The following is a 71,633-nucleotide window of genomic DNA, read 5'->3' as shown; positions in this document are numbered from 1 at the left end:
TCCCTACCCTTTGTCACAAATAACTTCTGCATTCTTTCGTACGTGATGTGCATAATGGATGAAATCAGCAAGTATCATATCCCTTTAAAAACTACATTGATGCACTCTGACGGATCTGTGGTCATGTGTCCAAACCGCCGCCCATTGTCTCAATGTTGTAGCCAAATCTCCTTGTTGAAATGACCCGCCCAATCTGCCATTACCGGGGAGACTCCTCTCAAGGAGTCCATGTACCACTCATACCCAACCTTGCTTAGACTGTAAGCAATGTTTATGAGGTATCTCTTGCGCTAGGCAGACTAGAACCAAGTCATGAAATTCGTAGCCATGTATCTGATACAGTAAGCATGGAATGCTCTTGGTGGATGCCAACCACTATTAGCGGAGCTTAGCACGGCCTTGATAGCCTGAGATCTGTTGGAGATAACCAGTAGGCCGTCTTGTGGGGTGACATGGCGCCTCAGATTAGTAAGAAAGAACGACCATGACTCAGTGGTCTCAGACTCCACAATGGCAAAAGTAATCGGCCGGATGTTACTGTTGCTGTCTTGCGCCACCGCAATAAGTAACACTCCACCGTACCTGCCATACAGATGTGTACCGTTGACAGTTGCAAATGGCTTGCAATGCTTGAATGCCTCAATACATGAAGGGAAAGCCCAAAATACTTTGTCAAACATGCTGCAGTCGCATACCAGGAGGTGTCCATCGTAGAACGGTTTGACACGTAGGTTATAAATGGTTCTAGGAAAACAGTTCTGTAGTGCCTAAAGCAGCTTCGACACCTTGTTGTACGAATCTTCCCAGTCCCTGTAGATCTGTGCAATTGCCTTCTGCTTTGCCATCCACACCTTTTTGTAGGAGGGTTTGAAGTGATAGCTCGCCTGGACTGCACCTTGCAAAACTGGAATGGCCACCGATGGAATGTATCAATGGCAATATGACCCTACAGATAAGACGGCTGTCTAATTGACGATGGTCTTGAGACATAGTGGGTGCTAGACAACTGTGCGCTCTACCAACCCTCCGAACCTCCCTGAACACAACAAAATAGTATTGCTTGAGCCATATCTCAAAGCCACTTAATACATCATACAGAAGTACTCAGAAGCGCAATTAAAGTCGAACTTACCCGTATCCGAGGTTCTGGCAAAGGGCCACACGAAGGCTCTACTGACACCCATTGTCAGCTTGACGGAACTGCACATGGTACTTTAACCGGTCTTATTCGATAACTCGGTACTTAGCACTCCTACGAATAGTGTAGTTCTTCACACACTGAAGTACTGTCTCTCGATTTTTGAACCTGTGGCCGACCCGAAAGTCTACCCTGCCGTCTAGGTTGTAATCCTTCTCACCCGTGTCAGAAAACGGAGTCCTTTCATGCATGGCGTCCAGATCCAGACTATGATAGTGACTTGGCACCACCGATAGCGTCAAAATTGGGTGAGGTGGAGGCAGCACATGGCGCGCCATAGTCTGGGCAGGCGTCTCCGGCACAATCTCATCCTCATCGCCACCATCAGAAGAATCACTGTCCGCACTATCTGTCACGTAATCTTCGTCTGACTCCTCCTCGCCCTCCCGCCTCATTCACTGGAATGGCGACATGAATGGGAAGTGGTGGAGAGGTCAGTCGTTTTGTACATAGGTCGAGTGTACAGAACCACCACGACTACTATCTCCTACCTCGACGAAAAGCTCCATTACGTGTTCCTCCATGATCCTCCTATGGATTTCGAACACCAGTCGTACATGATTTTCCCCTTGAAGTCTGAATAGTCAAAACTGGAAGACTCCGTTACCCATGGGTGCCAGTAATCTGTACCCCACCCTTCCTATCTCCCTCACTTCTGTACCACCGAACTTGCTCATTATCAAACTCTTCAAATCCGACAATGTATTCATATGCTGAGTTCAAAACAATATCGGATCTTCACACTCAAATGTCACCCCATTATCGCTATTTCTCATACTACAATTGGGATAAACAAGCACAACTATGTATACACTGTTACTGGTCATTGTACACTTGTTTTCGTCAGAAAAATGAGATAGAAAAAAGGATAGGGAATGTTTATAGAGAATGCCAAGGATTACACATCTTTTTATAGCCACAACGAATTTGTCTTCTTCTATCTTGTTTACACTGTAAACGAGATATACACGTATCATGTTGACATCTAAGACAGGATAATTTAAATCGGTAAATAATTTTAAAATTATTTATTTTAGTAATTATTATAATTATTTTATTTATTAAAATAAAAAATCCTTATCTTTTTTATCTAATTTAAAAGAATTAAACGGTAGATAATAAAAAGTGTTAATGATCGCTTTTGGGTTAAATCCAAATCCTTACCCATAAATATTAAATTTCAAAAATATTATATCCATGATAAAAAAAATATATTTTATATTTTAATATGTATTTTATAAAATAATTAATTTAATAACTAAATTTTAATATACATATAATATTTTTATATTAGTTTATCTCTCGTCATCGATTTTACAATAAAAATTAAAATGGTACAAAATAAATTAAACTAATTAGATCTAACATTAAGAATAAATCATACAAATAAAATAATTTCAGTTTAAAATCATACAGATGTTCTAAATTAGAATTGATTACACGCCATATCTTTAGTAATTTTATATAAATTGAATCATGTATGTGCTGCACTAGTAGTAAATTAAATCTTACGAATTCGATTTACTATTAATACAACACATATATGGTAAATCGAATCAACTTAATTCGATTTATATATAAGTAGTATAAATCGAATCAATTTAATTCGATTTATATATACAAAGGTATTTAAGACATAGTATGTTATCACTTCTAATTTAAAACATATGTATAATTTTAGGGGGATTCTATGGTGCTAGTGCTGGTTGTAAGCATGACATGCTTATATGTGGTGTCATGATAAGATGGAGACGCGTGGAGCTGAAGACAGATTTGAGTACGAAATTTGTGAAGTGACTCCATTGCTTTTATTTTGTTACTTTGCGGAGATTAAATAATTAGGAGGTAATCAGTAAATTAGATGTAAACTCCGCTAAAATCGGTAAATATTAGTTAATAAATTGAATTTTTATTAGGAAAGCTAAAAATAAAAAATTAATATCAAAATAGGGTAGAGCTCGTCAAAACGAGAATTTTTATACCAATTTTAAAAATTTGGCCCAAAATCATACTGGAAGGGCCGAACCGGTTGAACCGGGGTCTAAATCGGGCCCGTGGGTCCAACTGGATCCAAACATTTAAACAAAACAGTAGCTCCTTCTTCCCCATTACATGCAACGATACAAACAGATTGGGAGAAAGGAGGAGGAGCTCTCAAACCCTCACCACCTTTGATCTACCATAACTCCTTCGATCGCCGCACCATTCGCGGCCACGCGCTTAGCACGGCGAGTTCTACCTTTCTATCGGATCAATTTCACTGGTAAGCCTAATGTTTGATTTAGAATCTCTATTCCCTTTTCTTTGGTGAAATTGAAATCCTATAGTAAAATCTTGTTCAATTTTGTGTTTTAGGCTCAAGTTAGCTTTCAGGACTTAATGGGCTCGAGCTATTGAGCATATGGGTACGGTAAGAACACCCTTACCCTAGCTCAATCTTGCATTTATAGAGAGAAAACTGAATTTGGAACATGTATATGAATTAGGTGTATATTAAGTGGGTATATATGCATTAAAATTGAATTGGGAGTACTTGGAGGCTTATTGGTGAATAAGACTTAGGTTGTGGCTCTTTTATTTGAGCTTGGAGGGGCTGTGTTTTGCTTTATGAGGCTGCCTTGGGTGAAAAAAAGTCATCGGACAAGGTATGGTTTAAGTTTCGCACGTTTAATATTTATGGTGTTGTGAAAACTTAGGTTAGAGGAACTATAGGATAAGTTAAATTGGTTATTGCATTTAATGATTAGTCTTGTAATATTGTTGGAATGAATTGTTGATGAATATGTATTGGAATTATGAGGGGTTGAAGTTATTAATTGAATGCTCTTGGATTTATTTATGATGGGTTGTGTTGATGTTGGTATATATTGATGGATTATGGTTGGTGTTTGTTAATAAAGAGTTGTTATATGAGTTAATGGATTAATGTATGAAGGGTTGATAAATGTGTTAATGAAATAATGTGTGTGAAGAGTTGATAATTGCATTAATGGAATGGTATATGTGAAGAGTTGCTCATATATGTATATATGATATATGCTAATGCAAAGTTGTGGTTATGGCTCATTGGATCGGTTAAAGGTAGCTTGAAGTGGTTGTTGATGAGTTGGGATTGGATATGTTAGCAATATGCAGCTTTTAGAGGCAAGGATTTATGAATGTGGTGAAAATGAGGTTTGGAAGTGTTTTGGTAAAAAGTGATTTTGATAAACTTTGGACATCCATAATTTACTCCACAAATTGCGGATTGAGTTGTGATTTGTTGTAAATGAAAAATGGTTGTTTGAGCTTTTGATTGATATCAATTTTGTGAAAAACGAAATTTTGTAGAGAAAGTTATGGACGTTGAAAGTTTGGTGTATAAATCTGTGTTACAGGATGGCAAAAACTGGTTGCAGCAAGCTTTCTGGGCATTCTGCCCATTTTTTTGAAAAGACGCCCATCCACGCGTACGTGTGGCTTACGTGTACATGTGGCATGGAATTTTGGCGATGCATGCGCGAGAAGCATGTGTATGCGTAACTTGCTGTACACTCCACGCGTGCGCGTGGCCTACGCGTACGCGTGGCTGCTGCCTGTTGCTAAAATCAGTTTTGACTGTTTTAAACCAATTTTTCACTTTTAAACCTCCATTTTCTTCCCTTTAAGGCTTAAAGTATGGTTCTAGATCCAGTGGATAAAAGAAGGTAGGAAAACAAGATATCTTGAGGGTGAAGAAAGTTGTAAATGGTGGTTTTTATGAAGAAAATAAGAATGTTTACGAAGTTTAACGCTAAGGCTTGATAATTGATGATGTATTGATAATGAATTTGAAATGGCTTATGAACAATGATATCTTAGATACAAGTTTTCTTGGGTAAAAATCGTGGCTCGCCACCACGTGTTCTAGGTTGAACCTCGACACTCTGTTGACCCTACGTCGTAAGGGTGACCGGGCACGTATAAATTTCTGAGTATGAATAGTCCCCATTGAGCGATTACTTGATGTTAAATGTGAAATCTATGCATAGGCTCTTGGGGATGCGTGACGGAGGACAGTCTAAGGTTTTCGAACTTGGTGGGTTGGCTGGGTAACCGACAGATGAGCCTTATCAGCTATAGGACAGGCATGCATCATATGCATTTGTTTGTTTTGATTGCTATGCATTTCTTGGGTTTGCCTAATTGATATATACCACCTGCTACCTGTTATACTTGCTACTTGCATTATCTGCTCATTACTTGTGCGTGAACTTGTTTGGTTGCTTGTTTCTGTTGCATTATGGATAATGGAGGGATGGAAGAAAATGTGAAATGATTTGGTGATAGGTTAGGTTTGAAATTGAGTAAGTTAGACAGAATTAGAATACCTACCCCTGTTTATGGCTTCTATTTAGTAATTGAGTTGGATAACTGAATAACAGAGTTCTAGGATTGCCAAAGGCATTCTCAGGACCTTATTTATTATACGCGTGGCACTTTACCATGCTGAGAATCTTTGGTTCTCATTCCATACTGTGTTGCTATTTTTCAGATGCAGGTAGAGAGGCTCCTTGCTAGGCGTCTGGATCCTTGAAGCGAAGTACTTCTTGGGTGTATTTTAGATTTTTGTTTGTATATATGTATATATATAATTAGCTTACTCTCCAAGTAACTTGTGTATGCTGCTCCTACTAGAGGTTGAGGGAGAAATAGGAGTTTATTTTGGTATTTTGGTGTATTTTGAGGATTCTTATGTGTGTGTGTGTGTATATATATATATATATACTCCGGCCAGCCTTAGCTTCGCAGGTTGAGTCAGGGGCTAGTTATGCTGTTTTCCTTGGCTTTCCTATACTCTCTGGTTTACCTTTATCATTTCCTGTTAGATTTCTTAGCACGCAAGTAATCCTTTCTTTTGAGCATTGCGTTTTTCGTTTTGCGAGTTTTGTTTATTCGTTTTTTTTCAAGGCTCCTAGTATATTATCTTATTCTCTATTATGTAATTATTTTGCTGTTTAGAAGTCCGTAACACCACATTACCTCTATTCTACGACTTAAGCGTAAAATTCTGTGTAGTAGGGTGTTACATTAAAGATGGTTAAGTAATGGGCCAATTAATGGGTTGAGGTGTGTGATGTTGATCCAACATAAATGAAAAATAAGGAGGGTCCCAAAAAATATAAAGAAGGTTCCAAAAAATTTCAAGTGGCTATATGAGGGACATGAACTTAAATTCCAATATCAAAATAAAACAATTGCTAACATTAAATTACTTCTCTTAAAAAAGAAAGGTAGATTTTTTGTTTCTTTTAAATAATGTAAATTTAACAACAAAAAGAGTACTTTTTTCAAAAAAAAAAAAACAAATTTGTTCAATTAGTTAAAATGATATGTATCTAACTAATTATATTTAGTTTTTCATATATTTTTATATATTATTTTATTTTTGAAATAATAAAAATTATAGTATATCTAGTAGTAATTTCAATCATTAAAAAAAAATTAACATTTTATTTCAAATCAACATTACAAATTAAATATTTTTGTAGTACCAATATTATTTACATTAATAAATTTTGATATTTTTATTTTATTAGAGATTTAAGATTTTATTTTGTTGTATTATATTATTGGATTGTAATAAAAATAATACCAAAGATAATTAATTTTGAGATTTTTAAAAGATAAATTTTATCAAAAATAACATTAATCTTTTAAAATGTTACAAAATAATTTATAAGTCGTAATCATTTTTGTATAATTTAAATAAAAAAATCAGTTTTTTTGAAAAGCAAAATCAGTTTTTAGATTAAAAAATGACTTTTTAAATAAAAATAAGTTTTTATGGGAAAAAATTATTTTCTTTCACGTAAAAGCTAATTATTTTTTTAATACTTGCTTTTTATTTAAAATCAAATTGTTTATTAATCTAAACAATTTTTTTAACGACAATCGTATTTACTTTTTTAGTTAACCTTAATAATATGTAATCCTGCCTTTTAATTAATAGCTTTATTAAAATAATAGTTTTTACTCCCTCATAATTTTCATCAATTTTTTTACGAATTTCTATAATTTTATCTTTTTATTTTTTTGGTCTAGTATAACTCCATCTTAATCAAGGGTCACTACAACACCAATGATTCCCTTCATACAACATTCATTATTGAAAATCTAATGTTCAGTAAAAAAAATTCCAATGAATTCTATTTTTGGACAAATTTTGAATTTTAAAAAGAGTTTCTACCAACCTACAATTTAAGGCTGATTTTTTATATGATTTATTGGTGTGAGTTATGCTGGATTATGATTATTAGGGGTGAATTACACTGTTGTGATGGCGTTGCTTTTAGAATTCTGAAGGAGAAGAAATTGGACCCACCGATTTCAAGCAGATAGAGGAAGGAACACAAATCGAACCCACCGATTTGTGTGAAGAAGAAATGGAGTTTGCATGAAATCGGACTCACCGATTTCTGGTTGTCCAATTTTCTAAAACGAAGAGTGTAGTAATCGGACCCACCGATTTCTGGTGGCCAAAAATTTTTTTTAATCCGGAGTGCACCCATCATACCCAGCGATTTGTGATGCGCACAAAATTCAAAATGATAGCACGCAGTCGGTCCGTCCGATTTGCCTTTAAGTGTATACATAAAATGGAAAAAAATCACAGAAGCCCCATTTCTTCATCGCCGGTCTCAACTGTTCTTCCTCTTCTCTCATTCTTCTCCTTCATTCTTGTAGAATAAATTTCAGTGAGATTAAGAATAGTCAAGTACGTATACTGTTATGGATGATAGAGTTGTGATGAAGATTTATTATTACGGACAGATTTTATTGCAAACATATGAGGGAGTTCAATTTGTGTGTGAAAATCCATTAGATGTTGTTATTCCATTCACATTGTCATTTGAGGAATTGAAAGGTGGTTTGTGAGAAGATAGATTCTCGAAGATCTAGGAGAGTATCGTGTATTTTGTACAGGTATCCTTTATTTGTGTTTGGTGGGTTCGTTCAATTTCAGACCAAGTACGTGACGGATGAAGCGAGTATGCATGAAATGTTTTCAATGTATATGGAAAATCGCCACCGAATGTCGTGCATCGACTTGTATATTAAGTTTGAGCAATTTGAAGCAGACCATAACATTGAATTGGAAGATTATAATAGTGAAAGCGAGGATGAATTTGAAAGTAACTATGAGATCGTTGGTCCAGGTGAAGACGAAGATGAAGCTGGCGGCGCCATGAACGCAGATGTGGCGGAAGTTGCAAATGCACTAGCAAACCCGCATCCGTTTCAGGAGCCTTCTTTCATGCGGTCGTTGGATTTGGAGGCTATGCACGCACCGAAATTTTCGCAATATATGAATGCAGGTGCGTAAAGCTAGATAGCTATGTGAAACTCTGAAGTAGCAGATCAATAAATCAGATGAGTAATATATGTGATATGTGGATAGTCATTTGTGACCATAGCATTTGATTTTTTTATTAATTAATAGTTCTTTGTTATGAATTATATTTAGTTGTTCTTTACGTAGATAGAATAGCGAAAAAAAGGCTATTATGATCTTACATGGTAAAGTGTGTTTATTAATTGAGTTGTAATAAATGATTTATTACTGAGTACGTAATAAAGGATTTATTACTTTGGATGTATGCATCGCTTCCTGTTGTGGCGGATGGTGAGTTCACAGTGGGGATGGAATTCAATTCAAGAGAGACAGTAATCAAGGCAATAAAAGATTATACCATCCGGAGAGGTGTAGACTATCAGGTATATGAGTTGGAACCGACGACATTCTATGCCAAGTGTACAAAATATGGCAATGGTTGTGACTGGTTGATCAGGGTTACCAAAATGCAGAAGAAGTACTCCTGGGAGATAAGGAGGTACAATGGAAGTCACACTTGTACCAGGTCTACTATTTCTCAAGACCATTCGAAGCTGGATTCCAAGACAGTTGCAGAAGCAATTAAGCCGTTGGTAGAGGTTGACGCATCTATAAAGGTGAAATCAGTCATTGCTGAAGTCCAGTCAAAGTTTAACTACACCATCAGTTATCGCAAGGCTTGGTTAGCAAAGCAGCAGGCGATGGAATCAATTTTCGGAGGTTGGGAAGCATCATATGAAGCTTTGCCCATATGGTTTGAGGCCATGTGTCACAAGGAGCCATCAGCAGTGGTTCACTTTGAAATAATGCCTGCTTACCAGGGGGATGATTTGGTTCCTGATATATGTGTAATGCATAGAATCTTCTGGAGTTATTACCCTTGTATAAGGGCCTTTAGACACTGCAAGCCAGTGGTGCAGGTGGACGGGACTCATTTGTATGGAAAATACAAGGGTTTTTTATTGGTTGCAGTCTCACAAGATGGTAATAACAACATCGTGCCTATTGCATTTGCCATAGTGGAGGGAGAGACTTCTGATGCATGGTACTTTTTCTTGAGTAACTTGCGTCAACATGTGGTGACACGTGATGGTGTGGGGCTTATCTCTGATTGACACGATTCTATTAGGTCAGCTATTGATCGAAGTAATGGGGCTTGGTCTCCTCCTAGAGCGTTCCATATGTTTTGTATCCAGCATATTGAGTCTAACTTCTTGAGGAAGTTCAAGGCACCTTACTTGCAGAAGCTTATCATCAACATTGGTAAGTTTGAATACAATGAACTTTGAATTTATTGTAAGTACGATCAAATAGAATGGTGTTCATTGTTGACTGAATGTTTTTCATAGGATACTCGAGGACGATTAGGGAGTACCGGATGCGCTATGAACGATTAAAAGAACAGGGTGAGGCTTATACCAACTGGCTTGATCGGATCCCACGTGAGCAGTATGCTTTGGCATTTGATGGTGGATACCGATGGGGTCATATGACCACCAATCTTGTGAAGTGCATCAACTCCGTCTTAAAGGGTGCAAGCAATCTCCCGGTCACTGCGCTTGTTAAGGCTACATTTTACAGACTAAATGAGTTGTTCACTAGGAAAAGAGCCGAGGCTGAAACCCGAATTAATGTTGGACTTGTGTTCTCTGAGATGGTGACCTCCAAGCTGCATACAAATCAACGAGCATCGGGTAACATACAGGTTAGCTGTTTTGATAGAGAAAATGAAATCTTTGAGGTACGCGAGATGCCGAGTGGGGTTGAGTATGCAGTTGGCATACGCCACCATCGTTGCGATTGTGGTGAATTCCAGGTTGATCGAATTCCGTGTCGACATGTGTTTGCTTGTTCTGCAAATCAGCGGTTGGATTGGCAAGTGTACGTTCATGATTTATACAAGATGGACCAAGTTCGAAAAACATACAGGACTAGGTTTAGACCAATGAAAAATCCTACAAGGTGGCCTGCTTATCATGGACCTCGATTCGTTGAAAACCCGTTCCTCAGACGTGTAGCCAAATGTCGTCCGAAGATGACCCGCTTCTTGAATGAGATGGACACTCGTATGTTGTGTCGCCCTAGGCGATGCAAGCAATGCAGTGCCGAAGGCCATAGTCATAGTAGATGTCGTCAAAGGGGTGGACCAAGTGCAGGTCCAGCCGAAGAGTAGTAGTTACTTTTGTTACATTTCATTTGAATTTACATTTATGTACAACATTGACATTTGAATTTACCTTTTCGTACTTGTATTCATTTCAAACCTGATTAACATAGTTGATAGAAAAATAGTAATAACAACGTAATTAACATACTCGATAATTAAATAGTAATAACAACCTAGTTAACATACTCACTAATTAAATAGTAATAACAACCTAGTAGTAACATACTCAATAATTAAATAGTTACAACTTAATTTTTAAATAGTAGTAACAACCTAATTAACATACTTAATTATTAAATAGTGATAACTACCTAATTAACAACTTAGTTAATCCATACAACTTTATTTTCTCGGTGCCCACTTCATATGTTTGTATAACTTTCTACACTTCTTGGCAATCTTATTAAAAGCGGATGGTGTATACCGATTCACACTCCGACGTGGAAGATCAGCTCTAAGGTTGTAACATTTACCTTTTTCACTTGTGGCCATACCTATCAAAACACAACAAATGTTGGATGCTATTAATCAAATGGCACTTCAATATGTAATACAAATAGAAGTTCATCATGAAGCTACTAATATAAATTCATAATCAAACCCTAAATCATTACCAACAGTTTATTTTACCTGCACTGGGTGCTGGATCCTCATCAACAGCATCGTCATCATTCTCATCCTCATCCTCACCCTCACCCTCATCCGCAACCTCTGGATGGTCTACTAGGTAGTCATCAGTCTCATCATCAACTGCCCTATTACTCTCATGAATCAGACTCATCGAAATATGTCTAGGATTTTCACTCTGTATAATTTCCCCCGCCCCTTCAGCACTTCTGCTCGAGTCCAATGACCTCATAACTGGAGTAATACCACACGGATGTGTTTGATGGTCGGTGGGAATGTCAACATAATTACCTGAATGTGAGTGGTGCGGCCCTGGTGCCATGAAACCAAGCAGTTGACTGAATGAAGTTTGCTCTCCTAGATCAAACTGTGGACCACCCCAATACTGTTGATGTATCGGGACTGACACTGAAAATAATCAGACGGATGCGTGTCAGGAACATATGGTGTAAAATACTCAACCCCCTATTGTGGCGGTTCCGGTGGCAGTGGTGGTGGAGGTGCCGGTGCCGGTTCCGGTCCCGGTGCCGGTGGTGGTGGAGGACTTTCTGGATTCTCTTGGAATACAAGGTTCGACAATTGCAAGTGGTCACCAAATGCTTTTCGGTACCAATGCATGTAAATTTTCAATGGATAATGTAAAGGCACCAAGTCATCAGAGAGAATGTGACTATACCGATTGGTCCACTGCATCACCCAAAAAGAGTGGGTATTCGCCCAATCTTGATTCTTAGGCCCAGCTAGAACTTCGCCGTGTGATGTACCTAGATCCCGCTCCTGATTAGGAACACCCTGTCTCAATCCAAATTGCCTCCTGACTCTATTAGATGCATGCCACTCAATGCATTCAAAAGATATAAGTGGCACTGTGGCACTTCAGATAACCGAATTATGACGGATGTCTAAAGGAATTGTATTTTACAACATTCCTGTCCTTCTTGTAGATCATGCAACAACCTCCTATAGTGCGCAAGCGAATTGTATCGGTAGGCATAGCTTTCACGGTCCCAGTTATGCCACCTACCGTCGAACAATCCATTAGTTAACTTATCTTGTGGAAAACAAAATATAATTTCTAAAATTTCTTTCAATTCATACTTTAATCAAAATTACCTGTTTGCAATTGGAAACACTTGAGGATTGCTGGGAATCGGCGCTAGAAATGGTAGCTGGATCCAAGCCCAAGTAAGCAACAGTATCAGTGGACCGTCCATCTCCTTGCAATCGACACGAGTTTCCCTACACAATGATCTATACAAGTGTCCCAGGCATGCCGAACCCCAACTAAAATGTATGATCCCACCGAAGTTACAGAGCAAAGGTAAAAATTTCTAATGCACCGCTGCACCCGACTTATCTCCAAAGAGAATTGTCCCAAATAACAACATTATGTGACACTTTACATACATTTGAATGTGAACATCATCATTCAACACTATACGATCTTTCAAACCCCTAAACCACGTTAATTTTATAAAGCTCCCTCTACAGCCCGTCTTCCTCGGTGCAACTCCAAATTGGTGCAAGCACTTGGCTTCCAATGCCTCAAAACTACTCATGGTCGGTCCTGTAACCGGAAGACCATTTGTCGGCAGATTGAGAATTATCGCCACATCCTCCAAGGTCACGGCACACTCACCAACCGGAAAATAAAATGTGTGAGTCTCAAGCCGCCATCTCTCAATCAGAGCATTAACCATTGCTGACTGACGTTGAATAACTCCAATCTGGGAAACATAATAAAATGCAGTCTCGCGTAAGTGTGACTCAACAATTTCATTGTATGGATCCGGCGGCTTTAAATGATCACACATCAACATCCGTGAACCCTACAATATCACATTTCCGTTATAAGTATCAGTATAATATAACTATATTATCAAAAACACAATTATCCTTATCCTTACATGTCCATTATAACTAATTTCCAGCATAATTGCATTTTAAACATACGCAGTAAATCTGTTATACAAAAATCCTTCAATCATATTCATTACCTTATAACAAAAATTAATTAACCTTAACTAACTAATCAGAATAATTTCACGGCTGATAAATTATTTATTCGTAGAACAAATATTTTTTTCTTTCAACCTCTAATAATAATAATAATAATAATAATAATAATAATATTACTAATTATTATTATTATTATTATTATTATTATTATTATTATTATTATTATTATTATTATTATTATTATTATTCATAACACAGGATACTAATTTTCTAATCTAAGTTTAGTTATTATTAATTTATTGTCTACATTTTACTGAATTAAAATTTAATTATTAATCATCATAAATAAAATAATTTATTAAATTTTTATTATTAATCATATTAATTTATTAAACTCAATTACTAATACTAATAATAACAACAACAATATATCAATATCTACTCTAATCTAATATGTAGAGATCTCATTCTCTTTCTTCTTTCATTCATTCATTCTTTACATTCAACACATTCATTCATTCTTTCATTTTATTTTAACCAATAATCATAAAAAAATCCAATTCAACGGTAGAACTTACCATATCATACATACATACATGATTAATTCCTATTTTAATTTCTATTTCTAACCACCTAACCATAAAATCATATACATATACATGATTAATCTCTACTTAGTGCCATTATAATATATATTACTAATAAAATCTAATATTATCACTATTATTATTATTAAATCAGATTATTAAAAAATAAAAACTTACATAATTTGGATGCCCAAGATAATTAATAATATGAAGCTATGGTTGATTTATTTCTTTAATTTTTTATCTTCTTGGTATTTTCTTTAAATTTTTTGGAAGTTTGTTGTGGTCCAACAATGGTGAAGAATGAGAAAAGTGGTGGGGTTGGGAGCATGAAGAGAGGAATACGAGAATGAAAGAGATACTGTTGGGAGGGGAGAAACAATCGTTGCTTTTGGAGATAGAGTCACGAGCCAACCAAGGAAGCCAGGTGCATGCGTAACGCGAGGATAGGGTACTCAAATTGGACCCACCGATTTGTGCATCTTCCGCGTCCTGAAATCGGTCCGTCCGATTTTCGTCCTCCTAATCAATTCGTCCAATTTCTTCTACACAGCCGTCACATCTCGTTGAAACACCCTAAACTCCCTATCACTGCTATACTCCATCAACCCCTCCATATCAAAATTAAAAATCTCATAATTCAATGGCCCATTAAATCCAACACCTAATTACACAATTAATTACCACATAATAAATTAATAATTTTCACATGCGAAAAGGAACTCTTTTCCTGCTCCGTTTTAATGCCACAATTATACTCACTTATAATTCTTTCCTATTGACACCAAAAATCAGCATAATATGCTAAAAAGGTGAATTAGCACATAGAATTTTCCATAATTTTAAACTGAAATTATTTTATTTGTGTGATTTAACCCACCTTAACTTAATAGTTAAAAAGGTGAATCAACTTGGTGTACAGAAGCATGTAAGAATCTTTGCTTAAGTTTTGTTTTGAAAAGAAAACTGAAAAAGAGAAGCAATGAAGTATGGTGTTACCTTCCCCAAGTTCCCACAGACCCACCCCACACCCCTATATATATGTATGGTGTCTCTCAATTGTGTTCTCACCCTCACTTCATTTGTCGGCCACAACACTATTATTATTTACTGTTAGGAAAAAAGTTTAGAATCATTTTCTTTTTCCTTTTAATGATTAGTTAATATTTTTTATTTTTTTTATCTATCTTAGATTTGCTAATTTACCATTTTGTTGATTGATTTTAGTTCTTAAAAAATTAATTTCCCAGAATTATTATTATTATTATTATTATTATTATTATTATTATTATTATTATTAGAGTTTAACTAAAGTATATGTTAAGATTACTATTAATATTTTTTTTATTTTTTTTGACTTTAACAAATACATAATAAATATATTAAAAACCAAAATTTTATTACAGTTTTTATAAAAAGAAATTTATAATTTTAATGTGAGTCTTAAAATATATATTAACTAAACCTTTATTATTATTATTATTATTATTATTATTATTATTATTATTATTATTATTGATGATGATGATATTTTATACAACATAATAAATAAGGAAAATTATAGCTTAATAATTAAATAATGTAAATCCAAAATATGATTAAAAAAATTTAAATAAATTTGTAGTCTTTATAAAACATGTGTCTTTTATCACATTTTATCACATCTTGTTATATCAACATTTCAACTTTATTATAACAATAATTGATGAAAACAACTAATAGTATAAATTAAAATAGATAAATTTTCATAAACTTTAATATAAAAAACTTTACACAAATAACTAATTTTATATTGTCATCTCACTAAAAATAATAAATTTTTAAATATACTAAATATATAATCTTATGATCTAAAACATTTTACATTGTCAATTATCAAAACTAAACCCAAAACTAAGATAAATTTTAAATTTTACAATATCAAAATAAAAAATAAATATAAAATCCTAAATAAAAAATAGATATTTTATAGAAAAAACTTAAAAACATCTTTTTTTTTTCTTATTTTTTTTAAAATGGATTCCGCAATAAGTATTGTCCAAATTTTGACGCTGACTGAAAAACACACACATGAATGTTGTTGTTGCTGCTGTTTCTCATTCATCCAACTAAACTTGCGTTTTCCATTTGCATGAATTAAAAACCCACAAACCTTTTCAGAGAAATAACGACTCCTTTCATTTTGATCCAATCGGGGGAAATGCTTCTCTCTTCTTCTTGATTTCGTGCTGACTGCTGAGCTTTCGGCGGCGGAGGAATATGCGCCGCCGAGCTGCCGCCGAGTTCCGGCGCCGTGTTCGGCGGAGGTTTTCTTATTGGATTTGGTTTCTCTTCGCCGCCTTCTCTCTTGCGGCTTTGCTTTTGTTCGTAGTGCAGCACAATCATCGCCAAGATCAGTTTCAGCTTCCGCTAACGGTAGCAACTAACTAACTAACTCACTCACTCTAGTTTTTAACTGTTATTATTGTTATTTTTCTTATTGGATTTGTTGTTTGATCGGTGGAAGTTCATTATTTTGTTTTTTTGGGATACCTAATTGTTTTGGAATTTGTTTCATTGTCAATTTTTCTTAATCCTAATCGTTTATTCTTGTTGTTTTATTATTATTATTATTAACTGTGTCAAATTATGAATAGTAGTTCATCTTTGACTTTATACTTTCATTTGATAAATTGATGCAAGAGGAATGTATGTTTCTGTAGGTAGATGCGAATCAAAAGATAAATCTTTTAAAACAGTTTAATTTGGCAGTTTATCTGTGACTATTTGACTAAGTTCTTTCTGTGTTTTTTATTTAGAAGATGTAGTAGCTCTTCTTAGAAAGTTGTTCAATGTGGATCTTAAGTGTAATATTGAACGATGAATCTCTTGCTCCTTGTTTAGGGTAGCATTGCTAGAGATCATAGTTTTTTTTTTTAGTGGTTTACTTTTTCTTTTTCGATCTTTTGGGCAATACAAGAATTATATTCCGTAGTTTTTTAACTTTCTGTGAGCTGTAATTCAGCATTAACTGAATCTGGAGAATCATGTGCTAGTTATGATCCACTACTAGTGTTTCCCCCCTCCGTTAAATAACTAGTTAATTTTTAATTTTTACCACGCCAACAAATTTTCATTTCCTCCTATAGAAATAGGGGTGTGTAGTTATATTAAGTTGGTTTCATGCTAGAAATCATTCAATGATTTATTGCTGTCTGTTCATTGTTTTCTTGCACACTGCCATTCTGCAAAAAAACTGTTATAGGAACTGCCAATCTCATACAATTTAACCATAATTTTGAGTATCAATCTATCACATATTTGGTTATTTCACCAGTTTCTTCCTTGTTGCCACCAAAAAATTAAAACATGGAAGCTGATTTGACTCGTTTCTAGACATATAGTTATGTTGCTTAGAAATTTGCCTGAACATTGTGTTTGAAGTATTTGGTTATTACATCAGTGTCAGGGCTGTTCTGTGGCTCATTTCTTTTCAGTCATCCAGAATTGAAGAAATCATAGTAGTCAATCCCAGATCACGTCGCATCCCTGACGTCCCCAAAACTGGAATTGTGGGATCCCGACATGGGATGGCTGGGATTTCAGCAAAGATAGAGGGAAATTCTCTGATACAACATGCATATTGTATTTTAAAAATTAAAAAAGAACAGGAAATCAAAATAAACCATGTATTAAGCATCATCACTCATAATCCAAAGTCTTAAGTTTATATTTCATAATAGTTCAAAAATCCATACTATATAAACTCAAAAGTCATAAGCCTTAATTTAAGTTGTCACTAATCAATCACCTGCATAGAAGGGCAGTGAAATTATCTCTATACCCCCTTTGAAACCATCACAGAAGTTACTTTTAAGTGAGCAAAATCAGGTTTCAGCACCCGCATAAGATCCCAGTGGGATTTGCGAATAAAGGCTGGTCGCCGGAATCCTGGCTGGGACAGTTGGGGATGAAAGAACCGAGATCTCATCTGGTCTCCTCTCAAATGCATGCTGGGATGGGATGGGATGGGATGCCAAGATCCCACGAGATTGACTAGTATGGAAGAAATTATAGAAACCATGACATAATTTGAGAAAGTTTATTCACAAACATGAAATTATACAAATATGCTTCTATACATATAAATCGCCCAAAAAATGAGGTGCACACTCAAGTTTTTGTGTGATATAAAAAGAGAAGTATAGTAAGTGGTCATTTGAGGCATAAAAATGAGGTATTAAATATATTCATTTGTGTAAGGCAACCAGAGCAATTAATATCAACTGCTATTGCTACACTAATTTTGCATTGCTGTGAAACTCTTACAGTAGTAAGTGACTAATCATTGCAGGAGAAGAATGCCAGAGGTGAACTTGCAAAAGAGAGTATGAATTTTTCCAATGAAATTTTAAGTGCAACATCCTTTTCACGACAGTTAGCAGAGCAAATGGTTCTGGCCAAGGCATATGTGGTCATTGCCAAAGCACACAATAATCATCATTTTGCCTGGCAGCTTAGTTCAAAGATTAGAATTTGCCAGCTTTTGCTTTCAAAAGCTGCCATGACTGGGGAGCCCATTACCTTGGACGAAGCTGAGCCAATTATTAAAAGCCTCTCTTCCCTGATTTTCAAGGCACAAGATGTCCATTATGACATTGCTACCACTATAGTAACAATGAAGTCGCACATTCAAGCTCTCGAAGAACGTGCCAATGCTGTAACAGTTCAAAGCACAGTGTTTGCTCAAATGTCAGCCGAAGCACTGCCAAAGAGTCTTCATTGCCTAAATGTGAAACTTATGACTGATTGGCTAAGGACATTGTCCCTGCAAAAACACTCAAACGAGTGGAAAACTTCTCGTCTCAAGGACAACAGTTTATATCATTTCTGCATTTTTTCAGATAATGTGCTCGCAACATCAGTTGTTGTTAACTCTACAGTTGTCAATGCAGACCACCCAAAACAATTGATCTTTCACATTGTCACCAATGGTGTCAATTATGGAGCAATGCAAGCATGGTTCCTTAGTAATGACTTTAAAGGGGCCATCATAGAGGTGCAGAATTTTGAGGACTTTCATTGGTTGAATGAAAATTATTCTCCAATTATCAAACAGCTACACAATCCAGAATCTCAAGCCTTCTATTTTGGAGCTTATCAAGATGTGAATGTCGAATCAAAAGTTCGGAACCCCAAGTATTTGTCTGTACTTAATCATCTTCGGTTTTACATCCCTGAGATTTATCCACAACTTGAGAAGGTTGTTTTCCTTGACGATGATGTCGTCGTCCAGAAGGACCTCACCATACTTTTCTCACTGGATTTGCATGGAAATGTGAATGGTGCAGTTGAAACTTGTCTTGAAGCTTTTCATCGGTACTACAAGTATCTAAACTTCTCAAATTCAATTATAAGCTCAAAGTTCGATCCACAGGCATGTGGATGGGCATTTGGCATGAACATTTTTGACTTGGTTGCATGGAGGAAAGCAGATGTGACAGCAAGATATCACTATTGGCTGGAGCAAAATGCCAATGGCACACTCTGGAAGCTTGGCACGCTTCCTCCAGCTCTTCTAAGTTTCTATGGTTTGACAGAACCACTTGATAGAAGATGGCATGTTTTAGGATTGGGTTATGACTTAAATATTGACAACCGTCTAATTGAAAGCGCGGCAGTTATCCACTTCAATGGGAACATGAAGCCATGGCTGAAGCTAGCTATAGGCAGGTATAAGCCACTGTGGCACAGGTACATAAATCAAAGTCACCCTCACCTTCTAGATTGTGCCGGTAGTTAAATTGCACTACATCTATTGACAAAAAAAAAAAAAAAAAATTGCACTGCTTCTTGATTGCTTATGGCTTATGCAACCTCAGATTACTGTTGAACTATTTATTGATCTTTGATTGTGTTAGCCATAACTGTAGAGTCAGAAGTAGAAAGTTTTTGACTTTTCTAGGAATATATATTTTTTTCGTTTGTCTTTTATCTATTGTTCACAGCTTATTAAATAGAAACGAATGATTTCTTATACACTAAAAGTTTAAAGGTTTAGGTGGAGAGATGTGGGGGAATCCAATTTTGGCTAGGTGAGGCTATATTTTCCCCTTTTGATTTGTTATGTAGTGATTATTGTGATAATTTATAAGCTTTCAAATAGTGATGTAACTGTGGAAACAATTGTTTCCCTTTCTTCTTTGTGATGTCTTCTTTTTCTTACACAATCATTTGTTTTATGCCTTATATCAAGCCAATTGATGATTGTTAAGTGATTATTGTAACAATCAATTGTATTATGTCCTTTTTTTTAATATATAAAATCATTTGTATTATGTTTGTCTTCATATCAAGCCAATTGATGTCTTATTTGTGATTATTGTAAATAGTTAGAACTTAGAAGCCAGTCTTCTTTCTATTTAGGCCACTTTTGTTTTTGTAAAAGTTTTGCGGACGAGGTGAATTCACTCAATTACCCTTGCATTTACTAAGCAACCCTTTATCCCTCAACGTATATTATGTTGAACTTGAACATACTTTTTCACCTTACTAGTTTGAATGATAAACGAATACTGTTTCTGCATAAACGGGCACGCTTTCTATCTGACTTAATGGCCTTGTACTTTATTTTTTTATATGTATATTTGTTTCTAAGTAATTTACCAGTGATGTATACATCAACGTTCAACACCATAAAGTTTCTACATGACAGCACTGAAATGTAAGAGCTTGTTTGCGAGTTAGAAGGGAGAGAAGAGAATGGCTCCTCATGGCTCAAGTCCTTTTCTTCTTTTAGCCTAACTCATAAACACCTTAAGGTAATTGATAGAGTAAATATTCAAATTGGTTTTCAACTCATTTTTATTACTCTAATATCCCCAAGAACTATTTCTGTTAGACAAATTAATTTTTCTGTTGCTTTTAATGAAAATTTTAATATGTATACTAGATAAATAAGTTTTTAATAAATTTTATTATAAAATAATTAGATATTCAAAAAAATTATGATAAGACAATTTAGTTTCCTTCAGAGACCAATTCGGTTGATAGATAATTTTCAGAAACTTCTAAAGCAATACAAATTTATTGGGAATCAAGGTGTTTGATTTGAAATTTCTTAACTGTCAATTTAGATGTTTACTCAATTAATATTTATTGCTCTATAAGTCTTTTGACTGAATACAGTCATCGAAGAAAGCTGGATAATATGGCAATCGCATTCAAATTGCATTATTTTTCTAAATGAACATCTTAATCCGAAATTATGCGAGGAAGAAATACACTGAAATCTCATACTTAGGTTGCCAAAATTTGGAGCATAATAATTATATCATAAAATTACTGTGTTCCTTACTCGCACCACTTAGGAAGCAGACCAAATTGCAACCTCTGAATAACCATCTTCTGTAGCGCATGCCCGAAACATGCCCGTCGTGTTATAAGGCATTGCAACTTCTCCGGCAGCGGACACAGCAACCAAACCGGCGGTGCCTTTTGGCATGCATTCATGGATAACATAGCTAGCAGCCTCCTCAAGAGAAACACCTTTGAACTCCATCATGGCTGCAACATCTCTTGCAACCGTGGCACGCAGTATTGCTTCGCCTTCGCCAGTAACTGAAACGGCACAGAGCTCATTGGCGTATGTGCCGGCACCAATGATGGGCGAGTCACCAACTCTACCAACCCTTTTGTTTACTAGTCCTCCGGTGGATGTTGCCGAAGCTAGATTACCATAACTATCAACAGCCACACAACCAACAGTTCCAAGTTGAACTTCTCCGTTACTATTTGATGTTTCCTCTTTGGTACCATTTTGGAGGGGTTGGGTATAATCAATCTAAATATTGTGAATCACAAAACATAGAGATATGTAAACATACAAATTTTTTAAGAATAAACAATCTTTCTTGTTAACTACTGAGTTTAATTTTAATATACCGACACTATAAAATATTTTACACAATTGTTCAATCTTATTCGTTTTTTTATGCCAGTCACACGGTCAACGTGAAAGATAGTTATTTTGTCTGACGTAGCGTTACATCAAAATTAACTTCTATATTTACCTGAACCCTGTGCGCTTCTTTTGCCTGCTTTAGTCTTTCTACATTTTCTGCAGTAATAAAATGGCTTGAGTCTGCAGTTTCAACGCCCTGATAAATAAAATAAGGATGCCATGGACATTAGTAAAAGATGAGACACAAGCTATAACTATTCAAATAAGGAATGAGATTTTAGATTCTAAAAATATGTAAAAGATTCCACTAAAACTCACTTGTTCTTTTGCAAATTCCTCAGCTCCATGAAATGCTAGATATACATGAGGAGTCTTCTCCATAACCAATCTAGCTAAAGAAACAGCATTGACAACTGTTTTGAGCCCAGAAACTGCTCCACAATTCTTTGTCCTTCCATCCATGATTGAAGCTTCCATTTCAACAGTGCCTTTGTTTGTCAAGACAGATCCCTTTCCAGCATTGAACTGTGGAATATTCTCCAATTCACGAACCTAAAATACACAAATTTCATTGCACTAAGCATCTTAAAAGGTCTATGATTTTAGCATTGGCACTATTAGAAATTTTTACTTAAAGGGTAAGTGGTTTGAATCTTACCACAAGCTCCACAACATCCAAGGGAGGCTTCTTGGCTTTAAGGGCCTCCATCCCAATTTGTAAGCAGTGGTGGAGGGCCTCCTCTCGAGGCCGGCGGCTCCCCAGCGTTAATGAGAGTGGGAAGTCGCCGGCTCCGCCATGTAGAGCAATAGCCCAACCCATCTGCCCTCTAAGTTTCACTCACCCAGATACTCACTAATTCTCACTCTCTTGGATTGTTTATATAGTAATTTGAGGGTGTAATTATTCTGGTAGGTCTTTATAGTTTTATTAAATTTTTAATTAAATTTTTATATTTTTTAAATTGAATCTCTACATTGTTTTTAATTTTGTAATTAGGTCATTTTTATATAAAAAATATTAAAATTAACAGAATATATCTAATTAGATTTTTAATTACGAATATTTTTAATTTGCAAAAAAATATTCAATTAACTGTAGTATTTTTTACACTATAAATGACCTAATTATAAAATTAAAAGTAACGTAAGAATTCAATAAAAAAAATAGAGACTTAATTACAAATTTAATAAAATTATAAGAACCAACATAATAATTAAACCTATTTTGAGACTCCAATGTGAGATTACTTGCATGATACGCGAAGGACCCATCGTTATTTTCACCAGCACGGTGCCTGTTAAGCCACATTTTTATTTAATTAATAACAGAAACACTTTTTCTGCAAAAATAGTAGCAACAATATATATAAAACTGCTCATGGTGGTTAATTGTAGTTGTTCAGCAATATGGAAGGAAAGTTACCTCACTTTTCATTTCTAACTTCTAAAGAAGTTGTTAAGTTATTTATCTTAAATTAAGATGGTAGAAAAATTTATGTGTTGCCATACTAATAAGAATATTTAATTTTGATGAACTACTACGATCAAAATCTTGTATATTTTTTTCATTTTTTTTTGTCGACATCGTAGATACGCTCTTAGGAGAAATAATTCTATTCTGTTTGAGTTGAGTAAAACTATTTATAGGTAAAAATGTGGTGGCAAAAATTATAGCCACATGGGATGCAATGGCAACTTGAGTATAATATTCATACAATTTTGTAATTTTCGAGATTTAAGATATTGTAAAATAATACTGGTATATATATCTATATTCGTAGACTGATAGACATTAGTATTTTATTCTTTTGAAATTAAAAATACTGGTGCAGTGCAAGTGCAGCTAATTAAACACGAGACCCACCAACCCACTAATAAAACACACTCGTTTTTTAAAGCACGTCATGTAAGATCCACCGAAGTTATGAGGAAACTTTCCGCAGTTAGATTTGTAAAATGTAACCGAATTCTATAAATTGTTTTCGGGAAAGAGAAGAGAAGCGAAAAAAGTGTAAATAGAGAATAATAGATAATTTTAGGATTAAGTACGATTTTAGTCTTTAAAGTATATGTCGAAAAAAATTTTTGTCTTTAATTTTTTTTATACAAAATTATTTCTAAGGTATAACTTGATTTTAAAATTATATTTTTTATTTAAATTTTAAATTTTATTACTAAATTATTCCTAATTAAAAAAAATTATAAAATAATAAAAAAAGATATCAGATAAGAGGGAGAAGAGAATCACACAAAGGAAAAAAGAAGAAGAAAGGAAAAGAGAAGGTAGGGAGAAGAGAATCATTTGAGCGGGGTGAGGGAGGAGAAAATGTTAAAGTGGAATTTATCTCTTGTTGTGCTTTTGACCTATGTGTGTCATAGAGAAGAGGGATATGAATATTTTTTTATGGATACCTGTTTGTTTGTGGAGTTGGGAATTAAATTTTCTTTTACCACTTTTGAATGTGGTGTATTGCACCCTAATTCCTGAACATTTTTTAAGGCGTTTGAAATTTTGATAAGTTATCTAGAAGAGGAATCATCATTAGAAGTGTTCTTTGCTCTATTTCAATCAAAGAGAGTAAAAAGGAGTGTGTGGGTAATTCTAAGCCGTGCTCTGAATCGTATTGTGTTTAGTTTATATAAGTCATCTTTTAAAGGTTTTAAAAGGATGTTTGTAAAGGTGAGGTTTGCGGAGGCTAAGTATCTCCTTTATTTGGATGAGTATTTGGTGGAGAAATTTTCTTTATTTTAGTGTTCTCGGCCGTGGCAAATATTAGGTATGAATTAGATGGTATCTAAAAATAAGATGATAGTTGAGTTTTTAGTAAATAATATCTCATCATCGAAGTTGCTTGCTATCTCCGAGTTGCTTAAGTGTGAGTTTGATAAAGATGTTGTTGCCGAGTATATAGGTAAAGTGTGTGAGTGTGTGATTGGATTTTTGGCATGGTATAAGTGTTTTTTAATTTTGTGTTCTTGTTTTGTGCAGGGGAGAGAGCTCTAAGGGTGTCGACCACGAGTTTACGTGCATTTTTTAGAGCGAGGAATATGGAGAAGGAAGAGTTTACTACTATTGTGAAGTCTAAAAGTGGGGCTGATGTTGATTAGCTACAGAGAAAAAAATTGAGTGCGAAAAAAAGAAAGCTTAAGACTGCGGCTATGAAAGATCAAGTGATAGATTTGATTGATAAGAAACATGAATTGAAGGAGTTGAGTTTAGGGGATGTGGAAGCTTTTACCCTGAATAAAAAAGATTTGCACGGCTTTGATGAAGTGGAGGATGCAACGTCTGTATGGAGTGATCGTTATCCCTTTGCTCAATTATCTGATAATTCTGTGCACTCTGCAGCTGATGTAAAGCATGTGAATGATGCTGGTGACGTTGTGTTGGATCAATATCTCTAGGTATACTAAGTAAAAGTATTATATTAGATGTTTGGAAAATGTGTGTTTAAATTTGGTGTTTTTGATATGCAGGTTATAGGTGCTCAGTTGATGTGCATAAGTTATAGTTGTGAGCTAAAACATAAAAGTATTTTGGTGGATGAGAATGAACTGAATAGGATTGTGAAAGAGAAATCTATTAAGAAAAAAGAGTTGCAAAGTTCTTTGGAAAAACTTGATTTGAAAAAGAAGGAGTTGAAGAGAATGAGGGAGAAGGTGCTGTTGCTTGAAGAGAAAGAGAAGAATTTTGATAAATAGAAGATTGAGTTGGAGGCTAGAGTTGTGGAACTTATTGTTGAGAGAAAGAGTGCTGAAGAGAGTAAACGGAGTCAAAGGTAAAAGATGTTTGCTCCTGGATTCGCTAGGGCAGTGGAGCAAATCTAGTTTATTGTACTAGAGACTGATATATCTGCGATGGATCCCTGCAAAATGGTTGTGAATGGGGATCTTATTGATGATGACCAAGAGGGTGATGATGAGAATATAGATGCATCATGATGACTTGATGAGTGCTGTATTTAATTAGCTTTGTTTATTTTGTTTTTTGAAAAGTTGTTTGAACAATGTTTGTCTTCAGGGCCATAATATGATTCAGCCCAGTACTATACGGTTGTTATTTTAAAAACAATGTTAGTATTTTGAAATATTTTGAACAAGCATGTTTGTGTTAACTGTTTTGTGAATTGGATTGCGTGGCATTGTGTGGTTAGTTTTGAAGTATATTGCTCGTAAGAGAAACTGGTTTGTTTGATTGTGGTTTGAGATAGAATTTGTTTAATCTCAAAAATTGTAATTATTCGTATAAATTTTTGTGGGAGTACTTTTGAATTATTGTAAAAGTGATTGAAACAATGGTTTGTTAGAGTAGTATGAAAGAGGAGATAATAATTTAATTGTAGCCAATACATTTGGTGAAGTGTATATATTAGATGAGTTATAGATTGGTTTGTAGGTAAAGAATAGAAAATATGAGTAATAAGTTAGAAAATAATGCTTTTATTGATAAAGAACCTGCGTAGGTAGAAGGTGCAGGGGTGTGCCTCGTTAAAATTTCTCCTAGCAAAACTCAACTTATGGATAAAATTTGGGTAATAAGAAAAAGAATACATCACCTTGTCTTGACTAACTGTAATAAATCTTTAAAGAATAAATGCTCCATATATTTGGCAAGTCATTGCCTTCTAATGTTTGTAATTTGTAAGCAATTCGTCCGCTAACATTTGATATTCGGAATAGACTGTCCCAGTTTGCAGCAAGCTTGCCATGGCTATGCGGTTTCTGTGCTTCTTCTATTTTTTGAAGGATGAGGTCTCCTTTATGAAATGTTTTCGACTTGATCTTTTTGTTGTATTTCCAAGTTATAGCAAGTTAGGTTGCACGTTGTTGAATTAGTATGTGGTCTCAAATTTCTTCGATTGAGTCTAGCTCAGTAGCTCTGAGTCTGGCATTTACTTTGTCATTGAGGATGTTTGTTTGGCTAGATTGATATGAGACTTCAACTGGTATAATGGCATCACAACTATATACTAGTCTAAAGGGGTCTCCTTTGTTGATGAGTGTTCTATTGTGTTATAACCCCATAAGATTTTTGAAATGAACTTGGCCCATTGTCCGTTGGAGTCATCTAATTTTTTTCATAGTGCCTGTAATATAATCTTATTGGCGGCTTCAACTAACTCATTAGTTTGAGGGTGTTCTACATATGAAAATTGATGTTTGATTTTAAAATTTTGCTTATCAATGAATTGTCTACCATTGTTAGTGATAATGGAGTGAGGTATACCGAATATGCATATTATATTTTTCCAAACAAAAGAGATAATTTTTATGGAATTTATTTTTGTCAAGGGTATAACATCTATCCATTTTGTAAAGTAATCTATATTAACAATTAAGAACTTAACTTGACCTGGTGCTTGTGGAAAAGGACCAAGAATATCTATCCTTCACTTACTAAAGGGCCAACTTACTTCCGATTTGTGTAGTTGCTCGGCCGAATTGTGGATAATGGTGGCATGGCGTTGTTAGTGGTAACAACTTTTGACCTTGTTCATGCAATCCCTTTGTATTGTAGGCCAGTAGTATCCTGCTCTAAGGATTTTGGATACTAGACTTCGTCCTCCTATATGTATACCACATACTCCCTCATGGACTTCATCCATAGCGAGTTTAGCGTCGACTTGGCTTAAACATTTTAACAAGGGTCTTGAAAAACTTCGTTTGTATAGTTCGCCTTAAATCATGGTGAATAAATTAACTTGTCTTTTGAATTTTCATTTGTCCTTTATATCCTCTGGTATTGTTTTAGTTTGTAGATATTTGATGAATATATCTCGCCAATCTACTTCCTGTGCAATACTTAAAATAACTGTTAGTCTAATACTGGGCTCATTCAGTATTAGCTGCGATAGGATCGGTAGATGAGTTTGACTTCTAGTAGTTGCTAGTTTTGAGAGAATATCAGCTCAGCAGTTTTGCTCCCAAAATATGTGGAAGATTTTAAAGTTCAAAAAGCAAGAGATGAGGTTATTAACATTAGATAAATATTTTTTAACAATGTATCTCTTACTTGGAATTACCTGTTACCTGTTGTACTACTAATAATGAGTCGCGTTTGACATTCAAGTATGTTATTCTAAGTGTTTGAGCTAATCCAAGACCTGCTATAAGTGCTTCATACTCTACTTGGTTATTGCTGGCTTGGAAAGTAAATTTTAGGGATTGTTCTATAATTGTTCATTGGCTATCGTCGAGCAATATATTGGCCCCAGAACTTTGCATGTTTAAAGCTCCGTCAATGTATAGTGTCCATGTCTCGCTACTGGGTGTTGAGTTATTAAGAGTAAGTTTTGCAATTAAGTCGGTTAAAGCTTAGGACTTGATGGCTCCCCGTGTTTGATGTTGGATATCATATTCTGAGATCTCTATAGACCATCTGATTAACCTTCCAGCTAGTTCAGGTTTTGTGAGGATTTGTCTTAGGGGATGTTCTGTCCGTATTATTATAGTGTGATTGGAAATAATGTCTTAGTCACCTTGCTGTTATCACAAGAGCTAAAGCTAGCTTTTCTACTTTTGGGTATCGAAGCTCGGCATTCTAGAGTGACTTACTTATAAAGTAAACTGGCTGTTGTACTTTATCTATCTCTCTGATCAAAATAGAGCTCACAGTATGGTTTGTTACAGATAAGTAAAGATACCATGATTTACTTTTTTTGGTTTTTGAAGTATTAGAGGTGAGGACAGTATGGCTTTAAGCTCGATAAAGCTTTCTCACAAACTTCTATCCATGTAAATTCTTTTTGTTTTTGTAATATTTTAAAAAAGTGATGTGATCGGTGAGCTATCCGAGGTAAGAATCGTGACAGTGCTGCTAGCCGACCAGTGAGTTGTTGTACTTCTTTAATAGTTCGAGGACTTCTCATTCCTAGAATCACTGGGCACTTCTCCGGATTTGCCTTTATACCTCGCCAAGTTAACATGAATTCGAAGAATTTTTCCCATGCACTTCAAAGACACACTTCTCTGGATTTAGCTTCATGTTGTATAGCTAGAGCTGTTGAAAAATTTCTTTTAGATCATTGGTTTGATTGCTGCCGAACTTTGTCTTTGCTACTATATTGTCTATATATACCTCTATGTTTCGTCCGATTTAGTTGGCAAATATTTTATCCACTAGCCTTTGATATGTAGCACCTGTATTTTTTAGCCCAAAGGGCATAACCTTGTAATATAAATTACCATAGTCAGTAATAAAAAAAAGTCTTATCCTAATCTATCGAATACATAAGTATTTGGTTATAGTTAGAATAAGCATCCATAAAACTTGAACATTGAAAACCAGATGAGCTATCAACTAATTTATCAATACAGGGTAAAGGATATGCGTTCTTTGGACATACTTTGTTGAGGTCGGTGAAGTCCATACACATCCTCCACTTGCCATTGTATTTTTTAACCATGACTACATTTGCTAACCAGCTTGTGAATTTGACTTCTTTTATGAATCTAGTGTCCAATAGTTTTTGAGTTTTCTCTAGGGATGCCTTCTTTTTGTCTGTGTCAAGGTGTCATTTCTTCTTAACTATAGGGTGGCTTGAGGGATTAACTGCTAGTTTGTGACAAATGACGTTCGGATCAATACCCGTCATGTCTGCTGGGTCTAGGAAAATAGTTCAACATTTTGCTGTAGTAGTGTGACAAGTTATTCTTTCTTCGGCCCTTGTAATGCATCTCCTATGTAAGTATACTTGCTTTTATCTTCTGTCAGCATCACCTTGGTTAAATTGTCTATTGGTATAGGTCGGTCTTGTATGTCTGTCCTCATATCAACCTCCGCTAAGAGGGATAAACTCTCCAAGTTATAGACTGCATGAACGTGTTGTTGCTTAGATTGCTTGGAAAGGTTTGTTTTGAGACTTGCATTATAACTTGCATGGCTTCTTTCTTATCAGTGTGGATTGTGACGCCTTTGTTATCCTATATACAAAACTTAACACACAGGTGTACAGTAAAAATAATAGCACCAAATGTATTTAAAGAAGATCTCCCTAAGATGATGTTGTATGGGCTTTGATATTCTACAAATAGGTATTAGATATCTAAGGTTTTACAATTAGGATATTGACCTAGGGTTGTTTGTAACCATATATAGTCTCGTATCAAAATACGCTCATCTGAGAAACCTACCAATTCTCCTGTTGATGGTTGTAGGGCTTTGTCAATTAGTTTCACGTTTTGATATGTAGAATAGAATAACACGTTTGCACTACTGCCCAGTTTTAAAAGGACTTTTTTCACCAATAGCTCACCAACCTGAAGTGATGGATTGTCCAAATTTTTTTCCACTACTTTGAAGTTTAAGAGTTTGAATGTGATCTCTGGGATATTCACGTTGGTGGTTAAGATCAGTTCAGACTCAATTACTAACATTATGGCCCTATACGACCTCTTTCTGGCATACTTACTGTATCTTCCTCATGCGAAACCACTAGAAATACAATTAATAATGCCACGAGGTTGATTAGGGTTTTCGTTTGCCTTTTTTCCTTTGTCTCTATAATTGTCATTTGACTTTGAATGTTGCCCATGGTCTGTTGTGTTTCGCCTCTATCCTTGATTATCTATGTATTTGTCTAACAAGCCCGGGTGGGCTAGTTTCTCGAGGAGGTTCTTTGCTATAACACAATCATCCGTGATATGGCCATACTTCTGGTGAAAAGTACAATACTTAGATTTGTCCATATATCATTGGTCTTGATAAGTTCTCGCTTTGTTTGGTGGTTTGATCAATTTAGAGTGCAAGATATCTTTGATGTCTTCCCTTTTGGTGTTGAATAGAGTATATATGTCAAACTTCGGTGTTAGTTTGAATGGCTTTTGGTCCGCCTTATTGTTCAGATGTTTGTTCCATTTGTCCTTCTCTTTGCTAGGATTAGGTCTTTTTTACTCTCCAAATTTGCCAGAGTTTCTTTATTTCAATTTGGCTTGTTGCTCTTTCTCTAAACTCGGTCAACGTCTTTGGTTTCATCACTGCTATAATTTCTTAAAAATTTTCAAGTCAAAGCCCACTCTTTATTGTATTCAAGTGGACTTCCGAATTCAAGTTAGGTATCTCCATGGCTGCTTCAGCGAACCTTGTCATGTAGTCTTTGAGGCTCTCGTGTTGTCCTTGTCTTATGGTACTGAGATAGTCCGTGTTTTGCACATAGATCTTGGAAGCTGAAGAGGTAGGCCAATTCATTGAAGCTCGATATAGAACATGCAGGTAAACTACAAAACCATATCAAGGCAGCACCATCTAAGAAGGAAGAAAATGCACAACAAAATCTTGGGTAAGATGCATCGTTCATGAACATCATTGAGTATAATTTAGTAACATGGATGTTAGGGTCGCCAATCCCCTTATAGGACATCATCGGCAGAGTGAAGTTCTTTGGCATTTGAAAGTTCATAACTTCATTTGAAAAGAGATTGGTTTTTTTTATTAATGGCTTTGGGGTGGCTATCACCGTGCTTTGATTTCTGCAGTAGGTCATCATCGTCATCATTGGCTGTTTTGCTTTTGGTTTATTAGCTCGGTCAAGTGTTAGACTTCTACCTACAACGACTCATTGATAGCCAGAAGCTTAGCTTGAGTTGGAAGAGAAGGAGGGTTGCTTCTTCCATAAGTTGTGACCTGCAAAAAAGAAGTGAAAAAAGAGCAGAAAAGATGATGGTAGTGTGAATTTAAAATTTTGGCTCCATGGTGGGAGCCAAATGTTCCTTCCCAGTAAGTCTTGGGAGAGGTATAGCTCGTCCGATCCTAGGTTAAATTTACTTCCGCCTGAGCTGGAGTAGGTATACGTCAGATTTTCAAGAACGGAGTTAGTGGGTACTTGAAAAGGCACTCCAATACTCAAGTCAGAAAGAGAGTGAGATGAGTATATTACAATTTAGAGTGAATGGCCTACCTCTTTTTCATCGTATCCCCTTCTTATAGGGTGAATTTAGTTTGTTATTCATGGTCCTATTTGTATGACCTAATTATCTTCAAACTAGGCGTATAGTCTGCAACAACCGTTTGACTTAAAGATCATGATCTTGTTGGTTATTTGTCATGTTGCTGTCTTATAGGGTAGATAAGTATGAAGTATAACGGATGCTGGATCAACAATTATTAATAGAGTCACCTATTATTCTCCTTATTCATTTTCCTCTTTCCTCTTCTTTCGAACCCTAATCCTTATTTCCATAACACGTTATTAGCACGAGTCTTAACAATCTAACGCTTCGCTCAAATTTAGCAATAAAAAAATATGTCTCACAGTGCTTCAACACATATAATACTTAGAGACAAATGATATTTTGTCTCACTTTTTACAGAAGAAATAAACGTAAGTACAATTGTTGGTAGTGCAAAAATAATTGAAAGCTCTGGAAGAGCTACGATAGTATTACCTAAAGGAACTAAGTATTCTTCCTAAATAAGAATAAATTACCATATGTACCCATGAAAGATATAAACACTAACAAATGTACCCATCAAATAAGAAAACGACCATTATATCCATAAAAAATTGGTTCTATATGATAGAAATATCCAAATCCTAAAAAAATATTCAAAAATCCCAATTTGCTCTTCTCTCTACTGCTACCATTATTCTCACTCACTCACTCACTCTCTCTCTCTCTCTCTCTCTCTCTCTCTCTCTCTCTCTCTAAATCTTCTTCCAACTCTCCGGTAAGTGTCCTGCCGACAATTCCCTCCCTTTCTCCTTCCTTCTTTTCTCCTACTCTTTCATTTGGTTCCTTCTTCCTTTAGATCTTGTCAAGCTTTTTACCACCCACTTAATCACCATGTACGCCGCGCATACGGCTCACCCTCTGAATCACGTTTAGTGTTCCACAATTTTCTCAATAAGAAGAACATATTCCTCTAAACCACGCTTTTCAGCAGCTACATACTCTACCGCAATGCCATTTTGCTCTTTGTTGAATTGGTCTCTATGGCAGGACTTTTACCGGACAATTTCACGCTGCCATGTGCTGTCAAGGCCTGCGCTGAGCTCATGAAGGTGGAGTTCAGGGAAGCGCTTCACGCGCTTGCTTTGAAGCTAAGATTGTGCTCTGATTCTTTGGTGGAAAATGCACTTATTGCTATGTATAGTAAGTGTGAATTTGTGGAGAGTGCGTTCAAGGTGTTTAAGAAAATGCCTCGAAGAAACTTGATTTTGTGGAACTCGATTATGCTTGTGTACTCGGAGAATGAAAATTTTTTGTGAGATTTGTGGTCTGTTTAAGGGGCTTTTGTTGAATGGTAGCGGTGATGAAGGTTCGGGTCCTGATGTTGCTACTATGGTGACAATGGTTCCTGTGGTGGCTACAATGGGTGAAGTGAATTTGGGGATGCTGCTTCATAATTTTCTCGAGTTATTTTTTTTTTAAAAGATCTTATGAAAAAGTAAAAGTAATTTTATATTTGGATATCTCATGTAAAAAGATATTTTTATCTATAAATTATGTTTGGGTAAAATAAGATAAAAGTACTTTTTTGTTCATTTATTATGTGAAAAAACATATTTTTTTAAAGAAAAAAGATCTTTTAAGAAAAGATGTAAATTGTAGCTTCTCAAAAAAAGATTTTTTTAAATTTTCTAGTGCTTTTACTTTTACTATTAGAAATTTGCCAAACACACTAAAAAATAAAAAAAAATCTTTTTTTTATCGATTTAGTACTTATTTGGGTGTCATTTTCTTGATAACAAAATAACTTTTCAATGAAAAAAGATATTTTTTATTTTAGCGTATTTAGCAAATTTCTAATAGTAAAAGTAAAAACACTAGAAAAATTAAAAAAACATTATTTTTTGAGAAGCTGCAATTTACATCTTTTTTAAAAGATCTTTTTTATAAAAAAAAGATATTTTTCATGTAATAAATAAACAAAAAAGTACTTTTATATTGTTATACCTAAACATAATTGATAGATAAAAAGATCTTTTTGCAAGAGATATCCAAACATAAAATTACTTTTACTTTTTCATAAGATCTTTTAAAAAAATAACTCGAGAAAAGATATTTTCTTAGAAACTCACCCAAATAAGCCCTTAAGAGCGCCCAAACAAGTACTAAGTCTCATAGAAACTTGCTATGTTGTAAAGATATTTGCCAAAATAGATACCATGTAGAAACTGTAAGAGAATAAAATAATGAATATCTCTATAATTATGATATCAGGTGAAAAATATATGTTAGAAAAACTATCCGTTCTTTCTTCTGGTTTGTACTATACCACTATTAACAATGTAGAATCACATGTCATAGTAAATCAAAAGTTTATAAATACAAATATATTTACAATTTTTCATGACTGATTAGGACATTCGAGTTCTATCATGATGAGAAGAATCATCGAAAATTTATTTGGTCATCTTCTAAAAGAACGTAAAATTCTTTAATTTAATTAATTCTTATGTGTTGCTTGTTCTCAAGAAAAATTAATTATAGGACTATTACAAGAAAAAATTGGGATCGAATTATCATCTTTTCTAAAACGTATTCAGGGTGATATATGTGGACCCATTTACCCACCATGTAGACCGTTTAAACATTTCATAATTTTAATAGATATATTTTCACGATGGTTCTATGTTTGTTTACAATCAACTCACAACATGGTATTTAACAGATTGCTAACTCAAATAATTAAATTAAAAATTCATTTTACTCATTTTTAAATTATGTTATAAAGATAATATATCTTAATAATACCGGTGAATTTAAGTCCCAAGCATTTAATTATTATTAGGTATCAACTAAAATTACGATAGAAGAACCTATTGTTCATGTACACACTCAAAATAATATAATAGAATCATTGATTAAACGCTTTCAATTAATAACTAGACCATTACTTATGAGAACTAAACTACCTATTTTAACATGTAGCATGCTATTTTGTTTTTTATTTTTATTTTTTAAAAATGATTTTTATTTTCAACTTTTTACATTTTAAAAAATGCGATTAGTTTATAAGAATAGAATTCATTTCTAAACATTGAAAATAATAAAAATATGTTTGGTTGATCTATTTTAATTTTTATTTATTGATACTTTATTAATTGATTGTTGATTAAATAAATTATTTTTATAACAAATTATTTTTTATTTTGTTAAAGAAGATATGGTTATCGTATTTGAAAAAAAATAATGTGAAAATGATATTTTAAAATAAAAAATTTAAAATTAATATATTTAAATATAAAAATAAATTATATTAATATTAAAAGATAAATATGAGGTATAAATACAAAACAAATAAAACATACAAAATAGAAATAATATGGTTAAAAATGACTTTAAAAATAAAATTACGGTTGAAAAAAAGGGATCATATTAAATAAGAATACACATGAGTCATCATATTGATATAAATATAAATAAATTTTTATACCTCTTATCAATTATTGTCGAATTCACTCTTTTTTTAGATATTCTTTTATTTTATCAGGATTTTGAATTAAAAAGGAAACACCAAAAAATGTATCAATAGAAAAAAATAGTTAAAAGATAAAAATGATCATATTTTTATCGAATTGAAAAATACATCTTCACAAAAATTTTAAAAAAAAAACTTGAAGGACATTGAAGATGGGAAGATAAAAATGAAAAAAAACATTGAAATTAAAAAAAAGTTGAATATTATAAAAGATTAAAGCTCAAATTTTACATTATTTAATATTTAAATCTAATTTATAAAAATAAAATAATAAGAATTTTCAAGTACATAAAAATAAAATTTTAAAGAACTCTTTTACGTACCTTTGAATAGAAAGAAGAGAATAAAAAAAATTGAAGAGAACTAGCGGCAAGTAAACAATTAGTAAAGGACGAATTGTTAATATGAGTTTTAGAAAGAGAGGTAAGCACTAGTTTTAGAACTCAAATTTGACACCATCAAATCCAATTAAAAAAATATAACTAGAAATGTTCAACCAAACACAAAAGAAAGCTTAAAAGAGATGTCTTATCATTGAATGAAAGGGAGAAAATAAAAAAGTCGATGAAAGGGGATGGAAAAAAGCTATCAAAAGTAGAAGAACCACCGAAAAAAACCAGCGAAAGAGAATGGAAAAAGAATTGGAGGGGCTTGCTTGCCTTTGTATTTTTCACAATACATGAGTAAGAATTTAGTTCTAGTGCATGAAATATAAAAGGAAAAGTGAATGATCGAACTCGATAAATCACGAAATCCTCAACTAAAAACACATATTTTGGATTGAAAATATTTTCATCATTTCTCACTAAAAAAGCTAAAAATGAAAAAAATATCATTTTCAAAATTTCAAAGATGCCAAACAACTGCATTAAAAAAATGGAGAATAAGACTAATAAGTGAGAACAAGAACTTCCCTTTCTTACTCGGGTAAGTCAAAATTAATAGGTTTAATTATGAAGCAACATAAAATAAATTAAATTTAATACTCGAATATCTATTTAATATACTAAAATTGGGTTTCTCCCAATTAATGAAGGTGAGGTGTCGATCCCTTGTGATTCCGTTTTCCCTCCAAAATAACTTTTCTATTCTCTATTCTAAATTATTTTATAAAAAAATATCTTTATTATAATTATATTATAATTAATACAAGTGTAATTACCCGTGCCATGCACGTGATAAGATTGAAATTATAATTTTAAATTATTTTTTAAAATTAATTTAAATTATAATAATTTGATTAATAAAAAATTAATATGTTATGCATTGTTTGTTTTTTTTTTAAATTTGGTATTAATTGTATTAACTCTAAAATAGTTATTAATCGATTTTAATAATTTACTTTCTTCAATAAATTAGACACATATATATATATATATACTGAATGTGATCATAAATAATATAGTAATAGTTAAATCAACCAACAAACATATTGGCTATTATCACACTCTAAAACAAATTAAATATAAAGGCTATTAGCACGCACTTATAAATCTATAAAATCGCACTGTCTTTAACTCGTGCAAGGGTTTATTTATCAAATAAACTTAAAATATAAACAAAAAATATTTATAAAATGGATCTAGCATCACTTGAAAGAATCATGGAAAATAATTAATTTACCTTATCATCCATAAGAACCATTTATATGTAAGTCGTGTTGTTCTTGTCAAATTTGGATGAGACTTTTCATAACCTTATAATTCTTGCCTTTATTTTTCAAACTTTTTCATTACATAATCTATCATAGGTAATACTGTTGATAGAATCGTAATTAGTATCCTTTAGGTATGAAAAATAATAAATAGAAGAAGTTCTATGTCTAAGGTATGGATTTTCTAGATGATAAATAATTGTAACAATTTACTATTCATCCTTATATATATACATACTAATTATACACGGTAATAGTTAACAAATATTTTCAATGGAGATACTTACTTAATATATATGTTATCGACATTAATTATATGCCAATATTTTAGGAAAGAGCTAAAAGAGGAGATATATAAATATATATAATATTATTGCTATATAGGAAGCATACATAAATTGCTACATTTTTTTATTATGTTATACAACTTAAAATTATACTATCATGTTATTATTAATCCTAGATACTTGCTATAATTATATCAAATTTAATTATGAATCTAAATAAATAAAATAGATAATATTTAATAATTTTAAATTATAAAATATTTAAAATATTTTTTATTTTAACAAATAATAATATATATTATTTCTATATTCATTTCACAAATACATATTAAGAATAATAAAGTTAGATATACTAATACATAATAATATTTATGTGTGTTTATTGTTTAAAGTTTATTCAGAAAATAATTTTTTGTTTTTTATTAAGATATAATTTGACACAAAAAACACACATATAGAACGAGTGTTATATCAGAAATGTGTGTCACACATGGAATATTAATTAGATAGTAAAAAAAACGGAAAGAAGAAATAAGGAATATTAATTAAAATGTGTTTAACGCTTTCATTAAGTTGTGTGTTTCTTGTTGACCGAAATTAATTGTTATTTTGATAATAATTTAAGATCATTGAATTCAGAAAGAAAGTTTCATAGTATTTTTTTTTATATAAGAACTTCTCTTGAAATGTGATATCACCATTGAAAGCTGGAAGCTATTTCTCAAGATGAAAATCTCCTTCTATATTTCCTTCCTTTTACTTGCTATTTCCATTGGTTTTGGTATGCACCACATCCAAAAACAATTATATTCAACACAATTTTATTTTTATTTTTATTTTTTGTGCAATATTTTATTTTTGTGATTTTATTAATATCTTGTTTAATGGAATATTTTGTAGGAAGCCGAATTATAACAGAGGCAAGAGATTGTCTAATTCCACAATTTGCAACTAGCTGTGCAAATAATGGGATGCAATGTGAGGCAGAATGCAAGAGCCTTTATGGAACCCTTGCAAGAGCATATTGTGAAACACAAAAATGCTATTGTCGTATAAAATGTTAGTAATAATATGTAACAGCTACATTGTTCACCTTTTGAATTGGTAAAAATAATGGTGAGTTATATAGCGGTATCCGTGATCAATTATATTATGTTTCTATCGTCTCTTCCTTTTTTTTTAATTTTAAAGTTTAGATTAATTTTCCTTTAATTTTTTTTTTTGGACGGACAAAGAGAGTGAAAGACCAGAAAAAAAATAAGAACGCAAAAAAAGCAAAACAGAGACTAACTACTAACTAGTACCCCTTATTCTTAAAAAAAAAACCAAAACTATCAAAAGACATAGCAAGGGAAATATCAGGAGGGGAGAGAAAAAATGTGCAACGCAAGAAGAAGGTTTTAAGTTCTAGGAATGTATAGATATCTATAAATTTAGAGTATATTTTCGTATCTAATTCATAATTTGCAAATATGATCCGATTCACAAGATAATTGGATCAGCCTGGATTCAATCTATATTATAATCAGATCGGATTGCAGATATCACAAATATGTATCTGCGATCGCACCAAATAATAAATAAATAAATAATTTATATTTTATATTTTATTTTAATTAATAATTATTATTCATATATATCATATTATTTTATTTTTATTATTTAGTAAAAATAAGTTTAATAATATTTTAGAAGTAAATATGTTTAAAAGAGTAAAACAGAGTTTTATTAGAGTAAAAAAAGATTTTATTGAAATTTTTTATAGAAATAAACTTTTCTAATATATTTTATATTAAATAATTATCCAAATCAGTCCACAAAAGTTTTACTCTGGCAGATAAATCAGTCCCCAGTTATTTTTTGACCGAATAATATTCCAAATTAGTCTCCAAAAATTTTTAAAACGAACATTTTAGTTTCAAAAAAAAAAATTAATAATTCAACATTTTTTCTATCAGACATAACAATCTTCCGTCCATTTTTCAGCATGACTCACTAAATTCTTCAAATATTTATTAGAAAAAGAATATTAGTAGATATTATAATCAAATTAACTTTTAAGATTAAGTTAAACCTATTTGATTTCTAATATGGTATTTATTATGATATTTAGTAGTTAAACCTATTTGATTTTTAATATGGTATTTATTATGGTATTTAGTAGTTAATTTGATTATAATATCTTCTAATATTCTTTTTCTAATAAATACTTGAAGAATTTAGTGAATCATGTCAGAAAATAGACTGAAAACTGTTATGTCTGACGAAGAAAAACGTTAGGAATTAATTTGCGTATTATTTCTTTTTTGGGACTAAAATGTTCACTTTTAAAATTCTTGATAACTGATTTGGATAATTACTCGGTTAGAAAATAAATTGGGAATTGATTTGTCTGCGGGAATAAAATCTTGAAGATGTTTTTGTTTATTAATTTTTCTTAGAGACTAAAATATCCACTTTTAAAATTCTTAAAAATTAAGTTGGATAATTACTCTAAAATTTAAACATATGAACAACAAATCAAAACTAAATTAAACTACAATTTTAAAAACAATATTTTTTAAGAAAAAAGGAAAGAAAAGAAAGGACAAAGGTATGGTGAAAATAAAAATTATACATTTATTTTATAAAAGGTTAATTACCAAAGCATACAGTAAGTGTTTTTTTCGCACGAAAACATTATTTAAAGGGTGAAAGTACTAAATTGGTTCTCTATATTTAGGCGTAATTTTGTTTTAGTCCTTAAGGTTTAAAGTGTCCTATTTGAATCTAAAAAAGTTTTATTTAGCATCAATTTAGTCCCAGTGAAGTCAAAATTAAATAATTAACGAAATGTCCTACATAACAACAGTACAAGAGCAAAATCGATAATCTGGAAAATAAGTACAAACTCCAGAGACATAAAATCAACCGTGAATACATCAATGCATCAATACATAAAATCAATTTATTGGCTAGCAATCTGATTCGCAGCGGATTAATTCTTCATCTGTTGAGTTGTGAGATATTTTGACAAACATTTTATATCTTTTAGTACCTTTTTTTTTATCAATTTTTTATTTTATTTTAGGGTTTTTTTATCAACTCCAAAACGTTTTTGGTTGTTAACTCTAAAATAAATAAGTAAATGGATCAATATTAAGTAAGACTATAAATAATTTATTTTAAACAAGTAAACTTTTACAGCTGAATCCACCTCCCTTTCTTAGCAAGGGAAAAAAAAAAGGTAACAAGGACTATTAACCAATTCATAAAAAAGGTGACTCCTCAGCATTGATCACATTTTCTGCTTCCAGAACACCCTGAATGGACATATTTTGTAACCAAATTGAAGTCGGGAATGCAATAATCAATTGAAGAGAAGAGAAAAATAAATGGAAAAAACTAAAAAATAAAAGGTTCGGTTTAGTAACAACCTTGATAATCATAATGGCCGCATCCTTGTGTAGGACCTCGTTATACTCGTTGCAAGCAAAACTCTACATAATGCAAAAGCTATAAATGAAATTGACACTATGCAGACTTCAGTCTATTTTTACCTGTAGAAGTTCTGAAAGAATGGTGGAAACTTTTTTTATTTAAATCTGAAAAACATTGATCCAGACCTGAACACAATTAGGACAACCAATTTCTGCTGAGCAGCGGCAACAAGTGAGAAGATCAAGTGCAGCTTCCAGGAACTTGGTGAAACGCGGTTGAACCTATCAAACAACCCAAAATACATTAAGTGAAATCTCTACATTGATTAACACTTGGTAAGATTATTAAACCAGAAACTTCTTGTTCATCATATAACATCTTACTAAAGAATCAGATAGATATTAATTAAGGAACTGAGAAAGAAAAGCCAAATCCTATGCTACAGTTTACATGTTACTCACCTGAACTGAAATCCCACACCCTCCAGGATGTTGATCATAAATGAGAATTCGATCTGGGTAATAGCGGTTATCATGAGGATTCGGGCACTCGGCAGCCAAGTCAGATAAGTTGCATGTTATGTGTCTGCAAGCAAAACGCATCATAATATATATTGACAAAAAATTAACAGGAGTTACCAGAAAAAGAGGGGGGAAATCTGGCTGAGAAGTAAGGAACATGCCATGATTATCATTCAGAATCTTATTATATTCATGAGAAAAATTTAAACCTAATATTTCTGAGAAACTTACAAAGGCACTACATTTAAAACCGCATGCGAAGCAGCATGCAAACCTCCACGAAAATCATAATTTTCCTTGAGTACTACTTCTTTGATAGATTGTGGCACTGGAATCCAAACTGCCTGTTTAGAGAAAAGAACACAGCAATGTTAAAAGATTCACAGATGTGGCACAAAATTAAAAGAAAGTAAACCTAAAAGTATTTGAATTCACCTGTGACTCGTATGAATATTGAGGAAGGGCTAGGTCAACAGCATCAAAGATTTGATTGCTCCCTCTCCAAATACGATAAAAACCAAACCATGTAGTTGTTACTTTGCATATATGAGCCCGCGCATTTGTTTTAGGAAACATGTTCAAAACTCCTGTAGGATAAGCCTGAAAGTAACGGTAATAGTAACATGAATGATGAGTTTTTAAAGATCTAAACTTCATCAAAATTATCCAGCCGTATTAAGGAGGCAGCATAAAGTTCAACATTGCTATATTCTAATTGCATGCTATAACTTAAATAAGTTAATTCAAAGATCACTGTTACAGAAGCAGATTACATACAATATTACCCCCAGTGACATGAATATCGGTGTAATCTCGAGTTTTTGTATAATACTTCAGATCAGCCACTTTGCAGAAAGCAGTCTTGCTAGACAGATCTAATTTCTCGACCAAATAGGTTTTCCCTTGACACATGTATACAGCACCTTCATATACCTGAATCAGGTAACACAGATATACTTTGATTTGATGTAGCAAAATCCTATTTCAGCATATATCGCATGTACAAGTCAATACCTGAAAGAAAGCCCTGCTTTCCTCTATCTCTTCAAGGACTTCATTTTTTCTCTGATCTATGACACTGTATCTTACGGTTTCTATTGCTCGGATATTGACCGCATGAGAAGGATATTTCTAGAAAAGAGAAAATACCATAAAAAACATGCAATATATAATAAAAAGACTGTACAAACTATATGAAACTCCTGACCTAGTGGGGACTAGAGATAGTATATCCCTTTAAGTAAAGAGATTATTTACAAGATCTGAACCTGTGACTAACAGTTACAAGGCAACCTTACTACTACCACCAAGGTTTCCTCAACTATAAGTAAGTTTTTAATCCTAGAATATGTAAATAGAATAAATTAGGATACCATACAAAATAATACGTTTAGAGAAATAGAATATATTCTATAATATCTGTAAATAAATTTGTATAACTACTCTGTCTATAATTCTAAATAATTTATTCTCAACTATGAAGTTGAACTGTGCCGAATTCATGAAGCCTTTCTCTCCTCTCCACTAAAAATCTTGCTTTTTCAGAGAGAGAGAGAGAGAGAGAGACTAAACAAACACCAAATTTTTAGTAGGGTTCAGAACATATTTAACCCTTAAAAATATTTTACAATGCTGAATAATAATGAAGTCAACCAGAATTGATAGACATGAATCCTATGTTGTGAAAAAAATCCAATATACCTCATTACCAATGTAGTTCCAAATTCTAGAAGAATCAGATGACTGATTGGGACTCAAATATCCTCTAGCTTTTAGAGAATTTAAAACATTCTCTAAGCAAGAACCAAAATACTTCTCATCATACTGCACAGCCAGAGGGTGTTCATGAGCTGCACAGGCCAAATGCTGTTCAAGAACCTGAACAAATTCTTCCATAATAAGCCTAAACCCTTCCATGTGCTAAAAACTCTCTTATAATCTTATAGAAGGAAAGGTTTAAAAGTTACAAACCTGCTTGTTTTGGGAATCAATGTGACAGCATTCAATTGGCCTTTCAAAAAGTTTCTTAGGGTGTTTCATGAAGTACTGATCAAGAGGCCCACCAAAGGCAACATAGACAGCAAGAGAAGGCCTATCTCTCCTCCCACCCCTACCGGCTTGTTGCCACAAGCTAAGAGGATAAATTATTGTAAAGAAACTCTTTAATGTATTCCACACAAAAAAGCTATTTTAAAGGTTTAATTAGATTGGGAGATGAAAGCACTTGTGACGATACCTTGCAATACTACCTGGAAATCCTAGATGCAGAGTCACATCAATTTCTCCAACATCAATGCCCAATTCAAGAGCATTAGTTGCAGCAACACCACAAATTTTACCACCAAAAAATGCAGTCTCTATTTTTCTTCTTTCCTGTTAATGTGAAGTAGCCAGTATTAAGTCTCCACAATTCATCAGTCCATAAATCAAACCAAAAAGAATAAGCACTACCATTGGATTGAAATGATAAATGATCTAAAAAATATCATGCATGCTCACACACACACACACACAAAATAATAATAAGGCCTATTTCAACATTTGGGGGAAGTTGACCTCTGCGATGTAGCCACCACGATATGCACAGATGGAATGAACCAGATGCGGGGCTGCTTCGAGAAGAATTTCACGTCTATATCATTTACAGCAATTCAATAGCATGAGCATCTTGCTTTTAGAATAAGGGTATAAACTAGACTTCCCAAAAGCATATCAGATAAACCAAAACAGAATATAGGTAAATCAAGCCATCTGAATTTTGATCAAAGTATTGATTATACTTGAACATACAAATATATGTATAAATTTGAACTGACATACGTATATGATAAAACAAGCTCACAAAGTTTCCTTGATTTACAAAATGCGATGGTGCGAAGACCATGCTGAACCATTTCTGCAAAAAGGCGCGAAACATCCACAATTGGACTGCGAAAATAACAAAAGGGCTCATGGCATTCATACTAAAAATACTCAATTACAACAAACCCTAAAGATAAACTTGTGAAATTCTTAATCATATCCAGTAATCATCACACATCATCTATTAAACATGTTAAGATGATTTGATGGTATGAACTAAATTTGATAAGTATAATGGTGTTACTATTCAAACCTTAATACTTGCTATTGCCAAAACGCTTACATGAGGAAGGATGTTAAAATATAAGAAAAGCTATTTCTAATCCTTTATCAAATATAAGAATTGACCAAATTATTCAAGCTGAAACTTTTTCACTGTTTAAAGCATGAAGGTAAACAAAATCTATTTACATCAAAATCAATAGTTGCAAACTTTTGTATCATCCGAATCCATACATGAGGGATTATACCTTGAACGAACAAAATTGTCACTTTCGTCTTCCAAATTATCAGCATTGATAACAGACTTGGCTTTCTTCACCATCTACAATCAAGTAATATCAACAATTAGTTTCTAGAAATATGTCTTTACTCTTTAACACTATAAGAGACATATTTTTATAACAAAATTAGAATTTCAATTCACAGCTTTCGGACGCAGACTAGGATTCCAAAGGATGAAAAGTTTCCTTGCAGATGGACTTCCATCATTCTGAAATAGCTCAAGTGCTGGTAAATTTGCAAGTTCCTAGAACACAGGAAGTCAATTATTAAACTTAACTTTGAGCATAGCAATATGCCAATTTTGAGAAGATTGCCCAGCAGCCTTTTAATCCCAACACAGGAAAGACAGCATAATGCACAGAAATATTAAAATGAAAATGTTGTAAGAGATGTAATACTAAGTGTACACCGTTAACTATTTCCAAGACATGTATTTACCATAGAGTGCTCACTTGGATTAGCAGAAGTTGCAGTAGAAAAAACAAAGGAAGGATCAGATCCATATACTGCAAATAGAAGCAAGTGGCACATTCAGTTATTCACATTTTCATTTAAAATTTAAACAGGAGAAATAAATTATGGAAACATTCCCAGAATCTTAACAAACCATGCGAGCACAGTCGCCTGAGCCTCCTTAATATAAGGGAAGTATGACATCCAAATGCTCCCTTGTAAGTATGAGTTTCATCAATTATCACAAACCTAATGAATTGAAAGAGAGTAAGCCTCTTATTAATAACAACCCGTCAACTAATATTCCACATTAAGTGCCTATAGCATAATTATAATTAATATGGTTTTTGAAACACTCCATATAAACTACCTTAGATTTGATAAAATCCGACTAAATCGACGATGGTGGGGCAAGATCGATATGTGTAACATATCTGGATTTGTTATCAACTGCATGATAATATAACATGAAGCACATTTCACCTGTGTCCATCCAGTCTAAGGGAGAAATTAGTTGTAAAATTACCAATCTAGAATTGTCTCGTAGCCAAGTCCTGTCACTGTGGGAAGTGTCACCATCATATATACCAATATTTAACTCAACATCAAATCCTTTTGTCATGTTTAACAAAGATCTTAGTTGATCTTGAGCTAATGCCTGCATGTAGGAAATATTTTACTTATCCAATTACAACCCCCACGGAGAAAATAAGAACAGATTATGATCAACTCGAGCATTTAGATTTTAGAATTGAGAAATTAACTGATAGACTGCAACAAACCTTTGTAGGAAATATGTAAAGAGCACATGATGACAGATTATTCAGTAAAACTTCTAGAACTGGCAGGTTATAGCAAAGAGATTTGCCACTAGATGTCATTGTAGCCACAACAACATTCTTCCCATGAAGGGAGGCTTGTATAGACTCTGCCTAAACCAAACAGCAGAACATCTTTGATTCTGAGAGTAAGAAATCATTAGCTAGGAAGACATTTTCACATATTCAATTTGTACCTGGTGACTATACAATTTTGAAACTCCTATACACTTCAGTGCTGATCTCATCTTTTCCGATAGTTCAGTTGGGATCTCTGCATGAATGGCATTTCTAGGGCCTATGTCTTCAATATGCACAATCTGCATTAACCAAACTTTCATAATGTAGCACTTGCAAAATATGAAATGCCTTGATATATATTCATGAGCGAAAAAAAAGAACATAGAGTTACATTAAATTAATGATTATATAAATTACTGTCTGTATCCATTCTACAATGCATCATTAGTTGAATATCCAGCAAAACAATGGTGAATTAAAGGTTTGATGTGTTATATTCTCGAAAGCTCAAAAGATGGTTATAACCAAAAAAAAGAGCACCTGTCCTTCAGATCCAATTCCTTTCTCGAGGTGTTCAACCATGTCCACAGCTAGCAGTGCCTTTGTGTCCTGCCAAACCAAGAACAAGTAATATAAAGCAATATTGCAATGTCTATCTCATTCATAGAAGACCAAAAATTAAAAGTAAATATGTAACAGAGATGAATACATACATGACACCGAATGTGATTTGAATCAGGTTTTGTGGTATTCAAGCTTCTCTTTAAACATTTTGATTTGTTTTCATTTACAACAAAATAATGGTCTTTGCATATTGCAAGCAATTTTTCCAAGGAAATTCCCATAGTCAGCTGATCTCCTGAAATAAACTGCAGAAGATATCAATAGAAATTATACTCACGCATAGCACCTACAGCGAAAAGGTCGTCTCTGACCAAGCTAAGTAACTTCAGTTTTATGAATGAACCACCATACTAATGTACTCCTAATGCACAATTTTACAAAGTCAATCTTTTCACCAGTAACAATTGTAAATTTAGAATGATAACAATTAAAAAATAAAAGAATAATAAAAAAAACTTAACTCTATTTTAATTTAAATTCAAAATGAAGTAAAAAACAAATCAAAGAAAGACACAATATCTTAATACAAGTGAAAGATGACCAACCTTTTAACAATTGTTATTGCTCACCAAAGTTTAAGAATAATATCATGAAAAAGAAGGGTCTGATAGTGATAGGTAGAAAATCTCCATTCTTTAAAGTGTAAAAAATAGTGATTTCAGACTATCAAGTTAAATACTAGTCACAATAGGCAGATGAATGCATCAGAATAATGATCCTTACTTTTGTGCTCAAAGTTCAGTTCAGGTTGCAATATGCATCTCTTATAAAATCAGGCCAAACACAGACTTTTCAGTATCCATTGTAAAGATCAATCAACAATAAATAGTTCATGGCATTGTATGTTAAATAAACATACCGGAAGCTGCTCAAAAGCCTTCCACAGATTATTTCGGAAAGAACTATCCCTACTCTTCAATGTCCGAACAATCTTTGATAGAGCTATTAAACAAGACAGGACAAACCACAAAAGCTAAAATAAATAAACAAATGGAGAAGAAGATTAGCAAGCTTCAGGACCACAATAAACCCCAAGACATCTTCAACACACCTGTTTTAGGATTGATTTCAATTTGTTCTTCATCACTTGATGAATGGTTAATGACAAAAATGACATTGCCAAAACTTGCCTTCTCTATGTCACTTTCAAAGCACACTAGCTGCAGAGGATTAAGCACCAAAATTAGAGCAGGAAAATGCAATATTGAAGAAAACCACTGCAAACTTGGTGATAACAAAAGTGAAGGCATTCAAGGGGGAATAATTACTTCACACAACATTCTTTATTCCTGCAGCCTTAGCATACAATAGGCATCCCGTACAATCACGTTTAAGTTAAACCACAGATCATAAGGTGTAAAGGCATGCTTACACTATCACCTTTGGACAGATTAACAATAAATCTTAAAATAAAGGAAATGACAAGAAAAATAATCAATTTACTTGAGGTGAGAGAAGCGGAAGATGCTTCACGTCCTGGAGGCCAATTTTGACTCCGAACATTCCAAGCTCATTCAACGCTTCTTCCAGCAGACGCAAGGTCACTTTCCTACCCTGCAAATGAAGAAACCCGGACAAGATGTTTATGAAAGCAAATGCTTTCATTACAATCTTCAACCATGCAGGACACAAGCATGAACTACTACTACCATTGGCACCTAGCTGCAATCCACCATCACCTCCCAGTGAACGAGCTCTTCTGAACAACTTGCAGTGTCCCAGAGGCAGGTCTGACAAACAATTCACGGAGTCCAAAACCTTCAAAAAGACCTCGCAATTATGCGTGCCGAGGGCACCCTCACTGGTACACTCCAGTGTGTTCAATATGAGATGATATGGAAGCTCAATCCGGTTATCAGCATCTCTGTCATTTGCCCTCGAAGCCTGATTCCAACTGACCTCATAATCCACTTTCTCTTTTCTTGGCTCCGAAGCAACCGTCCTGAACACGAAACCAGAGCTATTATCATGATCCAAAGTATCGCTTTCAGTGGCCTCGCGCAAATGCAATAGATCCTCCTTTATATTAGACCACATTGAATCCGCGAGATCGGTAGCTGAATCACCACCACGAGCAGCATTAGAGGGAGTTGAAGGAGCATTAAGTGAGTCCGATTTGTGAGCTTTGGAATCCTTCTTAGCAAATGGAACGAGTACAAGAAACTCCCCATTGTGGATTGTGTAAGATCCAATCTGAGCCTGCGGTCTCAATTTCTCACCCTGGAATCACAATCAAGCAATTTCTCATTAGGACTAACGTTTGCATTACATGAAAATGAAATAATAAATTCTCACTAAATAGTGCATCCAAAATACAAGATCCATTTCATGTATCAAACCATGCAATAGTGCCATTTCATAACAGTTTAATTTCTATCTCCATACACTATGAGTTTGATACTAGTGCAGCTAAGTACACAAAAACAATTAACTTGCAGCGTCACTAATTTCAATGCGCAGTTAGGGTACAAGAGAACCAATCATGTGGTGCCACGTAAGCAAAAGTAGTTAGAGGTGAGAGAAGAGTACCTTGAAGAAAAGGTGGAAATGGGAGGAGTTGGTAGCGGGTGGGAATGAATGGTTGAGGAGAAGCTTGAGGCGTTGTACGGTTGCGGAAGCAGGGATTGGGATAGTGATGGATTCGGCGGTTAGGGTTCGGACTTGGATTTCAATGTCGTTGCTCTCTGCCGCCATTTTTGGCGGGGAATGTTCTCTGCCGTTTCCCTTTTCCATTTCCATTTCTAGTGCCAAAGGATAAAATATTTAAGATAAATGAATTTTTTAAAATATTTTGTTTGCCTTTTTACTTAGATAAATTATTTTGATAATTTTTATATTAATAATTAATAAAAAATATTACTTTTAAATTTATTTTAAACATATTAATTAAAAATATTTGAATAAGGTTAGACAAACGTATTTAAATATGTTTGAAGAAATACTTTTTATTTTTTATTTAGAAAGAGTTGTAAAAAGAAATTGTATCAAAACTAATGTCAAATAATAGATAAATGTTATGTTCAAAATGTGTTGAAGATAATTTGTGTCTATAATATTATAGCCGATATCTAATCATACGAAATTTTAAGCGCCCATTATTTTAATAAAAAAAGTATAAATTAACTTAATACTTATTAAAGATGAGATTAAATTTGATAAAATATTCAATTTTTAATGGATATCAAATTGAGTTTTATTTTTTATAATTAGAATATGTCATAGTTTAAATCTTTGATGCTTGATAGTTTGGTCAACAAAAATTATACCAAAAATAAAATAACATAAAATAAAAGTCCTTAATGAAACAATTAAGTATAGACAATTATTCTTATATAAATTAGATGGTAAATTACTATTTCTTGTATATTATCACGTAGATGCATAATAAGTCTAATTATACATATATTTGGCATATAAAATAAATATTTGGATAAAGTATTTTTTTTTTTTTACTCGTTTGTAATTTTTTAAAAAAATAACTTTTAATATTTAGTTATATTTAATTTTATTTTTAAAATTTTTTGTTTGTATCAAAATTATCTCTGAACGTTAATTCCATAGAAAATGTTAGGAATAAAATTAAAATTTTTTAAGAATAATTTTAACACAAATCGAAAACGTTATGAATAAAATTAAAAGAATTAAAAATATTAGGGACAAAATTGAATGAAATTAACTATTAGTATTTTTAAAAAGAATTACAAATGTTAGTGACAAAAAAATGCTTTATGTTAAATTTTTTTATATATTTTATTTAACTATAAAGATCATGTTTCAATTAAATGTTAAATAATTAACTTATCATATCATTTTCATTCTTATAAGACTATAAAACTTGATACATGCTTGTGTAATCTTGAGTATATTTAGTGCATGTTAAAAGCTTATTTTTATTCAAATTTTAATTATTTCATGTATTAAAAGTGTGCAAAGCAAATGTATTATACGATAATATATAAATAATTTATCATTCAATTCAGTTCCATAATTTGTAATGAAATAAACTGTAATTTACTAACGTCAATGAGTTATAGCTCAAATGGCATAATCTCCCCATACTCATTTAAGAGGTCGCGGGTTTGAGTCCTATCTTTCGTAAAAAAAAAAAAAAATGCCATATATTTTATGGTCAGATATTTATAAATTTGGTCACATTGACCAACCATGGATTCACAAATAACTCTCTAAATTTTCGGGTTTGAAGAGAAATGACTCAAAGTGTAACCTAGCATTGGCAGCAATAGCAATTGATTCATGATCCTGTTTTTCTTTTGCAGCAGCAACTGCAGCAATATAAGCTTTTCTCGCTTCTTCCATTTTCTGCATTTCCACCTCATCCATATACATCTAAAAAATTACATATGCATTGATACTTAACAGTTAACACCAATTTGTTTTGAGAAATAATGGTGCTTAGAGAAATCAAACAAATGTGTACACTAAAATGCTAGTATATAACCCGAATCTAAAAAGACTAAACTAGCTATTTGGTCTCTCAGAGTTACATGTGAAGCAAAATTACTTTCATCCCTAAAAGATTTGTAAAATGAATTTCGTTCCAAAGAATTTTGTGAGGTCAATTTAATTCTTGAAAGATATGTGACATCCTAATGAGTCCACGAAAAGGAAATATCAAATAGATGTCAAATATCAAATATGCATGAGCCTTGTTACCAAGAATGTGAAACAAATCTATTCATTGGCAATTTGGCATAAATATCAAATATATTGCACATAATAGTTAGAAAAAAATGTTAATGAACTCACTGTAGAAGGTAGGGAATTGAAGTTATGAGGCTTGATGTCATAATCATCAGTATATAGTCCATCATTATTAGTTATTTTCAAGCCATCAAGCAGCAATGTAAATGATAAAATTTCTCCTTGCACAGAATCTAGCTCTTCTTGCAGTTTCTCCACTTTCTTGTTTGATGTCATTGCTTCCCACTGTAGCTTTTCCAAAACAGCTTGTTTGTCTGCAAGCTTCATCTGTGGACATTGATGAGAGAAACAAATTTCACAACTTTTGTCGTAAAAAGAATTAGTATAATTTGAACAAAACAACTTTTTTGGTGTAGGAAGATTCATATTGGGACTGACAGAACTTTTTTAGATTTTGATGCATTTTGAAGGATTAATAAGTTTTCATGAAGTGTGAAAGTAAAAATAACAAACCCCAAATTAACAATTTCCATGGTGCACACATTAAAGTTCTTCATGATGGTTTCATTGTTTCGTGATCCAACTCGGAACATTTATTACCAGTCATTGCCCTCATATACAAAACTACCTTTCGCACTTACCAATCTTCTCACTTTAGGCGAATCTGTTCCAAAGACTTGCAATTATGCAAAGAGTATATTCTACGCGAAAGCAACATAAAAAGTAGATTAAGATCATCAGCACCTTCACATCAAAGAGTTGCCCTTGAGTAGACCTGAGTAAAGAGTCCTTTTCTGATACCATGTTTTTAAGCTCATCAAGTTTTGGATTAAGAGCCTTCAACTTGTTTCTTGACTTTTCTGCTGACTCCAAAAGTTCATCTTTCACCAATAATTTCATTTGCAATTCCTCCACCTGCTTCCTCAATAGGGTAAGTTCTCCATTCTCCTTTTTCCTGAGCATAGACATCTATATAACATAACATACATTATTTAAGAACCAATAGCAAATAGTCAATGTGGTAGTTCAAAACGTGAAAGGTTTTTATGACAGTGATAACAAAAAGTTCAGAAGAAAAATAACTTATTTTTGCAATATTTTCATGTATATATGTAAAGTAAATTACGCTATTACAATTAGATGATTTATTTTCAGCATTATATTTATATCTCCATACATTCATAATTGATGATCCCATGTGACATGACACTTTATTAATAATTTCTGTATGTTGAATTTAATCATGATCTGCAGTAAACAAACAAAAAAAAGAAAGAAAGAAAAAGACAGTAATAAGGTATTACTACAGTATTATATGCATTTGACTTATACATACAATACAATGCGATATACCATCCTAAAAGACACATACATAATGGGTTTTTATCAATTGATGGTATGAAAATATTCTTAGACTTAAACAGAGTATCAAAACTAATTCGTTAACCGCTTAAACTTGATATGACTCTAATTTTGATGCTTAAACAGACTTCATATGAAGATGTAAACTCAAACATCGAAATTGGTCATACAATACAACTTATATTACACAAGCAGGTAGACTACATTTGTTTATAAGCAGAAACACTGGACAGAGACACAAAATCTTGTGTCTAAAAATATTGAATTAGTGTCTTTTTATCAATTAACAAAAGACACCATTTATTTTTTATTTTTTTTATTATTCTCATTAATTTTTCATAATTATATTTTTTTGTTACTATATATTTTTTTAGATTTTTGTAGATGAAAACAAAAGAATAAATTAAACTTTCATAATTTATTTTAGTTTATATCAAACAAAATATAAAGACACTAATTTTTGTATCTGTATTCGATATGTCTTATTCTTGTCTTGTTCTCGTGAACAAATGCAGTCTTACTTCTTGATTCATATTACTATGCCAGCAAAAATTGGTAATTTTCATATTCACCGTATTCACCGCATAAAGAGTATGCGTGAATAGTCATTCAATTAATAGAAACATAGAATTGGAAAAAAGAAAAAGGAAGAAATAGTTTACTCTTCTAGCCAATGAGTCTCTTGATGGTGGCTTGGTGCAGATCATAGAACCTCGACGCCTAAATGAACTGCTTTCTTTACTATCCTAATAATCCAAATTTCAATTTAATCAACAGACTCCACAATTAAATGAATAAATAAATCAATTAAAATATAAATTCCATAAGATTTTTACACTCTTCAGTGTATCACCCAAAGAAAGGTTATTACAAAGAGGGAGTGAACGAGAGAAACAATTTGGACGAGGTCGTTGAAGAGTCCGCGATCCAAATTGGACTGAGTTTGAGAGCGAGTCAAGGACGAGTTGTCTTCACATTCAGACTCAGAAGCACACGAATTATTAGGTTTGCTCTTTTCTTCTTCCGAACCCACCGTATCATGTTGCGGCTTCTCATGCATTTTCTTTTTTTTTTTTTCGATTTTCTTTTCTTTTCTTTTCTCTTTTGTGGAGGAAACGAGACGAATAGTGGGAAGACAGAAACGAGGGAAACACAACTGAAAATGTGAAGCTACCTTTGAAGAAGAAAGTAAATAATTACTTTGGGCCCAAAACTTCACTTTTTTTTATAAAATGGTCCATGAAAAAAGCAAATTGTAAATTGGCCACAAAAGATTATTTTTGTCGGATAATAGTATAGAAAAATTTTTAAGTATAATTTTTAATTATTAATTTTAATAATAAAATATATATATAATTAAGATCATAAAATATTAGTGTATTGATATACTTAAAAGTTTTTTAACAATATAATATGTACTATTTTTTTATAAAAAGAAGTATAGGGAGCTAATGAAATATTTGTACAATGTGTACAATGAAGGTTTAGGGATGTTCGATTCAGTATTAGAGATATAATCATTAGTGTTACCTTTTCTCATCAGCTCTATATCCGAAAGGTCAAAAGTTCGATCATTAGTGAATCCCAAAATTAAATTAAGCTTTTAAGATGAGTGGTTTTATGACATGAGATGTTTATTATCTTAGTACTCGAATGGTTATTTTGAATAGTATAAGTGATGTTCATTTGTTAACTCATATAGTCTATTGTACATATTGTACAAATATTTCATTGATGGATGAAAAATGAGGCAGGTAATTAAGTAGATAGGACTTTCTATTGGTAAACAAAAAAATATGCGTTTCATTATTCTAATGGTTGGAATTTATAAATATTTAATTTTAGTTAATAACTTAGAATTTAATTTTGTTGGTGTGGGATTATATAATTAGATGAATGTGTAAAACTATTTTATACTGACAATGTATCAAAATTAATTTAAAATATTTATATATTTGTAAAAAAAAGTTAATGTTCTATTTGTATTTTTCTCTTTAAAATTATAAATAGTTCATAATTTTCATCTAGTTTTTTTTTTAAATATTTAATTATAAATAAAAAATTGAAATGAAATTTAATTTTCAAATTTTTAATTTAAAAAAAATCATACAGTAAAAAAGAAATCACATTTAAAAAGAAAAAATCAATTTTTTTAAACAAATTTATAAGAAATCGCATTAAAATATGATTTTTAAAAGTTGTTTAAATTGTGATTCTGTATATTTTATGTATTTTATTTAAAGGAGATTATTTTTACGATTAAGATATTACTTTTTAGAATCTATTGTTTAAAAAATTAAATTTATTATGGATTAAATAAAAGAGCACTTTATGTATACCAAAAAGTTATCTTTAAATTTGTCGTTATATATCTGTATATATTTATATATATTAATTTATATATTTTTAATTACATAATTAATTATTAGAATAGTCAAATTCATAATATACCAATAATTAAATTTATTTTTAATAGCGTAATAAAAAAGTTTTTATAAATATAAAATACATATTTCTATACAAGATGTTTATTAATAACTAATTTTTTATACAGACATAATATAATTATTAAATAATTGATTTTTTTAATAAATTATAATTTAAATAACATAATTTTTCTATATTCACTTAAAACAAATTTAAATTTTTTTATATTTAAAAAAAATATATAAAACTACTTTATTACAAGATTACCTCTAATTCCGTTGTGGCATGTACAAATTTGACCGGAATTTGATCCAATATTTGACCAAGTCATTTGTCAATCTAAATTCAACTAAATTTTATTTTATAAAATCCAAAAAAGAGTCTATATTATGTGAAAAAAGAGTTCAATTTTTTTAAAAACAAAAACAAATACAACATACTATAGAAGATGGAAGAATTTTAAAATAGTGGAATTTTTAGAATTTATTCATGTGTGAACTTATTAAAATTGATATTTACCAATTTGATGATTATCAAGTAGAAGAGTCATGAAGCATTATGACACGATGACTTATATGTCACTTGCATGATCAAAGTTTTAGTAAAAAAAATGATACTATAATTTGATCAACATGAAGTTGATACAAGTGGTGGTATAACAAAACTTCAACTTGGTTAACCATAATTACCAACAAACATATAACTTGATAAGTTTAGAAGAAACAAGCTGATAAGATGGTAAATTGGATAACTAAGCTAAGCTAAGTTATAATTTTTGATTTGGTATTAAAAAAATTATTTTAGTTGTAATCTTTGATTTAATTAAAAGACAAATTATCAATTAATTACGTGTTAAAATAAATTATACATTATGATTAGATTAAGTAGTTGTCATATCAAGTTATATAAGATGGTAAGATAAAATTAAATTAATATATAAATAAAGATTGAACAAATAGTAATTTGTTTGTTTCTTCATATCACTACTTTTAAGAAAAGGAGTAACGGCAACATACCACATTCAAATCACAATACTCCATAAGATCAAAATTTCTAAACAGAAAAGAGGTATGTGATTCATTCTGAATACACATTACTCATCTCTCACTTTTATTTATTTGAGTGTTAGAGTGTCTTTGCAAATGCTCATCGTCACCTATTCTCTTGGAACTAAAATATACCTCATCCATCTGTAATTCTTGAAAAGCAGTGTTTGTCTTAAGAAATTCCAAAAGACCATTGTGGTAGCAAAACCAAAAACTACCCGAGTTACGAAAAAAAAAAACAGTAGGCCAAATCGAGATAGAAGAGCTCCACTAAGTTTTGAAATCAGAGAGGTTAGCTTTGAGTCAAGAAGATGACAAACGAAGCAGGAACTGAGACAACAGGGACAATCGAAAGTCATTTAAGCTAATCCCAAAGTTTGACACATATACTCCACTCAACACTAAAAGAGAGGATATTATTAAGGATATCCTACATTCTAAACTAATCAAACCTCCAAACAAAGTTGGAACTTATTAGGACCAGAGATATGCGGGAAGTCAAAGTATTACACCTTCCGCCAGATGGACATACCACAAATGACTGCATCATAGTAAAAGACCTCCTCGAGAAATTACCTTGGCAAAGCCTTCTAAACAAATACATTTAACGGACATGAATAGAAAAAAAACACAAAACAGCTCGGCAAACCATCAAAGACAAATGATAGCCACAGAGATAAGGGAAAAAGGTAGCTGAAAACCCTACACAATCCTATGGTATTATTAATTGAAATTTCGGTGGCTTTACAGGTGGATGTAGTAGTAACTCTGCCGGGAAAAGATCTTATAAGGCCATGATGTCAATGACTGGATCCGAGCCGACCTTAGCCACCAATTGGCTGTTTCAAAAATCACTTTTCAACCATTTGACCTTAAAGTAGTGGACAAAAATATAGACATCCAGTAGTCATATAACTCCAGGTGGGAGACGTATTGGTGCAAAAGGTCTCTACCTCCAAGAAGTATTGCAGATGCCCTATTATATTTCACATATCAAAAATGAAGTTAAGTGACAAAACTTTGCAACTATCCACAAGTGAATTGGTAGGATTCTCAGGTGAGCGTGTTCTAGTACTTGGTTATGTATGGTTGCAAACAACAATAGGTGATCTCCAAACTGTAAAATCCTAGATATACAATATTTTGTTATAAACTATCAAACTCCATTTAATATTATTCTAGGGAGACCTTCTTTGAATGCCTTTGATGCTATTGTTTCTAGATACACTTGTGTGCAAGATATTGTAATTGCAACAATTTATACCTACCAAAAAGAAGCTCAGTAATGTTACAACGTGATTTTTAAGACAAGCTCCATAAAGCCTCTAGAGCAACCATATATACATGTTGTTTATAACTCAAAAAACATTCCACCATTCGCAGAACTCGACCTTGGTTCAGATATGGAAGACCAACCTATGCCAACAGATACCTTGACCAAGGTCACTCTAAATGAGGATGAGAACAAATTCACCTACATTGGAAATGCACTGCATGGGACAGAAAAGGAACAACTCATTGATTTATTATGACAAAATATAGACCTTTTCGCATGTACCTATCTTAAAATGCCAGGGATCCATTTGAACATTATCTATCACGAATTGACGCTCAACCCATCTATCCAACCTATAGCTCAGAAGAAGAGATACATTGGAACAGATAAAAAGAAAACATCGCCAAAAGAGACACAAAAGTTATTGATTGTCGGTTTCATCAAAAAAATCATATTCACCAGTTGGCTAATAAAGGTTGTGATTTTAAAAAACACAATAAGAAGTGGAGGACGTGTGTCGATTTTACTGACCTCAACTAGGCCTGTCCAAAGCACGCGTATCATTTACCTTGCATTGACAAACTAGCTGATAATTCCTCTGATTTTCAAACTTTATGTTTTATGAATGCTTATTTTGGTTATAACTAGATAATGATGTACTCTGTCGATCAGATAAATCTGCATTTATTACTGACTAAAAAAATTTTTGTTATAACTTATAAGGTTATGTCTTTTGGGCTTAAAAGTGTAGGTGCTAGATACCAAAGACTAATGGATAAGATCTTTACCAACCAGACCGGCCGAAATATCAATGTATATGTTGACGATATGGTGGAAAAGACCAAATTCACATAAAACTATATAGAAGACCTTAAATAAATTTTTCAACAACTTAGAATCTATATCATGAAATTGAATCCAGAAAAGTACACCTTTGGGGTACACGGTGGAAATTTTCTGGGATTTATGCTGACCTGCTGAGGTATAGAGGCCAACTCAGAGAAATACAAAGCAATATTAGACATGAAAAGTCCTCAATCAATAAAAGAAGTCCAACAACTAATTGGTCAATTAGCTGCCTTATCACAGTTTTTTACCTTGGATAACTTATCTATCATATACTTTCTTCATAACTAAGAAAATAAAAGGAGTTACCTGGACAGAGGCATGCAAACAAGCCTTTGATAAGCTCAATACTATACTATCGTCACCTGTAAAACTTCGAAAGCTAGAACATAGTAAATCACTTTACAATAAACAACAATAACCAATATACTTCGTCGGCAAATCACTTTACAATATTGAGATCTGGTACGCAAAGTTAGAAAAGCTAGCTCTAGCCCTGATAACAACAACTAGATACTTGAAGCATTACTTCCAAAGTCACACCATCATAGTCCATTTAGAACAACCATTAAGGCAAATTTTGACAAGGTCAAAATTCGCTGAAAGATTAATCAAGTTGTCCATTGAACACTCATAGTACGATATTCAATACCATGCTCAAGATTCCATAAAATCTCAAGCATGAGCCAACTTTATAGCAGAATTGACACTACCAAAAAAAATATATATTGTACTTTAATGGAGCTTTAAATATGCAAGGTTCTGGAATCGGGGTATTACTCGTAGATGGTGAAAGAACAATCATAGAGCAATATCTATAATTTGCCTTCAATACTAATAACAATCAAGTAAAATACGAGGCACTTATAGTTGCTCTTAAGTTAGCACAAAATCTTTGCATAAAATAGATAACTATCAAATATAATTCTCTCTTGGTAGTATAACAGGTAATTGTTAATTTTTAAGTACGAGATATATTATTAGAGAAATATTCTGACCTATCCAATGAGGACTTGCATATGATGATTGATGATTTAACTGCCCATGTTAGTAACATTTTGAAAAAATATAACAAATGCACAGCTGAAAATGATGCATTAAGAGCGAAAATTGATTTTCTTAAAGAAAAGGTGAAGGAAACCGAAAGTGCCTCTAAGAAAATAGATTTCTTAAGTCTGAAAATTGAAACATTTAAAGACAAAAGTTAGGCCAATGCTTCACTTGATCTTATTGCTGAAAAAGATAGATTATATAAAATGATTAGAGATTTAAAGCAAGATTTAGCACAATTTGCACAAAATTCCAACAACTTAGACAAATTGCTAGCTAATCAAAGACAATTGTTTGAAAAATCTAGTTTGGATTATGTTACCAAAAGTGATGTAGTTTTTGAAAAACTATTTGCTAAAACCAAGGCATCATCTTCAAGAACCAAACCCTTGCTTAAGAAATCTGGTTTAGTTATTTTAATAAAAATGATGCAGTTTTTGAAAAATCACTTGTTAAAATTGAAGTATCAACTTCATGAACCAGAAAGTTCAAAACTTCAAATTGCTTTAAAAAAATCTACAAGAGAAAATCATTGTCTAATTACAAAAAGCATGGTCATTCATCTTATCAATATTTCATTGTTAAAAGAAAAGTAGGAAACAAAGTATATAAAGTGATAAGTGATTTCAATGCCCTTGGGTAACTAAGGTGGATTAACATCAAAGGATCCAAATTTATTTAAATAGCTAAGATCACTTAAAACTTTGTGCAGATTGGTCTTGCATCCAAGAAGAAAAGAGACACGTGGTATATTGATAGTGGATGTTCAAGGCACATGATCGAAAAATCTTCATTTTTCATCAAAATCAACAAGTATGATGGTGGTTTTGTGACTTTAAGTGATGATGGAAAGGGTAGTGGGTAAGAATTTATCTACTTTCATAGATAATATTTTCTTGGTTGATGGATTGAATACAATCTTCTTAGCATTAGTCAATTGTGTGATTTGGGATATTGGATTACCTTTAAAAGGGCTGAATGCTTGGTCATAAATGAAATTTCTGGTGATATTTTGTTTATTTAAAAAAGATATGATAATGTGTATAGTCTCACTTTAAAGGAACTTAGAGATTAAAATGTAGCATTTTTCACCTCTATAGATTCGAAAAAATGGTTATAGCACAAGAGATTGGGACATACAAGCATGTTTTAAATCTCTAAGCTTGTAAAGGAGGAAGTAGTTAGAAGTCTTTCTAAAACTAAATTTGACAAAGACATCACTTGCAATGCTTGCTAAATGGAAAAACAAACCAAAAGTTCTGTCAAATTAAAGGAAGATATCTCAACTAAAGAGACCTCTGAAGCTGCTACACATTGATCTTTTCTATCCTACTATAACTCAAAGTCTTGGAGGCAAACACTATAGCTTAGTTGTTGTTGACGACTATACTAGATTTGGTTGGATTTTTTTCTAACATATAAGAATGATGCGTTTTCAGCTTTCAGTATTCTCTGCAAAAAGGTTCAAAATGAAAAGGATTTAAGAATTGCTTCTATTAGAAGTGATCATGGAAAAGAATTTGAAAACTAATTTTTTGAATCATTTTGTGATGAATTAGATATATGACATAATTTCTCTTGTCCTAGAACACCACAACAAAATGGTATTGGAGAAAGAAGAAATAGAAGCTTTCAAAAAATGGCTAGAGCAATGCTTTGTGAAAGTGATGTACCTAAATTCCTTTGGGTTGAAGCTGTGAGCACAACATGTTATATTCTAAATAGAACAATTATTAGAAAGTTTTTAAAGAAAACCACATATGAGCTTTGGAAAGGAACTCCTCCAAATCTTAAATATTTATATGTCTTTAGATGTAAATGCTTTGAGTTAAATACAAAAGATAATTTGAAAAATTTTGATTCAAAGTCATATGAATGTATTTTTTTTTTTTTTTGGATACTCAACTTCTAGCAAAGCCTTTAGCGTGTTCCACAAAGACTCTAGGACCGTTGAGGAAACCATATACATTACATTTTGTGATTCTAATTATGTTCTAAGTGTTCTGAAAGATGGTGACACAGGTAATCAAGTGGAAGACAACATGAGTGAAGCCCAAAATCAAGAAAAAGGTGAATCTGGACAACCTGTCCTTGAATATGCTGTTGCAGACAATTCTACAGGAGACAATCTCATTTTATCTCTTGCAACTGATGAAATTTCTGGGAATATCAATACCAATGAACCAAACATGTCTGAATCTATTCCTAAATCCCCAAAACTCCAAGAGTGGAGATTTCTAAAGAATTATCCTCAAGAGTTCATCATAGGGGTCCCTCATAAGGTGTCACCCCTAGATCCTCTTTTAGAAGAGCAACTGATAAAAACAATTTGGCATTTCTTTCTCAAATTGAGCCCTAAATGTAAATGAAGCTCTTGGTAATCTTTTTTGAGTCAAAGCCATGGAAGAAGAGTTACAACAATTTGAGAAGAATTAAGTGTCGACAAATTGGGTGAAGACGGAAGCATAGCTAGGAACAAGGCAAGATTGGTGGCTCAAGGATATGATCAAGATGAAGGAATAGATTTTGATAAATTCTTTGCACCAATGGCCCGAATAGAAGCTATAAGGCTTCTCCTCGCATGTGCTGCCCATTGTGGTTTTAAACATTTTCAAATGGATATGAAATGTGTATTTTTGAATGATATCATAGATAGAGAAGTGTATGTAGTGCAACCTCCTGGATTTGAAAATAAAGAATTTTTAAACTATGTTTTCAAGCTTTTAAAAGTACTTTATGGTTTAAGACAAGCTCCAAGAGCTTGGTATAAAAGACTTGGTTCTTTTTTTTTTTTGAAAAATAGTTTTCAAAAAGGCACCACCGACACTACTCTCTTCATTAAAAATTCTAATAATTTTTTCATTTTAGTGCAAATTTATGTTGATGATATAATTTTTGGTTTAGCCAATGAGTCCCTTTGTGCTAATTTTAGCAAACTCATGACAACTGAATTTAACATGAGCATTGCAAGAACCCAGTTTTCGATAAACAGACTTTTCTGGCTATTTTAAAATTTATTTCGCAAAATCTCGAATAACGGCCCAATAAGAAATAGTGAGGCTGACCCAATGGTAAAAAAACAAAAATTTACAAAAAAAGGAAGAAAAAAGAAAAAATTGAAAATTGAAAAGAAAAAGGCCATTAATAGAGTCAAAATTGACTTTATAAGGGTAATTAATCCCCTAAGTCAAGTTTGACTAGTAAATAATAAATATTAGCTTACCATTGGTTTATTTTCCTCACTAGAGACTTTTTGAGTCGGGAATTCACTTTTAATGATGGTTTTGCGTGCGTCGAGAAAACTCTAGTAACCGAAAACTTCGAAACCAGTGGTAAAAATAATTTCTACCTTGATAATTGTATCCCAAGATTAATATTAGTGATTTATTCATGATCTATTTCTTTAAGAATAAATATTAGCCATTAATTATTTTACCGCATGGTAAAAGTTACCCGAACCAAATTTTTTACTAGTATTTCGCAAACGACTCCTAGAGACCCAGATCTTCTTACTTGGTATCCAAGTAACTTGTATCTCCTTCTCAGCCTCTGGGCCGAGACTATCTCAGCCTTTCACCCCTCTCTGCTGTGCTTTTAACCTCGAGTAACTAACTGCGGTTAACCGTGAATAAGCTTGACATGTAAGCGCTGACCAAGCTTCCTCGTTTTCACGCCCCTTATTCATTGAAGCTCAATCCTTGACCACAAAAATTCTAGCCCCTTTTACCATCATAAATTCAGCAAGACTTTGATTTTTTATTTAAAGAAGTATTTGCCACAAAATTCACAAAACACTTTACACATTTTTACACTCTTTTGACTGAATTCTTGAGAGAGAAAGAGAAAAAATTCTTGCACCTATTCTCTGTGCCCCTGCCCATATTTCAACTCTTCTTCCATCATTCTTCATATGTTCTTCAAGGACTCAAACCATACAAGCACAAACGGTTGCCCGTTTTCGCTAATCTTTGCGTTTATATCGAAATTTCGGCTAGGTAAATTCTTGTTCTTTCCCTTTTTCTTTTCCTTTTTTTAAAAATAGTAGCCATGATAAATTCTTACCCTCCTCCATGTATAGATAACTCCTTTTGAAGCACGCCTAAGGAGTTAGAAAAATTCGAGCTCAAAGTGGTTGAATTTCGACGTTTTTACAACACTTTCGGCCAAAAATGAAACTGTACCATCACCATCTGTGCTTCTACCCTTATGTGCACGTTTTCTAGTGTGTGAAAGGTTTAAGAATTGAATTCAATAAGAGATAAGGGTTAGAATTTGGATTATTTAGAGTATGGTTGTGCTTGTTTTCGGTGCTTATATGAGCCACTTTCTGGCAATTTTGTGCTTGATTTTTAATTCTGAAAATTTAGTGACACTTCTCTATTTTTGAACTATTATTTGAGTGATATATAAAGCTATTTGCCTCTGGAAAATGTAAGGGACAGTCAAAAAATTAATAGAGCACTTGGAGTTTGAGTTTCAAGCCTTAAAAATCACTAAAAGTGGATAAAAATGAAAAATTGCACCCCTGAAAATCTAGCCACTAAATGATCATTAAAGTCGCGTATATAAGGGTTAAAAATAGGTTAGAAAACTGATTTTAATCCTATGTAACAAATATGTAAAAGTAAAAAGGGTGTTATGGTTATTTTTGGGTAAAAAGAGAGTTAAAAATGTAATTTAAATGAAAAATAAATAAAATTCTGAACTTAGTATCATTAGGGGTAAAATAGTAATCATATAAATTAATTGGGTCAAAATTATAATTATAATAAAGTTTCGGGTCTAAATAAAAGTTTTAGTAAAAGTTAGAGGTAAAGCGGTAAAAAGTGGTAACTAGAATAAGTAAATAAATTAATAAAGAGTAAAATGATCTTTTAGGTCTTTAAGGGTAGAATTGGTATTAATTAAAAGTATTATGGATAATTTGGTCATAGAAAAATATTAGGATTAACCTAGTAACATTTCGACGGTAAATCAAGTTAAACATTAAAACTAAAGTACTTAGGCCCATATTAGTAATTTTAGGCATAAAGTCAAATTAAAAAAAGTTAGTTAACTTAATAGAAGGTAAGAAGGTCTTTAGTAAAAATATGAGGGTAGAATGACAAAGTAATAATACTAGTGGTGAAAGCATCACTAAAAGCCTAAAAAAAACTGTAAAAGTGAAGTCATGTACAAAAGGACAAAATTGAAAATATATAAAAGTACTAAGGTGAAATAGTAAATATGATAAAGGCTGAGATTTAAAGAGCAGAAACTGGGCACAAGTTGTATTTAAAAAGAAGGCAAGAGAAGTCCCTTAGAGATAAGGTTTATTGAGATGTGCCACCGAAAAAGAATTGTAAACCCCAAGGTGCTAGAGGTTGTCTGGAGGCGGGTGTTACCCACTGATTGCTAAAACTATGTTTCCCCTTTGTGCGTATATTATGGCGTCAAGCTTTGCAACGATTGCCTGTTGTCACAGAATGGTAGTATGCTTAACCACATCGACACGTATATACGGACGGACACAATTGGGAAACCATATCTAGGACTAGTTCCTAGGTAACGTCAGGTTGCGGGTAGTCAACCAACGCATGAGCTCATGGCCTGCATAGGACCAAGCATGCATCATACTTGGTTACTGCATTGTCTATGTTTGCGATTGCTTACTTGTACCTATGTTTGTGTTTTGTCTCTGCTTCTTGTATTCTATGGTTAGTTACTATTTTTCTATATATTTGTGCTTGTATACCAACCTAACTGCTCAGAGTCTTATACCTAGGCTGTGGAACCCCTAAGGTTTTCTTATGTAGTACTCTGTTGGGAACCTTAGGTTCTCACCCCTTACTTTCCCATTCCGCAAATGCAAATCGGCGAGATCTTCTTTGAGTTTCCAATCTTGGAACTAGCGAGCAACAGTAGCATTACCGGAGGGTTAGAGCGACTTCTTTTACTTTCACACAGCCCTTCCGTGTTTCTTCAGCTACCGGGGATTGATGACCAGCAGTAGTTATAATAGTAGTAGTGGTAGTAGTTGTCTTTGCCATCGCTTTGTATAGACTTTTAGAGAGCTAGGTGCTTTTGTAAATACCTATATAAACAAGTTAGAATGGGTCCCAGACTACAGTGACTCTTTTGAGTCTATGCCTGTTAGTATAAATATGGAGTCTGTAAATATTTTTATGAATAAGTAATAACGTAACCCTATGTGAATTATGATGTACTAAATGAGCCTTCGGCCATATATGTATGATATATTATCTATTTAACTATTATCTATTTCATTATATCTATATATCTGACACGCGATCTCGACTAGCGCTACAGGCTCATATGTATATATTTAATATAAGGTCTAGAGTCTCTAAGGAAAGCCGTAACGTAGCGCTTGGCGGCTAGCATTGGTCATGACATGCTAGTAGCTGGGTCGTTACAAATGATATCAGAGCATTTCGTCCTTGGTAAAGCCTGGGGATGGACTGACCATGCTTTACTGCATGCTCTGCTTGTGTATTTCCATGCTGCTAGGGTATCTCTAATGATAAATTTTGCATGATAGTCTGTAAGCATTCATTTTGGAAATGTTAGCACTTAAACTGGATATATTAAGACTGATCACCTTAATATTGATCGTTTGGTATTAATAGGACCTCAATCTCTGCAAACAGGCGTAGTCCCCGTCAATCGAGTCTGAGTTCTGAGTTGGCATTTGATCCGGCCGCCTTGTTGGGATTTATGAACGCAATGGCTGCAGCTGTGCACGATTGCGTTGCTGCAACCAACATAGCTGTGGAAAGAATAGAACAACAGCAGGGGAACAGTAATGGGAACGGCCATGGAAATGGAAGCGGATCGGAAAACTGCATACCCGATGGGGATAGGCTAATGACTTTGGCATCTTTCTTTAAAGTTAATCCATCCACTTTTTCTGGAACCACCAACTCGACGGGGGCAGATGATTGGTTTCATGCCACAGAACGGGCTCTGCAGGTGTAACATGTCCCTGAAAGACAACAAGTGGAGTTCGCTACTTACATGCTGAAGGGGATGCACAACATTGGTGGCAGGGAGTGAGCTAGTTGTTGGAACAAGGAGGCACTAAGATTACTTGGGCTGACTTTCGCACTGAGTTCTACAAAAAGTATTTTTCTCCATCCGCTCGTACTGCAAAGGAGTTGGAATTGCTATAGTTGACCCCGGGAAGCATGATGGTGGCTGAGTACACCCAGATATTCGAAGACTTGTGTCGATTTTCGAAGGTGTGCCAGGAAAATCTTGCAGAATATGAGGAGTGGAAGTGTATTAAATATGAGGGAGGTCTTAGAAAGGAGCTTTTGGCCTTAGTAGGACCAATAAAGATCAGAAACTTTGCTCAATTAGTCAATAAGAGTCAGCTGACAGAAGAATGTTCAAAGAAGTTGGCAGTTGCACGAGCAAATCATCGAAAGGTTGCACAACAAAGTTTTGATCAGAGACTAGCCCCTCAGAGTAGAGATTTTAAATCTAACGGGTAACAACAACACTGGATTCGACCTGGAGCCGACCTTCCCATTCGTTTCAATGGTAGTAACAATAATCATGACTTAGGAAGGGTACAGGAAGAACAACCTCAGCAAACTTTGGATGGCCTCATATGCCTGAAGTGTGAAAAATGTCATGGCGGTAGGCCTTTCCGATTTGGTACAAATATATGTTACTACTGCAACAATGAGGGACATCTGGCAAGGAACTGCCACAACAGGATTTTAGATAGGGCCTCTAGACCCCATCACTAGAGCAAAGTTTTACCGTGACTACTAACAAGTGCCACTAGATCTAGTCACTTCGCTTGAGGTGAATGTTTTGCTAATTAAGAACCTTAACCATAACACAAGACATGGATGTCCTTATAATTTCATGTGCATAGTTAAAATTTTGAGGACAAAATTTTGTTTAAGGAGGGTAGAATGTAAGAACCCGGTTTTTGGTAAACAGACTTTTATAGCTATTTTAAAATTTATTTTGCAAAATCTTGAATCACGGCCCAATAAGAAATAGTGAGGCTGACCCAACGGTAAAAAAATGAAAATTAAAAAAAAAAGGGAAGAAAAAACAAAAAAATTAAAAAGAAAAAGGCCATTAATGAAGTCAAAATTGACTTTAATCCCCCTAAGTCAAGTTTGACTCAAAAATAATAAATATTAACTTACCATTGGTTTATTTTCCTCACTAGAGACCTTTTGAGCCGGGAATTCACTTTTAATGATGGTTTTGCGTGCGTCGAGAAAAACCCTAGTAACTGAAAACTTCGAAACCAGTGGTAAAAATAATTTCTACCTTGATAATTGTATCCCAAGATTAATATTAGCCATTTATTCATGATTTATTTCTTTAAGAATAAATATTAGCCATTAATTATTTTACCGCACGGTAAAAGTTACAAAACCGAATTTTTGACTAACATTCCGCAAATGACTCCTAGAGATCCCAAATCTTCTTACTTGGCATCCAACTAACTTGTATCTCCTTCTTAGCCTCTAGGCCGAGACTATCTCAACCTTTCACCCCTCTCTGCTGTGCTTTTAACCTCGAGTAACTAATTGCGGTTAACCGGGGATAAGCTTGACATGTAAGCGCTGACCAAGCTTTCTCGTTTTCACACCCCTTATTCATTGAAGCTCAGCCCTTGACCACGAAAATTCCAGCCCCTTTTACCATCATAAATTCAGCAAGACTTTGATTTTTTATTTAAGAAAGCATTTGCCACAAAATTCACAAAATACTTTACACATTTTTACACTCTTTTGACCGAATTCTTGAGAGAGAAAGAGAGAAAATTATTGCACCTATTCTCTGCGCCCGAGCCCATATTTCAACTATTCTTCCATTGTTCTTCATGTGTTCTTCAAGGACTCAAACCATACAAGCACAAACGGTTGCCCATTTTCGCTAATCTTTGAGTTTATATCAAAATTTTGGCTAGGCAAACTCTTGTTCTTTATCCTTTTCTTTTCTTTTTATTAAAAATAGTAGCCATGATGAATTCTTACTCTCCTCCATATATAAAGAACTCCTCTTGAAGTATCCATCGAACACGCCTAAGAAATTAGAGAAATTTGAGCTCAAAGTGGTTGAATTTCGACGTTTTTGCGACACTTTCGGCCAAAAATGAAACTGCACCATCACCATCTGTGCTTCTACCCTTGTGTGCATGTTTTCTATTGTGTGAAAGGTTTAAGAACTGAATTCAATAAGAGGTAATAGTTAGGATTAGAATTAGTTAGAGTATGGTTGTGCTTGTTTTCGGTGCTTATATGAGCCACTTTATGGCGATTTTGTGCTTGATTTTTAATTCTGAAAATTCAGTGATGCTTCTCTATTTTTGGACTATTATTTGAGTGATATATGAAGCTATTTGCCTCTGGAAAATGTACGGGACAGTCAAAAAATTAATGGAGCACTTGGGGTTTGAGTTTCAAGCCTTAAAAGTCACTAAAAGTGGATAAAAATGAAAAACTGCACCCCTGAAAATTCAGCCACTAAATGATCATGAAATTCACATATATAAGGGTTAAAAAGAGGTTAGAAAACTGATTTAATCCTATAGAACAAAGATGTAAAAGTAAAAAGGGTGTTATGGTTATTTTTGGGTAAATAGAGAGTTAAAAATATAATTTAAATGAAAAATAAATAAAATTTTGAACTTAGTATCATTAGGGATAAAATAATAATCATATAAATTAATTGGGTCAAAATTATAATTATAACAAAGTTTCGGGTCTAAATAAAAGTTTTAGTAAAGGTTAGAAGTAAAGTGGTAAAAAGTGGTAACTAGAATAAGTAAATAAATTAATAAAGAGTAAAATGATCTTTTAGGTCTTTAAGGGTAGAATTGATATTAATTAAAAGTATTATGGATAATTTGGTCATAGAAAAATATTAGGATTAACCTAGTAACATTTCGACGGTAAATCAGGTTAAACATTAAAACTAGAGTACTTAGGGGGCATATTAGTAATTTTAGGCATAAAGTCAAATTAAAAAAATTAATTAACTTAATAGAAGGTAAGAAGGTCTTTAGTAAAAATATGAGGGTAGAATGATAAAGTAATAATACTAGTGGTGAAAGCGTCACTAAAAGCCTAAAGAAAACTCTAAAAGAGAAGTCATGTACAAAAGAACAAAATTGAAAATATATAAAAGTACTAAGGTGAAGTAGTAAATGTGACAAAGACTAAGATTTAAAGAGCAAAAACTGGAAACAAGTTGTATTTAAAAAGAAGTGCAGAGAAGTCCCTTAGAGATAAAGTTTATTGAGATGTGTCGCGGAAAAAGAATTGTAAACCCCAAGGTGTTGGAGGTTGTCTAGAGGCGGGTGTTACCCACTGATTGCTAAAACTATGTTTCTCCTTTGTGCGTATATTATGGCGTTAAGCTTTGTGACGATTGCCTGTTGTCACAGACTGGTGGTATGCTTAACCACATCGACACGTATACACGGACGGACGCAATTGGGAAACCATATCTAGGACTAGTTCCTAGGTAACATCGGGTTGCGGGTAATCAACCGACACATGAGCTCATGGACTGCATAGGACCAGGCATGCATCATACTTAGTTGCTGCATTCTCTATGTTTGTGATTGCTTACTTTTACCTGTGTTTGTGTTTTATCTCTGCTTCCTGTATTCTATGGTTAGTTACTATTCTGCTATATATTTTTGCTTGTACTTGTTTGTGTAACTTACTGATCTAACAGGGAGGGGTCTTAGACTTAGGCTGCGGAACCCCTTAGGTTTTCTTGTGTAGTACTCTGCTGGGAACCTTAGGTTGTCACCCCTTACTTCCCCATTCCGCAGATTCAAATCGGTGAGATCTTCTGAGTTTCCAGTCTTAGAACTAGCAAGCAGCAGTAGCTTTACCAGAGGGTCAGAGTGACTTCTTTTACTTTCACATAGCCCTTCCGTGTTTCTTCAGCTACCAGCGATCGATGACCAGCAGTGGTTATAATAGTAGTAGTGGTAGTTGTTGTCTTTGCCCTCGCTTTGTATAGACTTTTAGAGGGCTAGGTGCTTTTGTAAATACCTTTATAAACAAGTTAGAATGGGTCCCAGACTACAGTGACTCTTTTAAGTCTAGGCCTGTTAGTATAAATATGGAGTCTGTAAATATTTTCATGAATAAGCAATGACATAACCCTATGTGTATTATGATGTACTAAATGAGCCTTTGACCATATATGTATGATATTATGTTTTCTGTAATTTCTATGAAATATGTATATATTATCTATTTAACTATTATCTATTTCATTATATCTATATATTTGACACACGATCTCGACTAGCGCTACAGACTCATATGTATATATTTAATATAAGGTGTAGAGTCTCTAAGGAAAGCCGTGACGTAGTGCCTGCTGGCTAGCATTGGTCATGACATGCTCGAAGCTGGGTTGTTTCAAGCATGATGGGTGAACTTAACTTTTTCTTTGGACTTCAAATTAAACAGTCTTTAAATGAAATTTTTTTTCATCAAGAGAAGTATGTCAAAGAACTAGTTAAGAAATTTGGATTGGAAAATACCAAGTCCATGGGCACTCCAATGCATCCGAGCTCTCGGTTAGAAAAGGATGAAACTGTGAAAGATGTTGATAAAACTAGGTATAGAGGAATAATAGGTTATCTTATGTATTTTACATCCTCTAGACTGGACATTGTGCAAAGTGTTAGAGTTTTTCAAGATTCCAATCACAACTAAAAGATTCACATCTTTCTGCACTTAAAAGAATCATTAGATATGTTCATGACACATCCAACTTTGGTTTTTATGGTTTCCTAAGTCTAATGATTTTTCTATAGTTGGGTATTGTAATGCAGACTTTGCTGAAGATAGAGTGCATAGGAGAAGCACTTCTGGAATCTGCTATTTTTTTGGCAGGTCTTTAAACGTGTGGTCAAACAAGAAGCAGTCCACCGGCTCTATTCACTGCCGAAGCCGAATACATTGTTGTCTCATCTTGTTGTTCCCAATTGTTATGGCTAAAAACTCAGCTAGCCAATTATAAATTGAAAGCTGGAAATATTTTCTTGTTTTATGATAATATGAGTGTCATTAATATTTTCAAAAATCCTATTTTGCACTTAAGAACAAAAAATAGTGAAGTGAGATTTCACTCTATGAGGGAACATGTTCAAAAAGGTAATATTGATATTCAATTCATTAAATCGGAGAAATAACTTGCTGATATATTCACAAAACCTTTTAATGAAGACAGGTTCTGCAAATTAAGAACTAATTTGGGGATACTTTGTTATAACTTTTTGTTTTAATGCTGCTGATTTAGTGTGTGTGAAGTTTTTGTCTCACAGTTCGAAACAAGACGTTTCTGGACAAATGAAGAGCTTTAAATATGGAACGTTATTTCTGGATTCAAATTTTAAAATAATTTCAAGTGGGCCAAACATTATTTTCTGATCTCAAAGTGGTCCTATTGTTTCCTTAAACACCACCCATCTTGGGCCCAATATAAGTTTATATGTATATGATTGGGTCTCATTAGTTTTATCATGCATTAAAATCT

The 71,633-nt window shown here is 33.1% G+C and overlaps 6 protein-coding genes across 9 annotated transcripts; 2 read left to right on the top strand and 4 right to left on the bottom strand.

Annotated features, from left to right (window-relative positions):
- Window positions 1-8,812: 8,812 nt before the first annotated feature.
- On the top strand, window positions 8,813-10,725 carry LOC130957588 (uncharacterized). Its single transcript, XM_057884433.1, has 3 exons — window positions 8,813-9,597; window positions 9,682-9,815; window positions 9,902-10,725. The coding sequence occupies exons 1-3, from the start codon at window positions 8,813-8,815 to the stop codon at window positions 10,723-10,725; spliced, it is 1,743 nt and encodes a 580-aa protein (XP_057740416.1).
- Window positions 10,726-11,061: 336 nt separating this feature from the next.
- LOC130957587 (histone deacetylase HDT2-like) lies at window positions 11,062-11,668 on the bottom strand. The gene is made up of 2 exons (XM_057884432.1): window positions 11,350-11,668; window positions 11,062-11,213 (listed from the first exon to the last, which is right to left on the bottom strand). Exons 1-2 carry the CDS (start codon window positions 11,666-11,668, stop codon window positions 11,062-11,064), a joined length of 471 nt encoding a protein of 156 aa, XP_057740415.1.
- A 4,287-nt stretch (window positions 11,669-15,955) lies between these two features.
- LOC130954411 (hexosyltransferase GAUT11-like) lies at window positions 15,956-20,172 on the top strand. 2 transcript variants are annotated; one of them, XM_057881149.1, is made up of 3 exons: window positions 15,956-16,307; window positions 18,226-19,625; window positions 19,927-20,172. In XM_057881149.1, the coding sequence occupies exons 1-3, from the start codon at window positions 16,152-16,154 to the stop codon at window positions 19,964-19,966; spliced, it is 1,596 nt and encodes a 531-aa protein (XP_057737132.1). In that variant the 5' UTR covers window positions 15,956-16,151; the 3' UTR covers window positions 19,967-20,172. The 2 variants fall into 2 exon arrangements, with proteins under 2 accessions (XP_057737132.1, XP_057737131.1); XM_057881148.1 differs by having other exon boundaries at window positions 18,226-20,142.
- An 866-nt stretch (window positions 20,173-21,038) lies between these two features.
- Window positions 21,039-22,664, bottom strand: LOC130956540 (isoaspartyl peptidase/L-asparaginase-like). Its single transcript, XM_057883586.1, has 4 exons — window positions 22,493-22,664; window positions 22,153-22,386; window positions 21,944-22,030; window positions 21,039-21,714 (listed from the first exon to the last, which is right to left on the bottom strand). Exons 1-4 carry the CDS (start codon window positions 22,652-22,654, stop codon window positions 21,238-21,240), a joined length of 960 nt encoding a protein of 319 aa, XP_057739569.1. The 5' UTR covers window positions 22,655-22,664; the 3' UTR covers window positions 21,039-21,237.
- Window positions 22,665-40,352: 17,688 nt separating this feature from the next.
- On the bottom strand, window positions 40,353-49,140 carry LOC130954346 (uncharacterized). Of its 3 annotated transcripts, none has more exons than XM_057881086.1 (28): window positions 48,951-49,140; window positions 47,865-48,641; window positions 47,473-47,581; window positions 47,281-47,363; window positions 47,145-47,184; window positions 46,511-46,656; window positions 46,338-46,406; window positions 45,974-46,096; window positions 45,741-45,890; window positions 45,485-45,616; window positions 45,329-45,408; window positions 45,113-45,207; window positions 44,944-45,011; window positions 44,648-44,749; window positions 44,472-44,545; window positions 43,960-44,067; window positions 43,696-43,771; window positions 43,376-43,512; window positions 43,111-43,270; window positions 42,841-43,017; window positions 42,154-42,270; window positions 41,917-42,072; window positions 41,575-41,739; window positions 41,371-41,483; window positions 41,080-41,203; window positions 40,804-40,899; window positions 40,615-40,677; window positions 40,353-40,500 (listed from the first exon to the last, which is right to left on the bottom strand). In XM_057881086.1, the coding sequence occupies exons 1-28, from the start codon at window positions 49,113-49,115 to the stop codon at window positions 40,447-40,449; spliced, it is 3,759 nt and encodes a 1,252-aa protein (XP_057737069.1). In that variant the 5' UTR covers window positions 49,116-49,140; the 3' UTR covers window positions 40,353-40,446. The 3 variants fall into 3 exon arrangements, with proteins under 3 accessions (XP_057737069.1, XP_057737070.1, XP_057737071.1); XM_057881088.1 differs by having other exon boundaries at window positions 40,383-40,500; window positions 40,615-40,693; XM_057881087.1 differs by lacking the exon at window positions 47,145-47,184 and having other exon boundaries at window positions 46,511-46,666.
- A 1,305-nt stretch (window positions 49,141-50,445) lies between these two features.
- On the bottom strand, window positions 50,446-53,586 carry LOC130957988 (protein MICROTUBULE BINDING PROTEIN 2C-like). Its single transcript, XM_057884858.1, has 5 exons — window positions 53,317-53,586; window positions 53,108-53,191; window positions 51,828-52,052; window positions 51,189-51,410; window positions 50,446-50,768 (listed from the first exon to the last, which is right to left on the bottom strand). Exons 1-5 carry the CDS (start codon window positions 53,503-53,505, stop codon window positions 50,592-50,594), a joined length of 897 nt encoding a protein of 298 aa, XP_057740841.1. The 5' UTR covers window positions 53,506-53,586; the 3' UTR covers window positions 50,446-50,591.
- Window positions 53,587-71,633: the final 18,047 nt, after the last annotated feature.

This window comes from Arachis stenosperma, chromosome 10 (assembly GCF_014773155.1).
Source record: "Arachis stenosperma cultivar V10309 chromosome 10, arast.V10309.gnm1.PFL2, whole genome shotgun sequence".
Classification (NCBI taxonomy): domain Eukaryota; kingdom Viridiplantae; phylum Streptophyta; class Magnoliopsida; order Fabales; family Fabaceae; genus Arachis; species Arachis stenosperma.
The sequence above is the reverse complement of the archived record's forward strand: the minus strand, read 5'-3'. Positions and strand labels throughout refer to the sequence as shown.

Coding starts and splice junctions, on each gene's coding strand:
- LOC130957588 (XM_057884433.1), top strand. CDS start 8,813: ATGTATGCATCGCTTCCTGTTGTGGCGGATGGTGAGTTCACAGTGGGG. Junction 9,598..9,681: donor GGAGAGACTTCTGATGCATG/GTACTTTTTCTT, acceptor CGATTCTATTAG/GTCAGCTATTGATCGAAGTA. Junction 9,816..9,901: donor GAAGCTTATCATCAACATTG/GTAAGTTTGAAT, acceptor TGTTTTTCATAG/GATACTCGAGGACGATTAGG.
- LOC130957587 (XM_057884432.1), bottom strand. CDS start 11,668: ATGGCACCAGGGCCGCACCACTCACATTCAGGTAATTATGTTGACATT. Junction 11,214..11,349: donor GGATCCAGCACCCAGTGCAG/GTAAAATAAACT, acceptor GTGTTTTGATAG/GTATGGCCACAAGTGAAAAA.
- LOC130954411 (XM_057881148.1), top strand. CDS start 16,152: ATGCGCCGCCGAGCTGCCGCCGAGTTCCGGCGCCGTGTTCGGCGGAGG. Junction 16,308..18,225: donor AGTTTCAGCTTCCGCTAACG/GTAGCAACTAAC, acceptor TAATCATTGCAG/GAGAAGAATGCCAGAGGTGA.
- LOC130956540 (XM_057883586.1), bottom strand. CDS start 22,654: ATGGGTTGGGCTATTGCTCTACATGGCGGAGCCGGCGACTTCCCACTC. Junction 22,387..22,492: donor TGGATGTTGTGGAGCTTGTG/GTAAGATTCAAA, acceptor TGTGTATTTTAG/GTTCGTGAATTGGAGAATAT. Junction 22,031..22,152: donor AGGAATTTGCAAAAGAACAA/GTGAGTTTTAGT, acceptor TTTATTTATCAG/GGCGTTGAAACTGCAGACTC.
- LOC130954346 (XM_057881086.1), bottom strand. CDS start 49,115: ATGGCGGCAGAGAGCAACGACATTGAAATCCAAGTCCGAACCCTAACC. Junction 47,582..47,864: donor TTCCGCTTCTCTCACCTCAA/GTAAATTGATTA, acceptor AATCCTCTGCAG/CTAGTGTGCTTTGAAAGTGA. Junction 46,657..47,144: donor ACTGAACTTTGAGCACAAAA/GTAAGGATCATT, acceptor AGTTTATTTCAG/GAGATCAGCTGACTATGGGA.
- LOC130957988 (XM_057884858.1), bottom strand. CDS start 53,505: ATGCATGAGAAGCCGCAACATGATACGGTGGGTTCGGAAGAAGAAAAG. Junction 52,053..53,107: donor GAGACTCATTGGCTAGAAGA/GTAAACTATTTC, acceptor TATGTTATATAG/ATGTCTATGCTCAGGAAAAA. Junction 51,411..51,827: donor GGCAACTCTTTGATGTGAAG/GTGCTGATGATC, acceptor CAATGTCCACAG/ATGAAGCTTGCAGACAAACA.